We start from the raw sequence: 60616 nt of genomic DNA, 5'->3' as shown, positions 1-60616 counted from the left end.
CGCTCAGGGGCGCAAGGAGCCTCCGTGTGAGGGCTCAGGGTCACGCACCCGCCTTTCCCAAACTGTGGCCGCGGACGAACGGTGCCACGGGATCCCCGGAACATGCAAAGACCCCCCAGGACCCTCCGGGATCCTCAGCCGGGGCAGGTCCCACCGCCCCCGAGGCCGGCGCCGCCTGCGCTGCGACCTCTGGCCGGGGGTCGGCGCTATCCTACGGGCCGCAAGGCACGCTGGGAGTCGTAGTCCTCGCCCACAGCACAGCGCCCGCCGCCCCTCACCGGCCGCTGCGGCCCGCGCCCTCCGCGCGCCCGGAGCTCGCCGGTCACTCGGCCCCGAGCCACCGCCGGTGCCCGGGCCTGCCCCGGCCCCGAGACACCGCCCCCCGTGCCCCGCTCGGCCGCCGCTTTCCGCTTCCTGCGCGCGGCGCCCCTCGGGGCTCGTAGTCCCGCCGCGCTATTCACGACGGTCCCTGCGCTGACTCCGCGCCGCACGCCCGCGGCCGGGACGGGGCGCTGCGCCACGGCGGCGGCGTAGGGCGGGCGCGGGGCTCGGGCGGGAGGGAGGAAGGGCCGGCGGGGCGGCCGGAGCGGGTGCGAGCTGCTCCGCCCGGGGGAACGCGCGGGCCGGGGGGACAGAGTGGCAGCGCGGCGCCTCCACCCCCAGGTGAGCGGCGACGGGGACGCGGGGGAAGGGAGCGGGGACGGGCCGGCCGCCCGGGGCCTCCCGCCGCGGCCCCGCGGGCCGCGGCTCCCGCCCGCGCCGGGGGTCGCTTGGAGCGCTCCCGGCCGGAGGCGCCGACTGGGCCCGGCCGCCCCCGGGCCGCCCCGCACCACCTGTTGCCGGTGGGCCCGCGTGGGGGCTGGAGGTCGGGGCGGCCGGGGGGGGGCGGGCGGTGCCGTGGTCCCGGCTCGGGGCTGTGCGGCGGCCGGGGTGCTTTGCCCGGGGCTTTGGAGAGACCTGGGGGCTGCGGGGGCCCCGCTCGCGCCCCGGCCCGGCCGCACAGCCGGAGGCGTTTTAACGGGCTTGAGGGTCTTGCAGCAGCCGGGGGCGACGGGGAGGCTCCGTGATTGCCCGCGTTAGGCTGCAGTGCCTGACCTGCCTTCGCCCCGCGCCCGGCGAAGCTCCCGGCTCCTCCCGCGCGCAGGGGAGCCTCGCTTGGGGCACCGCCGAGTGCCGGCTCCGGGCTGGAGCACGGCAGAGCCCCCAGCACCCGGGGCTGCCTGTCCTGCAGTTCTTCACTCTCACCTCCAGCTTAGACACCCGTGCTGGGGCTGAGAAGGGTTTTATGTAGAGTTTCTCAAGCCTCTGCGAGTTTGCCCTTTAGAATCACTTGGCTGGCTCTTATTCTTGGGTATTAAACATCCTAAGGCTCTTGGGTCCCAGTGTTTCATCAAGACCTCTGGATTTTGCTGCTTGTCAGCTCAGCTGCAGTTGAAGCATCTCAGTCTCCAGGTCCTGGATACAGGAGTCTTAGAGGATGGAAAAAGCTCTGTACTTGCCAGCTTCTCCATTTACTGAGCTCTCTCCTCTCTCTTCTCCTGGGGTACATCCCCCCAGGTACTAGGAAACAACTGTTCATGGTGATCATCCGTGGGCCTGTTAGAGGAGATGGGATAATGTGAATGTTGTGTTTGAAATGTCATACTGTTTCCTCCAAGCTGGGAATCTCAGTGAAGCTTGGCGCTCCCTAGGCCTGCAGGCCTGGGATGCGGCTGGGTGGGTTCTCATGGTCGGACAGAAGGTTATGTGGGAATTGCTCGCTGCACGTGGCCTGGGGCACTGGTGCAGGACAGTGCTGCACTGCTGTGAGTCGGTCAAGAGCTGATGGAAACTGGGAGATGTATTTGGAGGGAGCCAAGGTGGAGGTGAGGGGTGCATATCCCAGACCGTGGCTCTGAATGCAGAGACCTTGCCATGCTTTGCACATTGTCACCTGGGACTCGGAGGGACTTGTGCTTCAGGGCTCTGCTCTTCTGTAAACTGGAGCAGACCTGCAGTGACAGACTGGCTGCCTGTGACTCTGAGAGTCTGCTGGTGGCTTTTGAGATCCTGCTGAACAGTCTGGCTCATGCCCCTGAGTGCACCACAGCAGGGCTGAGCTCTGTCTGAGCATAACCTGTCCAAGGCATGATTCAAATTACCCTGATTTTATGTGTGTGGGGATATTAACTCATTTCAAGTTGCATCAGCTTCTGTTTGTGTCCAAGGCTTTACGAGTTGAAGGCAGAAGGCAAGACCCAACATTGCTCTCTTCCCGGGAGGGGTTGAATGGCTGGAGAGCCCTTTGAAGCTTGGATGTGACTGGCTGGGTTTGCTAAGCCCAATTGCTTTGGCAGGAGGGAGAGCGGCCTCCTCCAGCCTGATGACTTGGTGCATAAGGGAACTGAAGGTGTGGGCCAGGTGCGGTGTCTCCTGAATTGGAATAAATCTTGGAAAACAACCCAAAAGGGCTAAAGTTGCACGTAAAAAAGGTCAGGCGTCATGCCCAGACTCGGAGCTGTGTCGTGGTGGCGGAAGGGCTGGGTGAGCCCATAGAGGAGCCTGGATGCCCTCAGCAGATGCACTGATTACCCCTCACTCTCCTGCTTGCTCACCCCTTATCTTTGCTCTGGGCACCCTTTATCTTTGCTTGAAATTCTGCTGACTTTGCAGATGAAAGTGGCCACAGCCTTGGTGTTCCCTCAGCCAGCTGAGTGCAGTTAGCTTTAACTCGTGGAAAACATGCTGCTGTCCTCTGTCCCAGAGGTTTTGTGGGAGCTTTAAAAGTTTTCACTGGTTGTACGTGAAATCTAGAGAGAGACTCAGCCTGTGCCCTGTGTCCATGGTCGTGTTGATCCTGCTGGTAGAATCATCATCTGCTCCTAGGTAGAGAAATGCTGTTTTCCTCCCATCTTCCCACTTCATCTGAATGAGTGGGCTTGGGTTTTTTTGGCTTTGTTCTGACCCTTCCTGTGAGCAGAGGGGTCTGGGAAGAACCAGACCCTGTGGCATTCCTCCAAGTGAGGGTATTTATGAAGCAGAGGGAAGTTGGAGTGAGGGACTGTGGCTGCCTGCGGTCAGAGGAGGCAGATTCGGACAGTGTGTGTCAACCCAGTGTCCTACCACCATGACTTTCTCCCAGTGCCCAGAGCTGGGGAGAACCTTGTGAGCCCCCGATTTGCTGGAACTTGGGGCTCTGATCAAGGTCACACTCAGTGCAGCCTTTGGTGGGAGAGCTGCTTATGCGGGTGGGACAGGTGAGTCAGTGGCTTCCTCCTCATTTTCCGTCATAATCCCACTCTCTGGAGCGAAGCGAGCTGCCTCCCTGCTCCCTGGAAGCCTCTGCATCTGCCTGCGTTCAACTCAACCTTGCTGCTTGCTGTTGGAGCCTTCCTGAGAGGCTCCCTCCTCTCCAGGCCACAGTCACCAAGCTGGGCAGGGAGGAGCAGGCTGCTCCGAATTTCTGTCACATTTGCTGTTTGGAGTGTTGACACTTGCCTTGCATTTAGCAATGGCAGCTGAGGAAGCCAAGAGAGGCAGAAGAGCTGCTCCCTGCTCACGAGAAACATTTAACTCTTGCCCTCACTGCTCCCTTCCCTGTGTGCTGGCAGCTCTCAGGTTGGCTGATAGGAAATGCCGGTGGTGTTCCCAAAATACATTCATGTTCAATTGCTCAAAGGATGAGGAGCGGTTTTGTGTGCCATTTCCTCTTGCTCTGGAAGAAAAAACCGCTGGTGCCCTGGTGCCTGGGCAGAAGGGAGAAGGGGGAGCCCTGGCAAGGAAATAGGATCCAGAGAAATGTGTCACCAGCAGAAAGAGCAATTGTTTTCCTGCATTTCCATGGCAGAGCCTTGTCCTGTTCAGGCAGCCTGTGTTTGACAGCCAAGATAATACATTTATATTGATGTAATTAGCGGGACGTGGAGTTTGCTGAATGGCTCGGGGGCAGCCTGCTTTTCAGACTAACTCCAGCAAATAGATCAGGGAGGATTGGAAAGCTGCCGTGGGTTGCTGGAATTGGCCTGTTGGGTTTCTGGAGGTTGAATACATAACTGCTGATATTTCCTATTGTGCTGTACCCTGCCTATTTGAAAAGAAAATAACTCAAGGGAACATGGGGCTATTTTTTGCCAGCTTGAGATGATCAAGTTTGATTTCTAAAAACTGAAGCCGAGTCTTTAGGCTTGCACATTAAAACCAGTGTTGGAACCGTATCTCTGTTCCTCCACAAATGCGTGCCTCCACACTTTGCCAACAGTGTAAACTCTAATGAGCGTTCACAAAAAAAGAAAGAGCTTTTCTGTTCCTGCAGTGCAGCCCCTTTTGTAGGAAATGCTGTGGGCCTGAGCAGGCTCAGCATCAAGGATGGTGACAGTGACACTGTGTCAGGGGACTGAACTGGTGTCCTGCCCCAGCCCTGGTGTGAGCAACCCTTGCCAAACCTCAGGGTTAGCAGTGCATTCTTAATTTGGTGAAACAGAGACCAAGACCTTACAAAATCCTCCTCCAGTGATGCTGCCCAGCTGCGTTTCTAATGTGATGCTTCTAGTGTTTCCCCTTCAGCATCTTGTCCCCAGTCCCAGCCCAGGTGATTTCAGTTTACTAAGGATATCACAGGCAGCTTCCCAACTCATGTTCTTCTGCTCCTGTAACAAAAAGGTTTGCAGAGAAAGTTACTCATGGACAACTTTGCTGGCAGCAAATCCTCTGTGTTTGTGCTGGTCCGTGGAAGTGGGAACACAGCACGAGTGTTTTTGTATGCTGAGCTTTGTCCTCTGCTGTGGCCATCCACAATCCACAGAGGCTGCAGCACTGATATGGTCAAAATCTTGCTCTCCAGCTTGCCCCTTGGCAGTCTACTTCCTGCAGACTCTGGCCAGCAGGCAGAGCTCGGGAAGTCCTTGGAATTCCAGCCCTGCCCAGCAGGTCTGTGCTGAGCTGCTGGGTGCCGAGTGCTTTCCCTTCCTATCTCATGGGATGTGCAAGGATAATGATGTGATGTGGCACTTGAGGGGTGCTTTGTCTGCTGGTGTTGGTCTCACTGCCTCATTAGCTGTCCTGAATCTCCGCCTTTCAGTATGGGAGCAGCTGAGCCTTGGAGGTGCGGTGGGCCTGGAATTCCCTGTGTAGCTGCACAGACCCTTGGGCTAAAAGGATCAAGGTGGTCCTTTTGAACCTGAAGGGTTCCTGAATCATTGCCTTATTTACTCATTACTGGTCCTGAGTGGTGTTCCTGGCCCATTCTGTACACCTTCCCTCTGCTGCTCTGGTTCTGTTAGCAGCACCTGTCCAGGTGTTCACCACAGGGTGTCTTCTCTCCACTGCCTGGAATTGTCAGTGTTGGGGAGTGCTGGAAGAGAAAAGCTCTTTGTGAGTTCACCATCACCTACCCCAGGGGTATCACACTGCATCTGATGGTGTGGCTGTGGGGATGGTGAGCAAGGTGAGGGGACAGAACGGGTCTCTTACTCTGCCATGCTGCTAAAGAGGCTCACTGATCACATGGTACCAGCTGAATCCTTATTTTTGTCCTCCCTCCCCAACCTAAAACAGAGGAATTGAGAGTGTGCTGGAGAGCCAGACACTTACGGACAAGGGTTCTTGTTGCCTCCATCTGCTAAAAGCCCATCCCAAAGGAGACAGCACTTTCCCAAAGCAGGAATTTCATTAAAACAGGTTGTTTTGAGAGCAGAGAGTATGAAGGAGGAAGGGGAAATATCTCAGAGGCGGGAGGTTTGCTGAGGCAACTACTCAAACGTCATGGCTTCTGGGGGTGGGATGGGCATGTTTGGCATAATCAGAGGAATTTGTACTTCAGAATGTCCAGGAGATGTAGCTGGTAATGATGTCCTCACTATGCAGAGTAATTAACATCTGTTTCTGTATTTGAACATTCAGGCAGCGTGCCCCGCCAGACATCGCTGCATTCCCATCCGGCCCCTCGGGAGATCCTGCCCTGTTGCTAATTGTTGAGAGCTGTCCAGAGTCCTCCTCCATGCAGTCGTGCTGTGCTCCATCCCGCTGTGCTCCCGAGGTGTGCCATTCCCTGCTCTGATGACAGCTTCCACGAGGATGCTGAGCAGCAGCCACCAGCAGGGAGGGAGGCCAATGGTGGGCACGGAACTATAAAGTCACAGACAAAGGTTCTGAGAGCACGAGTGAAGAGTCTGAGCTGACCCAAAAGCTGTCTCCAGGGAGGACCAAGCTCCAGCTGGATGTCATGGGAAGCTCTGCGAGCTGGAGTTCAAGGGGATGCTGATTGAGGGACCAAAAATGTGAGGTTGGTTGTCTCTGCTGGTGCCATGCTGATGGGTCTGGAGTCTCAGCAGTCATCTATTCTTATGGTTTTTTTTTCACTCTCTGTTCAGCAGCTTGGAACAGCAGCTGCTTCTTCCTTGGTGTGCTCCCAGTGCTCGGTGCAGGGACCTTCTAGCATGCTCCTCCAGCCAGGCCACTCAGCGGGTGCCAGCAGCGGCTGCTCAGGACCAGGGACACCAGGCTGACCCTACAGCGACTGGCACTGGACCTGCCAAGCAGGAATTGTGTTGGGTGAGAGGCTTTTCTGACTCAGCTGGCACTGGGCTGGGCTGGGAGGGGCTGGAAGGAAGGAGACCTTCTCTCTCTGGTTTTTGAGCACAGTTACCCTGCTTCGTGTCTCTCATGCCTCTCGTTCTTGTCTTTCTTCCTTGTTTGAATTCCTCTTTTGAGTGTTTCTGTGCTGTCTGTGTGAAGGCTATGTGCTCAAATGGGTGGGGATATCAATGTCCTCTGGTCTTCTCATGGCGAAGAAGGAACTGTGAAAGTGGAAGAGAAATTGTGGGGTCTTCCAGCACCTCACAATCTTAAGCAGTGGAAACTGTATGACTGTCCCAGGGTGTGTTTGAGGCTGTGCAAGGGCAGTGCAGTAATTGAAGAAACTCTGCACAACTTTGCCTGCAGTAACCACAGAGCTGTGGCAGTTCCCAGCTCACTTGGACAGAGAAGTGACTGTTGTGCCTTGTGTGGCTGGGCTGCTCTCAGCCTGGGCTGTGGAGGCAGGACGAGGTGGTGGGAAGCCAGTCTGAGCTTGGACCATCAGGATACATTTGCAGTGTGTGATGGTGTTGTCCTTGGATTCAGATGATCCAGGTTGACGTGGCCTCATCCAGTTTGGGGCTTTGGATTAATCAGATGGACACTGGTGCTTGCTGTGTGGTGGCCCATCTGGTCTGGCTGGTTGTTTATGGAGTAGCTGGAATCTTTGTGATGTTGATGTCCAGCCACAGCAGAAGGTCTGCAGGAACCTCTCATAGCTTTGGTCAGTGAAGCTGGGCCATGAGCACTCTGGTGTTTGAGTGGTCACTGTCACCAGGCAGATGTTGGTCAGATCTCCACCACAGCTTCTTCCACTGGGTGAGAGGGATGAGGTGGCGTTCCTGCTCTTGGATCTGTTTTGATACAGCCTTGGAATGTCTTTCAAAAGCTCCTGCCCTTGTTCCTGTTGCCTGACCTTGCCATCATGTCTTAGCAAGCAGAGCCTGCTGGAGGGAGCCTGCGGGTCTGCAGCACCACACAAGGCTCAGGCCTGTGGATGTGTCTTGCAAGGCATGTGGGAGTGACTCCAGTAACATGATCTCTCCATATGCCCTTTTGTTTCAGGATGCAGCCAGCAGCCCTTGGTTAAAGCTCAGCTCCCTCCCCATGCTGGAGGTACCTCTCGTGGCTGGCTGCCTTTGCTCCACCATTACTCAAACCACTTGCATTGTGTTTCAGCCCTCTCAGAGTACAGCCTTTTCCTCATGTGACCACTGTGTTTCTTCAAATGACTGTTCCCAGAAAATATTGCTTAAGGTGTGTGTAATTGAACACATTCTACGTCCTATCATGGTGTAGCTAAAGAGGAGCCACTTGTGATGGAGACAGTGAGTCAATAAAATTACTCTGGTGGTTTTAGGCACTGTTTTGTTTGTATCACTTCCTTGTACCAGGTGTTATTCCTCACCTATAATTTCAATACAGTATGATCTCCTATCAGAAGCAATGGCATGGATGCCACATCAGTGTGCAGAAGGATTGATGTGTTTTTCAGGTGTCACCTGGAGGTGGAGAGGTGGTGAGCAGTAATGTGGTGCTTTCTCATTAAATGATTGTGCTGAGCTTTGCTTCCCTGTTGCTCAGAGAAGCTGTGGTTGCCCCATCCCTGGAAGTGTTCAAGGCCAGGTTGGGTGGAACTTGGAGCAGCCTGGGATAGTGGAAGGTGGCACGGGGTGGTAGGAGATGGGCTTTAAGGTTGTCTCCAACCCAAACCATTGTGTGATTCTGATTTTAGATGAGGAAATTCCTCTCTGCCCCCTGAGTCTGTCCCACCTCCATGTTCTCTCCTGGTTCCCTGTACTCTGGGGAAGTCAGGAGCCTCTTGTGCAGCTCTCAGCAATTCTTGTGCTTTTGTCTCTTGGTTGTTTGTGATGGAAATGCCAAATGGCATTGTCTGACAGGCTTCTTCCACCTCTGTGCTTGCCTGAGGCACAGCTAGAGATGTGTTGGCTTAAATCTAGGCCAGTTGGTTGGAAATTGGAACATGGTACCTCATGAAAGCCAGGGAAGGCCAAATTGCTTTAAAATGGCAGAAGGAGACAGCCAGGTGCTGCTGCCTGTGTGGCTTGGACAGGGCACTGCAGTGAGGACTGGAGCTATCTCTAGGAAGGGATGCAACTGGATGTGTCTTGGGCAGATGATATATTTACTGTCTGTCTGTGTTAGAATTAAAGCTGTGACTGGAGTGTCTGGAGACAGTGTGCTCAGGGGACATCTCCACCTCCTGCCTCTCAGGCTTTGCTTTCCAAGTCTGTGCCCTGAGTTTTCACTGGCTGAAACTGTTTCTTGCTGCAATTCTCTTCCCCTCCCTTCTGCAGTGGCCAGCCCTTCATCTGCTTACCTGTCAACCTAGCATGATCTGAAGATACAATCCCTGCTGTCCTTTTGGGAATGACCTTGTGTTTGTGCTATGTCTGGGCCTCTATGAATTTGGGTTGCTGAGTGATTGGGAGGAAGGAACTTCATGGGTCATCAAGTCCAGTTCCATGCTGCTGAAGACAGGCAGTCATCTCATGCAGGCCATGAAATTGTCCAGGAGCTAATTGTTGGAACTCATGCTGTGTTTTTTTCCCCAGTGCTTCTGGAGCAGCTGATCCAGAGATCTGCTCTTGGAAAGGTTAGAAACCCTCCTGACACTTCCAGTGTCCACTTTTCCTGGGTTGCTTTGTTGTGCCTGTGTCATTGCAGAGTGTTAGCTTGCAGATGAGATGATGACTTGCACATTTTTTTCCTTTCCTGGTTCTCTGTAACCTTTATGTCATGCAGCAGTTGTGGCTCTGGATGGAGATTTGTCCTGAGAAATGTGCTGAAGGCTGTTTTGTTTTCCCATTTGGGCAGCTTGGGTTGGCTGGGCCCATTTGTTTCCTTGTTGTGCTTTTGAGTGTTTCAAGTGCAGGAGCTGTGAGCTGCATAGTTTGTAAATGTTAGTGAGTACAGAAGAGCACTTTATGTGCTGCTGTCATTTCTGTCTTCTTTTTTAATGTTTGTCCTTGCTGCTTGTGCCACCTTGCCCCTTCAGGAGGGAGAGATGTCAGAAACATTTGAATCAAGGTGAACCTGATAAAGCAGTGTATTGAAGAACCAGCGCCTGGCTCTTACTTGTGGCTCTTATTCATGTTTATCTCTAGCTCTGAATGTGCAATAACAACAGTTCTGTTCAGCACAGGCTGGCACAGCCTCAGACAGGAAGATCTGCTGTTTACCAAGCAACACTCTGCTATAAGTGAGAAAGAGGGGAAAAAAGTGGTTTATTGCTGCTGGGTAGCTCAGAGTGTAGTTAAACCTTTCTGAAAAAAGAAGAAACTAAGAGCACATGTGTTACTCAAGATGCATTTTTCCTGGCAAGAGTCCCATGTGTGTGCTCTTCTTGCAAAGCATCCCTACGTATGCTCCTTCCCATTCAATCCACAGCATATTGGGAGCAGGCAGGCAAGAGCTTCCTGTTTTTATAATGCAATTGGTCTCAGCAGGCAGTCTGTCGAGGTGATTTTTCAGCCTGACATCTTTTGTAGCTGGGGCAGCCTGTGAGCTGAGTAGGATGGCAGAACTCTGCTGCAAGGATTATAAACACGGGGAGGAAAAGATCTGGAAATGACATCTGCTGGTAAAGCTTCCCGGGATTGGATGCTGTGGCTTGTGTTGTTTTGTTCCTTCCCCTGTGAGTCTCTCTGTGGCATTTCCTCGCTGCTGGTGCTGAGAGGGCCCTGCCAGCCCACCCACGCCGTGCTGAGTTCCAGAGTCCCCCACAATTGGCCGGGAATTGCGGGATACACGCGGCTGGTTGCACTTCAATGGAGCAGTGTTAATTGACTTAATAGAGCACTGGGTTTGGAGGGATTTCGTTGTGGGGGTTTTCTTAAACGTGTGTGCACTCAGACCCTTCTGCAGCAGTGCCCTTGTTGCCATTTTCATGCTTGTTCTGAAACTGCTTCGCAATTGTCAGTGGAGACGAGGTTTGAAGTTAACCCTTATTTTGAAAAATCCTTCCTGCTTCTCTTCTTTTTCTCTCTCCAGCTTGTGATTAAGATGCTGATTGCCCTTTCAGATCTGTGTAATCCCCTCTCTCAAAGTGACCCGGATAGATTTCCAGTAGCTCCCTGGATTATCTGTCACTGGTTTACAGTGTCCAGTGCAAGGGAGAAGAGGAAACTTTGTTCAGACTTTGATTGTAGTTGCTCTGTGGCTAAGCTGCCTCTGCAATACATCTACTTTTCCTATCAGACTTTCACTTTGCGCTTCAGACACCTCTTCCTCTGCCTGCATACTTAAAAAGAGTCAGTGCTGGGTCTAAATGCAGCTTAGCCCAATTCAGCTGCTGTGTATGAGTTTCCTCTGGGCTAAAGTTGGGCCAGCACCAGTTTCAAGGCAGCTGAAAGAAGGTAAAAACCCTCAGGCTTGCCTTTGCATGTTGGTGTCTGTGGCCAGAGACATGTGCTGCTGTTCTGGACTTTGTAGCATGGAGCGTGAGATCCTGCTCTGTGCTGGTCTGGGACTCCAGGTTCAATTATCTTGTTACCTCATTTATAGCCCATCTGGAAATCTGCTTCCAGACAGTTCACTTCAGCTAGTGATATCTCTGCAAGTGGTGCACCGGTCTTATTACTCACCAAGAACTGGAAAACAACTCACTTAAAGCTTCCTGTCCCCTCAGTTTCCTGCAAGGCAAGAATATCTGACTCTCTTCCCTCAGCCCTCTGCCCCAGAGCGAACATTTGGGTGGGTGAGTTTCACCCTTCTCTCCTTTTTTATGTCCTCCCATCTGCAGTGCTTGCACACTGCCTGTCATCCTCATACCTTGCACACCTGAAGACTCCTTGGCCCTGTCAGGTAAGGCAGAGCTTTCTGAGTCACAGAACCCCAGGGAGCTCTGTGTGGAGCACGAGGGCTGGGAAAGCCTCTCCCATCCAAGCTGAATGTGCCAACCACTGTCCCATCCCTCCAGATATACCCCTGCCTCAGTCTGTCCTTGGAGGTGCCTTCCCACCCCTCCCTGCTAGAAGCTTTGCAAGGAATTGGAACTTGCTGACACCTTCATTTCCTGCCAAGACTGCAGCACTTGGACTGGCTTGGCAGCTGAGGGTAGGGAGAAAGAACAGCAAAACTTTGTCTTGTCCCCAGCTGTGTGCATGACACCTGCTCAGCACAGTGTTCCAGCTCTCTTGCTCCTGCTGCACTTGAGCCGTGGAGCTCTCGTTGGATCCGTGTTTGCAGCTTAGATTTCAGTGCTGTGGGTGTCTTGTTGCTTGTCTGCTCTTCCCCTGCTGCCTTGTGGAAAAAGAGAGGATTTTTCCCTTCCTCTCCTGGGGTTACTTCTTTTCTCAGAGTCATCTCAGCCTGGTGAATTCCAGCCATGCTCTTCTTGCTGCTGGTGCCTGGTTTTACACATCTTCAGGTCCTGCCACCCTGCCTGGAGCTGGGGGCTGGCTAGATCACACAAATGCTTGAGCTCCTTTCCCTTCCTTGGCTAGCATAACACCATCATAGCATTCTTAGCTATCCCAACCTGCTCTGGCACTTTGTAACCTTCTTAGGCTGCCACATCTGGTGCTATGCACCTTCCAGCCCTGCACACCATTCCCTGCTTACCCTGGCCTCCCTGAGCATGTGCCTCCTTCAGGGGAGATCTGCTGTGCATGGAGGCAGGATTGATGGGAGGCCAAGGGTTGGCCATTCCTTCAGGATGTCTGAAGTGGTCTCCTCCAGCTCGATGCCCCCACGCAGCCCCAGCTCCTCCAGCTGTCCCTGAGCTCCTTGGTGTTTAAGGGTGTGAGTCACATCCTGCAGTCCCCAGGGAGGAGGCTGCTCCTCCAGGGTTGTGTGTGGGCACTGGGCAGTGAGACCTCTTCAGGAGCCCTGGCTTCTCCCTGCCAGCTGCAGCTTACATGGGACTGAAGGCAGAGAGCTCCTCCTTTGCTGGTGACAATGGTACCAGGTCCCAGCACATCTGGCTCCCCTGGGCATGGTCATGGCCCCAAGGCTGCTGGAGCTCCAGAAGTGTTTGGACAATGCTGTCAGGCACAGGGTGTGATTGTTGAGGAGTCCTGGTGCAGGGCCAGGAGTTGGATTTATGATCCTTATGGGTCCCTTCCAACTCAGGGCATTCTGTGAATCTTAGTCAGCCCCCAGGCAGAGGAGCTCACACAGCAGAGGGAGGAGAAGGGCTAGTACTTCACCTTCAATCTTAGAAGAAAGTCTCCTGCAGCTTCCTCTAAGTACAGCTTTGAGGGATGTATTTCCCTCAGGTACACGGTGAGCCTTCTCTTGGGCCAGCTGCTGGCCCTCACCTCAGACCAGAGCTGTCTGGAGTTCAGTATGTCTGATGGTATTTTCATTCCTGGATCTTCCCTGGAGCAAGGGAATAGCTCAGAATTGACTAGATGTATAGGCTGGGGGAGTGGAGGAATTAATGAAATAGCAGAGTCTTGTCCCAGAGTTTTCCAGAGAGAACCAAGAGAGGCTGGAAAATTCAATCAGGAGCAAAGCTGGCTCGTGCCACATGGATCAATAAATTACTAGGAAAAGGAGTGTGGGGGCATCCCATCACAAAGAGGGGCTGCTGCACGTGGGACCAGCTGGGGTGAGTCTGCCTTACTGGTTTCCTCAGTGGCTGCAGCAGCTCCAGGGACCTCTGTCTCCTTCCTGCTGTGTGGCAAAGGGAAGAGCTTGGGGTTGATGCTAGGAAAAGTTGATTCTGCAACTTCCTAGATGCATTGAAACACATGGGCTAGTTCCCTTTTTTTTTCTTTTTTTTTTTTTTTTTTCCTCTCTTCAGAGCCAAAACCTACTTTGAAACTGGAGAGAAGGAAAGGGGGTTGGGTAGATTCCCACCCTTCCTGCCTGCTCTGCTGTGACATGAGAGCTGGGGCCCAAAGGGTCAGCACTGCTCACTGGTGTGGAGGAACAAGGTTATGTGGAAGCATCCAGGCAGCTGCTTTGCTGTCCTGGCAGCAGGAGCAGCTCTATGGGACAGCTTTGCTGTCCTGCACATGCTGTACATGCCTGCTGCCCAGGGTCTGGTGGAGAATTGGAGGAAGGGTCTGCATCATGTACCACAGATCAGGGTAAGCAGCTGTGAGTGGCTTGGGGGTGACGAGATCAAACCTGTTTTCATTTTGGAAGCGATATTTTGGGAGCAGTTGCACAGCATCGGTTCAAACCTGGTAGTTATTGCAGCTGCAAGGGGCAGAAAACCAAAATCCAAACTCAGCATCTTGCTAAGGTGCTTAACTGTTAATTTCCATGAGTGAGATCCACCCTTCTCAAGACACTTCAATCTGTTCACATTGTTGCTTCCTCTCCAGATTAGACAGGTGGAAGCAGTGCTTTTTTAATTTGAGATAAAATCCTGCTCCCTCCTGCCAAGACAGAGGAACTCTTGGCAGTTTGCTCCCTTTTAGTGCCTGAAGCCTCCCCTGTTCAGCCACATGCCTTCAGGTCATCTCCTGGGGCATTTCCCTGCCCAATGGCAGAAATTCCTCAAAAATAAGGCTGAGTGCTTCCAGAGTGGCTTTCTTCTTCTTTAATTGACCCCTTCCCTTTCTGGGGTGTAGTTTCCTTTCTCACCTTGACTTCTTGGAGGCTCCTCATTTGCTTAGTGTTGGCCAAAGGCGTTTCATGGCTCGGCATGGTGAGCACGTAGGTGCTTTGCATTGGGCTGCAACGCTGCTGCCACTCCTGTTCTCAGACTGGTTCACCCTCTACCCACCTTTGCTCGACGCTCCCCCTTCAAAATCATTCATTGGCTGCTCTCACCTGGCATGAGGATGACCCTGAGGAGAAGGATTTACTGCTTTGTCTGGAGAAATCCGATTTCACGCAGTACTCACAGCCAAGCAGCCCAGTTAGACCAGACAGTCTCGGAGATCACTCCGACTTAGCTAGGTTATCCTCCACCTATTTATAGCTCCCTTCATCTCCCAGCTCCACCCACCATGGGGTTTTACTGCAGGTTCTGAAGCAGGGCTCCCAGCCTTTCCCCTCCCTGCAGAGAGGAGCTGCCTCTTCTGGCTCCTGGTGTGGAGCTGGCAGAGGAGACGGGCCAGGAGAGTGGTACCGCGTTGGGAGCCAGCAGCGATGCGGGCAGCAGGCATGTCTGTCTCCTCTTGGGATGAGCCAAAACTGGCATTTCCATGGGCAGCAGGAGGAAGCAAAGGGTTCTGCTTTACCAGCTTGAGGAAGTGGTCTTGAACCAGGCTGCGGAATTGTGGCAGTTTAACCCAACTCAAGGGGGAAAAGGCTACTAACGCCCGGGCATCCTTCCTCTGTTTGGCTCAGCCTGCAGTGAGGGGCTGTTCTACCCATCTTGCCTTTACTTACCTATTTTATCATGATAGAACCTGAGTCTTTGAGGTAAGATGCAGTTTGTTCTTCTAGTAGGTGTCAGAGTTGCATCCCCCGTGCCTTTGCTGGTGGAGCACGTTGGGCTCCTGGGATGGGGCAGAAGAGCCAGAGACACCACAGGTGTGGGATGACTGATGTCTCCAGACTGAGCTGATGATATTTGGAAGTGCTCTTCCCCTCACATCGCGTGGCTTTCATTTACCCAGAAAATCAGATTTGTTACAAATTAACTGCTTGAATAGCAGGAAATGAGAGGGGTTGTGCCAGGGATCCACTTTGGCTGCATGTGCAGAAATCAGTGAAACCCTGCTGTTGGGTAGTGGGGATGGGGGGAGGGGGCTGATGCACAGCAGGAAGGCAGCCCAATTAAAACAAGGAGGAGGTAGGGAAAACTGTGTTCTTGGGCTTTTTTCAGATTTGTTTGGTTCATCCAGGCTTTGCAGGCTACAGAGACCATGACAGAGCAGTTAACATTCTCCAGTTAATAACCTAATGCAGGCACATTCTGGTATTGAGCTTGTAACAAAATTGCACCTGTTCCTTGAGCTGCTGCTTTTGAGAGTCTATTATCTATCAAGGCCTTTCTTGATCCCTTAGATCAATCCTGGGATTGAAAGGCTGTATTTTAGGACTCCTCATCTCAGCCTTTTTATGGCAAGAGTAGTTTCTTCGCAAAGGTCTTTCTGTGGTTCATTCGTCTCCTTAAATCCTGGTGGGTAATTGAATAAGCTCAGCTGTGCTAATTTTTCCATCTTCCTTGTTTCTTCTTTTTTGCTCTGTTAAATGTTACCTTGATCCATTGCTTCTGACATGCATCCAGATTGTCCTGCCTTTTCACTTGAAGGAGAGATGTGTGTGTGTTTAAACTTCTTTTAATACAAAGGACATGAAATGTTTCTGGAGTTTAATTGTGAGGATGCTTGAAGAATCAATTCCGAAAAGTAGGAAAGAGAAAGGGAGAAAAGGAGGAGCAAAACCCCAGACCTGCTTCTGTAGGTAGGGGTGTGCTCAGGATCAGCTAAAACTTGCCTTGGGCTGAAAAGTAAATAGTCACAGAAAATACTTTTGCGGGTCCCCAGTCTGTCCAGTTCCAGTCCTACTGGGGTGTTAGTGGGGAACAGGAAGAGAGGAATGTTTTATTTTACATGTAAGTACACAAACCATCCAGTCCTTGTAGCTGAGTAACTAAAACTGGTGTGCCAGTCAGAGCCCAGACTAACCTGGCGTGTGTGTTCCCCAAGGGCTGCTGGTTTGGGCTCCAGGTGGGCCTGGCTTGTCCCATTTTCTGCTTCTTTCCCATGTGTGAAGGGCTTTGTGCTGGGTTCTGCTGTGCTTCCCTCCATCAGTCGGTGCTTCCCTGTGCCTGGGAAGTTCTGGTGCTTAACTTGGGGAGAGCCTTTTCTAGAGCCCCCACACTCCCGATCTCCAGCAGCAAAAGCTGGATTCAGTGACACAGCCCTTGCCTTCCCAGTGAGCTCTGGGATGGGGACCCTGATCAGAGCATGCATTGATAGGCTTTAAAACTGGAGGGTTGTTGCTGAAATCGTACCTTATCTTTCTCTCTTTTTCTTTCCTTTTTTTCCCCTTTCTCTGTGTTTGTTTGTTGTTTTTTTTCCCAACTCTGATCAGAACCGACCTTCCTTTGTCCAGCGTGCTGGGATCTTTGCAGCAGCCCATGCCACAGCACCTCGCCCCTTCCACCTGAGCTGCCCATGCCACTGGCTTGGACCTAACCTAGGCTCAATCTCAGCGTGGCCTGGGCAGGGGGGAACCATGGGGAGCTCTGCCTCATCGCTGGCCGCAGAGACGGAGTCGGACCATGGCTTCAGTAGCTCGCCCTACCCGGGGCACCCGGCCGTGGGCTGGTATAGGAGCAGTCCCGGTGGCCCCGTGTGGGAAAGTGCCCTTATAACGCGGCAGCACCAGCACTTCCAGCACCGGCTGCGAAGGTAAGGAGGAGGGGAAGGAGCCTGCTCACCTGCTCACCCGCTCACCTCTCAGCTTCAGTCCGGCCGCTGCCTTTGGGACACGAGTTGCTTTGCATCCTACTGAATGTTGGGTCCCTGCATTCAGAGGCTCAGTTCAGTTCCTCGGGAAACCAGAGCCAGATTCTCACTGATTTGAGTGATGCCAAACCCAGGCTTTGCACAGGGGGGCTAATGTCTCCTGCAGAATGGACTGCAGGACTCATCCCAGCTCTTCCTCACTCACCTAAATTGTCAAGGTGGCTGCCTAGGAATGGGATCTCAGTTCCTTGTTTGCCATGTACTTGTGGCACCTTTTCTTTCTAGCCTCCCAGCCACACTGTAGTGTCACAGGTGGAGGATTGTGTCTCCAGGTTGGGTGGCACTAAGTTGCAAGAGTTTCTGAACTTAGGAAGAACCAGAGAAGCTGTTTTCATGCAAAAGCACTTTTCAGAGGAATGTAATGCACCAAAAAATAATTACTCTTAAAAACAGATTATTGTTTCCAGCCCTCAATTCCTATAACCCATCTCAATGAAATCAGCATCTCAGATGTGTCTCTGAACTGTTGCCTCTGCCCCTTCCTCATCAGCCACTTGCAGTGGGAAGTTTCTCTTGTTTTTGCGGGGCTGGTGTCCTGCATTCAGATCTCTGACAAGTTGAGAGATTTATCAAAAAGCATCCAAAACCCCTCTGCCCGGGGGCTTAGATACAGAGGCTGCTGTGTTTTGTGCTGATAGCGTTTGAGCCTTTGCCTAATGCTTGCTTTGTGTGGACTCCAGCCTGGATGGGTGTCCATACCTGCTTGAGTCTGTTTGGAGCTGCTGGCCATTTAGGAAGAGCTGCTTGCGGAGTGTCCCTGAGCTGTCCTGGTTTTCCCCTGGAGGTGTTTGCTGTGATGTTGGTGCAGTTCTCATTTTCCTGCCTTCCTGCTGCTGTGGGGCCTGGGATGTGCTACCTGAGCTCTGGTGCATAACTCTAGAACCTCCCAGCAATGTCAGGCTTTGCTCCTTCCTGGCCTTCTCTTGGGTCATCTTCTTGTTGAGCTGGGAACAGTGTGAAACCAGTAAGCTGTTGTCTTTATTCTCTAGCATAGACTGGAGTACCTTTAAAAAAGATACTTTGTGCAGTTCCCAAATTCTGTTGCTGTGTGTGCCAACCTGTGTGGCTGGTCCACAGCTCTGGTCAGTAATCCGTGCTGTGTGGGTTTGTTCCCTCTGGTTTAGAGGGATTCTGCAAACAGAGCTGGGTCCTTCCTGCAGGATTATCCCTTCTGGACTGCTGGTTATCCCTCTGTTGCCTTGAGGAGTTGGGAAGGTGTCTCAGCTCACAGATTAATTCCCTGGTATGGCTGTGCATGGCCAGAAGTGAAATTTAGGAACTTAGGGTACACCTGGCCCTGGGCACTAAAAAAGGCGGTGTCTCTGTAGCCTCGTGTGTGGCAGCTGAGGCTGCTCGTGACTCCAAGTCTGTCGTTTGAGGAGCTAAGTGATATCTTGACATGTGGAAATAAATTTCCTGAAGAGCCAGCCTTGGTGGTGGAGCGGATGTTGGGGCAAGAACAGGAACTGCCGGTCTTGGTGCAGATAACGCCGGTGTCCTGTGGGGACAGGAGTGGCTTTTGTGATAATTCCTTATTCCCCTGCTAAAGGGAGAGAAGAGCTCATCCCGACTCAGTGTGGTGTGGTTCCTGGAGACAGGAAGATCACCGTCTCTGATTCACTGAGCAGTGAGTTGCGTGGGAAGAACTCGCTCCAGGCAGTGATTATGGAAGTGGGTTCAAAAGCCCTGCTGAGATCAGCCAGGCTGCCAGGCATCAAAGGGCCGCCGCTCCCCAGGAATAACAGGGCCGAGGAGCAGCGGGTGATTGGTTTCCAGAGAGGAACAGATAAATATATTCTTTTAAAAAATTAAGTAAGTCAATAGAACAAGTCAGAGTAGGTATCCTGCCTGTGCATGTCCTCGTCCCCAGAGTCATGTAGTGTAGGAAGGAAGTGGAGTACTGGGGAGTCAATTTGAGGCTGGGCAGGAGTTCTAGGATAGACTTTGCTTTTCCTGCTGACTTTCTGTCCCTGCCTGCAGCCACCTTCAAAGCTGATAATGCTTTGGCTGCTGTGGAGCAGCACAGAGCCAAGCTGCTCTGTGCTGTCTCAGGGATGAACACAAACCTTCCTTGGCAGAAAAACAGGGACACAAATACTTAGCGAGTGACTTTGGTCTGTACTTGGTGGGGGAGTTGGGGGAGTCATCCCTTATGGTGGGATGGGAATAAGGGGAGAAATCAGTGATGTTTGGCTTTCAAGATTTTATAACCTGGGAGGAGGCTTCACTGTCTCCTGTTGCCTGAGTGAGGCTGATGGTGTGGAATTCCCTGTCTGCTGAAGACAGGGAGACAAAAGGGAGTAGGAAAAGGACCTTGGTAGAAGCAGCAGACTTGTGACAACCAGATTTGAGTCCCTCATCTTCTCTGGACAGGGCTGCAGTTTCCTTCTGTGTGTCAGCACTTAAACAGGAGCCTGTCCCTTTCCCAGCGTGCCAGGAGGACACAACTATTGAAAGACTGGAGGTACCAGGTATTAGGTGCATGTTGGAGGGATCCGATTGCAGAAATCTCTGCTTAGGGCAAAGATGTTTGGTTTAAATTCACCCCAATAGCTGTGTGCAGCCAGACAAATTCTGGCTCAGCTACAAGTCCCCTTGGGCTCCGTTTTGCTCATGTGCTTGAAGGTTCTTGGCCTGGGCCCTTGTTGGGTGGGAGCATTCAGCTGAGCCTGAGGATCCATCGTGGCCAAGCTTCCCAACGTGCCAAACCCTTCCTGGAGCTGGGAGCAGGAAGGGGCAGTGCCACAGACTCGGTGCTGGCAGCAGGACATGGCTCCATTGCTGTGGCTGCCACCATGGAATGGTTTGGGAGCTGTGGGATCATAGTGGTTTCCAGCTGCTGCTGGAAGGGGTGGTGGCACCTCTCCGAGGTGCATCCTTCCACATTGTAAGGGGTTAGGAGGGAATGTGGGCTCTGAACTGTTTCCTGATGAGATTTAAGGGAATGTTCATGTTCACCTCTTCCTCACTCCCAAGATTCATGAAGAGGGTCCTGTTGAGTACTGAGAACTTCTGGATTTCGCTCTTAGGAGAGGCTTTTGGGGAAAGGATTGCAAGGTCTGTGCAGGTGACCTAAGTGACTCTGCCCACTACTTGCTTTGGCTGAAGCTCTTTGAACTCCCTCCTCTTCCAGAGGATATTTATTTCCTGGGCTTTCCTGCAGCGTTCTGCAAAAGATTTTTTATTTTTCTATAAAAGCATTTGCAGAATGAAATACCTCTGGGTCTTGATGACTGTGGAGGGAGGAACACACTCTTTTATTATTCTTTTATTTTATTATTATGATATGCTAAAAATATGTAAATCTCCCTGCTTTTAGAAGGAAGTGAGGGGACCTGCTTTTGTGGTTGGCAGGTAGTGGGAGGGCACTTGCTGTGCCACCCCCTGCTCTCCAGAAGCACCTCTTACTTCTGGGGAAAATCTCAGGGCAAGCCTGAGTGTCCTGGATGTTTGTGAGCCATTGGCTTAAATACATGAACAGCAGCAAGTCAGAAATGCTGGGCAGCATCACAGAGGCATTTTCTGTGGGCTCTGAGTTGAATTGAGGCTGGTTATGAGATTTCAATAACTGAACTCTGGCATGTGGAAGTGTGGCAGGGAGCTGTGTGGAGGAATGTGGCTCTGTGCTGCTCCTTCAGCTCTTAGTATAGCACAAGCAGATGTGTCTGGAGGACACCAGGACAGTGCTTAGTCTGGAGAAAAGAAGGCTCAGGGAGGATCTTCTGGCTCTCCACAACTTCCTGACAGGGGGGTGCAGCTGGGGGAGAGTCGGGCTCTGCTCCCAGGTAACAGGGACAGGACAAGAGGAAACAGCCTCAAGTTTGCCAGGGGAGGTTCAGGTTGGATGCTGGGAAAAGATTATTCACAGAAAAGGTGGTCAGGCATTGGAACAGGCTGCTCTGGGCAGTGGTGGAGTCACCATCACTGGAAGTGTTCAGAAAGCATGTGGATGTGACACTTGGGACATGGATCACTGGTGGTCTTGGCAGTGCTGGGGGTAATCTTGGACTCTCTGTAGAGGGCTTTTCACAACTAAATGATTCTGTGTGTCTCTTGCTGGGGAAACTAGGACCCAGAGAAATGAGATTCTTGGAAAAGAAGTTCCTGGTAAAGCATCAGGTGACTGCAGGGAATCACCTGGTGATTGTCTGCTTCTGTTTTCTGTCATCAGATCTCAGGCTAGGCATTGGCCCTGGGAGGTCTGGCAGCCTCAGCAGGACAGGTACCCCAAGAGACCTGGGATGGGGCAGGCACAGATCCCTGGGTTTTATCATCAACCTGCATGGATTTGGGTGTGCTCAGAGAGTTTATTTTGCACCTTTAAAGAATCACTCAGTGGTTGAGGTTGGAAGGGATCTCTGGGGTCCAGCTGGTCCATCTCCCTTCCTAAGCCTCCATGCAAAGAACAGATGAGGCTGTGGTGTGGCTGTGGAACAGATGGAGATCACCAGCACGTGCTCTGAGTGTGTATCCACAGAGGAGGGATGGGAAGGTATAAAGGAGCCAGTCATCCAAACCACGAGGGCACTACCAGCAGCTCTCATATTCAGGACATGCCTGCTCAGCACACAGGAGTGAAGCCTGTGTTCCCCAGGTGCTGCAATGAGGTGGATCCATCCCTGTGTGGGTTGTGCTCTCTCTGGAAGTTGCTGTGGAGTTCAGTTGGGATTTGGTGGAGTAAAGATGATGCAGGTTGTTGTTGGATACTTGTTTGATGGGAATGTTTGGCTTGTAACTGCTCACCCATTCTCACCAGAGCCAGTGGTATCTGGAGCAGTGTCTTGCTTAGGGAGGTGTTGCAGTGTCAAGGAGTTGGCAGCATGGAATGCTGTTTCATCTGCCTGAGGCTCCCAGCCCTGCCCATCCGCTCTCCACTGCCTGCTCCAGTGTCACAAAGCCTATTAGTTGTTTAAATTAGGGCTATTTATAGCTCTGAAGCCACTAATAACTTGAAGGGTAGTGCAGAGCAGTGGAGACAGAGCTCTCAATAGATCCCCAAACAAACCCTCCTTTTGCTCCCTGTGTGCCCTCCAACCTTCCTCATGTCCATGTCCCACAAGAGCCATCCTGCCTCAAAGGAGGTCAAATCCAGGGCAGAGGCAGCTGGAGCATGTCCTCATCTTACATGGCAGGCTTGGCCAAATCTGAGCAGAAATGCCTGACCCTCTTGCCTGGATGTTGCTGTCACAGCGTGGAGAGCACAGCAGAGCTGTCCCTTTGACAGTGCCAGCCTGGAGAAGGGAAAAACCAGCACCTTTACCTGGTTTGGGGCTGCTCCTATCTGCAGGAGCTGAGCACTTTTGCTCCAGGACCATGGGTTCAGGTCCTTCTCCAAGGGGGGAGTTTTGCTTTGGATGTTGAGGGTGGGGAGGGGGAGGAATTGGTAGCTTGTGGTTTTTCTGGGTTTTTAAGAATTTTTTAAGAGTAAGAGGAGCCAGAGCTGGGATTTTTTTTTTTTTCCCCAGAGTAACTCTTCTGCATTGCTTCTTTGGCTGCATAGGGAGGAACAAGGTCTCATGTCTCATGGCAAATCACTTGTCCCCCTGAGAGGTGTCACACAGGTAGCCTGGAGTTGTAAAATTGTCTCAGTCCTCTGGCAGGAGCTGGTGGATGGATTTGATGACAGTGGGAAGCTCAGGAACCTGGCTGAGCTGCTGCAAGGAAGGAGGAAATGTAGGAAGGTGTGTGTTTGGAGGGTTATTTCTTCTCTCAGGATCAGGATGGAAACTGCAAACACATCCTCCTAGCAGTGTGCAGCATCTGTCCTGGAGGGACATGGGCCTGCAGTGACCTCATGTTGTGGGCTTGTGAGAGGAGGGGTGAAGGCAGGAATACCCTCCTGCTCTGGGTGAACAGGGAGCTCCCTTCCCTCTCTGCACCCAGCACTCCCTGGGATCGCTCCTCTCTCAGATTACCAGGTGCTGGTTGCTGTGAAAGGCACGTGCTGGATTTCTCCAACCAGTAACTTAATCCAGTTTGACACTGGTGGCTCTGGGCTGGAATCTGACTAGCATGAGTCACAAACAGCTGAGGGGTGCTCAGAGCTGCACCCACCTCCCTGCAGCCTCTTCCCCCCATGATCCCCAGCCCCGTGTCCCTGAAAGGCCCCTTGATCCCAGTGCGGCCGGAGCCTGGTGCTGAGCGTGGAGGGGAGGCTGTGCTGAATGACCCCTCTGCAGGCCTTTGTTCTCAGGGATGGAACAACCCTTGGCAGGGGGCTGCTGCCAACAGAAGGGCACAGAGAGGAAAGGGGAGCCCTGTTGGGTGCTGTTTGCATTTGCCAAGCTGTGCTGCATCTTCTGTTCCTGCCTGAGGACCCACAACCCACCCAGGTGCCTGTGCCTTTTCAGCCACTCTCTTCAAACAGACTGCCCTGGGCTTTTCTGACTTGGGCACCTTCCCGTGCTTCTCACCCTGCCAGCATTCCCACTTTGTCTGGCAAGGTACCAGAATCTCAGCCAGCATCCCGTGCCAGCCTGTGCAGCTCACAGCACCCCCAGGCATCACTGAGTCCCTGCGAGAGGCAGGTGCTCCAGGTCACCTGAGGAGCTGATCTGAAGAGAAGGAAGCTGCTCCTGGTTACAGATGGCATTTCTCAGGCTGCAGCAGGACATCCACACCAGAAGGAAGCTGGAAGTGGAGTGTGAAGGCAGCCCAGAGCCCTTCTGGATAGCAGCAGGAGAGCTGGGGTCGTTGTGTGGGGGGTGATGAGAGTTTGGGCTGCAGGTGCTTGCAGGCTGCCAAGTCAGCAGCTTGCAGGGGGCTGGAGAGGCCTCGCCTGCCCTTGCCCAGAGCCTTGTAGAGCTCAGCTGGGTCTGCAGATGCTCAGGTTCCAGCCCTGCTGCTCCCAGTGCTCCCTGTGCATCACACCGGGGTTTGTGTATGAGACAGCCACACAGAGCTGGCCTCTGGCATTTGGAGCGTGGCAGGTTGGCTACAGCAAAAGGGGATTTTGGGAGGCTGGATCTTGCCAGCTTTTGGTGGCAGAAGATAGTGTCTGCACTCCTTGGTCTTCAGCAGCATTCCCCAGCTGTGGAGTGGGGAGAAGGAAGACACAAGCAGGATCTTTTGTCTTCCTTAAAATCCAATTTTAATCTTCCTGCCTTGGAAAAGTGAAGCTATAGGTAAGTAGATGGATAGATATGTGTGTGTGTGTATACACCTGTGTTTTTTCCCCTGCTTCCTTGGGACACCAAGGAGAGGACACCTTTCATTCAGAGCCCTGGTGTTGGCTGGCATATGGGCTATGCAGCACTGGGACATTCTGTCAGACCCATGCCACCAGCTGTACCTTCCCTGCCCAGGAGCTGAGGCTTCTTCTGCTGCCTTACCCACAGCTGCTGTGTCTGTCTGTGGTGGGGGGGGGGGGGGGACAAACATGGAAACATTTGGTGCTTCTGGAATGTGGAAAGACTTTTGTTCTGCAGGAGCTTCAGGCTGCAGCCCATGGCACAGTGGACTGACCAGTCACATTGTTGCTGTCTTGCCCAGCAGCCCCCGTGGCATGTGCAGGGACTGGCATTGAGCACTTTGCACACAGCCTAGTGAATCTCCAGCAAAGCTTTGCCCCATGACCTGTTGTCCCTGGGTTATGTTCTCCTGCAGTAAATGTGCCTTCTGGGCACACTGCTGTGGGCGCTGCAGCCCTGCTTGCTCAGGGACTGCTGCTGGTGGCAGTGTGATGAGGAGGGCACAGCAGCTGACAGGGCCCTGTGTCTGGTGCAGCATTTCAGTCTCCAGGACACGTGTGCTCCTTGCTCCTCTGTCCCGTGCTGATCGGCAGTGATGTCCTTCAGGGTGTCCTTGAGGAGTACGTGTGCTGAGCTTACCTGGGGCTCTCTGTGAGTGTGTGTGTGTGTGACTTGATGAGGTTCAGGAGCTTTAAACAACAGCAGGAGCTGCTCTCCTTGGTAGAAAACTCAGTGTTGTGCTGCAGGGAAGGGACACTGAGCTGTTGGAGCAGCCCCAGCCTGGCCTTTCTGGGGTTGCTGTGCTGGCAGGACGCTTCCCTCTGGCATGTGGACTCGAGAGGGTTAATGGCACGTGCTCCAGCCAGGAGCATCCTCTTGATTCCAGCTGTCACAATACTAAGTTAAGTGTGTGTCATCTTTACAAGGCATTAAAGAGTGCTACAGTCTGAGTTACCCAGCCTGGAGGCCTCCAGGGTACAGTATAACTTGTAGGGGCTTCCCTGGTGATTCCAGCCTGTCTGCCTGCTCCTGGAGTCAGCCAGATGTGTTGCTGGCTCAGTTAAGGTGGCAATAGCTCTAGAGCTTTGGGGTATGAGCAGAAGGAGCAGGTTGGAGTGATGGGTGGTCGTGTGGCTCAGTCTGCCCCAGCACAGCACTGTTCTGCTCTATTTCTGGCCCTTCCATAAAACCCACGAAATCCTCCTCTCTGTCTCCAAGAGGGTGGAGAAACCAAACAACCCCCATTTTGAAAGGGCACAGTGATGCCAAACTGAATCTGAGACCATGTGTGGATTCCTGTGCTGAACCTGTGTTTGTAGGGACTTTGGGGCTGTGGTGGGCTTCTGATGTGCCCCTGTGTCCTCCTGGAGCCTGGTATTTGCTGATGGGATCCTGGAGGGTGATCTGTGACTGGCAACTGCCTGGGATAGCCTTGAGGCACTGTTGACTTGTTGCTGATGGGGCAGGAGGTGCATGGAGGGGTTTTGTGTTGAGGGAACCCCTGCCACTGCCTACACAGGATGCTGCACCAGAGGATACAGGCCAGGGTCCTCTCTGCATACCCAGAGCTATTTCACCTGCACACTGGCACTGAATGTCACCCAGGACTGTCCTAGAAGCTGCCAGTGCCAGGAAATGAAAATGGCAAGTAGGCTGTGCATGATGAAGCATTCCCAGCCAAACCACAGGAAAGTCAGTGTGTTTTATCCCATTGAGCTTCTAGGGAACTGTGGCTAATTGTCCCCTCTAAAGTTCAGGCACATGAGAAAGAGGAGTGACCTTTAATAGGTCAGGAGCACACACACAAACAGATCCATTGCTGTTGGTGGGACTCAGCCTGTGCACAGGATCCCATCCTCTCCCATCTCCCTTGCAAGAAGGAACTGCATTCAGTTGCTGGCTGGTCAGTTTGGATCCATAGTTTGACCTCTCAGTAAACTGAACCCCCCAGCCCTAGGGTGGTTTCTGGAATGAGGAATGAGCCTGGCCTGGCTCTTTCTGCAGGGATGCCCAGGGGCTGAAAGGCCAAAGTCTCCTTGGCTGTAATTCTGAAATTCCTCCATGGTTTTGGCAGTACAGGACAGAGGGCTGGCTCAGGGCATGGGGATGAAGGGATGATGTCAAAGGAAAGCTGTTCTGTTGAAGTTCACTGAAGAGGTTTTGCTTTGGATTTTTTGAAGATTGTGTGTCACCCAGTTGCACACAGCAGAGCCAGGATTCCCTGGGAGCTGCAGGGCACTCTGACCTTTCCTTGGCTTCTCAGAGGAGGGGGCACTGGGGGCCTTGGTGGGGGAAGCTCATGGCTCTTTGCACATGCAGGGGTATCAATCCATGACTTGACAGCCCTTTTCCTCCACATCTAGTGTGCAGAGCTGCAAGTTCCTGGAGGTGCAGGGGATAATTTAGCTCACCTCTGACCTAAGCAGGTAGGAATGGTGTTTAAGCAGTGCAAGAATGAGAAAGCAGTGGGTGACATTTGGGATGGGGGTGTCCCTTCTCCTGTCCTTGGTGGCTGCAGTTTGGAAGCAATGTAGCAATGTGAGCAGCCACCAGCCTGCAGATGCCCTGTCCCTTTTGTGCCATTCTCTGCCAGCTGTATTTATTGAGCCTGACAGTTCAGGTGCTGTGGAGATGGATGTATTTCTATTAAATGAACCCTGCGTGTGCCCTGCTGCAAAGCCAGCTCAGGCATTGCCATTGCAGGGTCTGAAGGCTGGAGCACAGCAGCTGGAAATGCTGAGTGATTGCTTCAATGGAGATGTGAGAGATGGAGCAAACAGCTTTGGAGCTGTGGTGTTGCTCCTGACCAATTTCCCCTGCCCTCTCTTTCATTCCCTCTTTCTCTTCCCCCACCACTCTTCCAATTCTATTTTAACAGCACTACAAATTGCAGCATAAATCTTTAGCTGAGCAGCAATTTGGCTTGGCAGCCACCAGTAAATCTCTTCTTGCAGCCTCCCATTGTGAGGGAAGTTGCAGTGGGAGTAAGGGGATGTAAGGAGAGTCCTGACTTTAGTCCTGTCAGGTTTTCCTGGCTCTTTCCAGCTATGGGCCCATAGGCTTAGTCCCACATCTCTCTAGTCCTGGGAAACAGGAAAATTCTTCTCCCACCCCAGCCTTCAGTTCAAACATCAGATGTGTTGGGAAGTGGTGTGAAGCAGCCTCAGACATGGAATAGGAGGGGTACCAGCATAAGTTCCAAATGCTGTTGTTCAGGTGTGCAATCCTAAAGTTGTTCCCCATTCTTGAAGACCATACAAGGTGGTCTCTGAGCAAATGGACCTGTCCCTCCAAGCTACCTGCACACGAAGGTGCTTTTGTTACCTCATGCAGAATGTGTGTATCCTCCATGGGCTGTGGTAGGAGGAGTGATGGAAAATTGCTCTGAGTGGTGTGTGAAAGGCAAAACTTCTGCCATTTAGTCCATGCAAGGGATCTATCTGCACAGTCCCACACCAGGAGCTGTTTGTCCCAGCAAACATTTTCCAGCTTGGTTCTGTGTCCTTGGATATGTTCTGCCTGTGTTTGTAGCCCCCTTCCAGCATGTTTGAGCTTGACCACCCTGATGCTGGGAAGGAATTGTTCCCTTGAGGATGGTGAGGCCCCGGCACGGGTTGCCCAAAGAAGCTGTGGCTGCCCCTGGATCCCTGGAATTGTCCAAGGCCAGGTTGGATGGGGCCTGGAGCGACCTGGGATGGTGGAAGGTGTCCCGTGGAATGAGATGGACTTTGAGGTCCTCTCCAACCCATTCTGTGGTTCTGTGAATACGAGACCAGGATAAAGTACAGACCATGCCTTCATCTTGGCCTCTTCTTGGCCAAGTGTGAAGCTTTAAAGGCATTTTCCATGCTGGATTCTTCAAACGCTGGGCAAGTGTTGAAAGACAAGGAGAACTCTGCCTGCAGTCAACACCACTTGCTTTTTGTGTGATGTACCGGTGAGAAAACTGAGGTACAAAGGGGAGAGGCACCTGCTGCAGAGGTTTGTTGGAAAACAGAGTGGTTCTGGGGCTTTGGAGCAGGGTTTCTTTTTTTGTAGAGAAGCACAAGTCCCTGCAGTGCTGACTCCAGATGGCCACATCACCCTTCTCTGTTCTCTGGGGAGTGCAAGCTCTTTGAGGCAGACCACAGACCCTCACTTAAAAAGAAATTCCTTAATTGACTTAAAGACAGAGAAAGGAAAACAACAAGTAGAGTTTCTTCTTCATCCAGCTTGCTTTCCTCAGGGGTTGCTTTTGAAGTGACTGTTCAAACATACCTCAGGTGTGGGGAGCTAAGTGGATGGAAGCAAGTGTCCTTTGGTCCCATGAGTCCACCCTCGTTGCTGAAGCTGTCCCAGCTCCTCAGATGAGAGAAGCGCTTAATGAGTTCAGCTTCTTGCTCCTTTCCTTGCCTCTTTCCGTCCCTGCTGAGAGCAGGTAAGACTGTATTGTGAAACATAACTGTGGCTATAAGCCCCATCAGTACTTCCCTTCCTTCCCACATTCTCAGCTGAAAGGCCTCCCTGCCTGCATCCTACATCCCTGTGCTTCCTTCAAAGAGCAGCCTGTGCTACTCTTGAGCCCATTTCAAATGGAGCCTGGAGAGAGTTGATCAAAAATTATTCCAAGGATCTCCATGCCCAGATCTGTGAGCTCCTCCTGTGGTTACCCTGGCAGCTGGGGTGAGGGACACATCTGCAGGTTTCCCTTGGCATCCTTTTCTCTCCCAAGAGAAGCTGGGCTGCTGTGTTGTGGGATCTTTATACAGCTGTGCTCACCCAACTCATGCACAGAGCTTTTGTTACTGGTACTGGGGTGATGGAAGCCCTCTATAAGCTCCTGGTTAGATCCTGGCACTGGTCTTGTCCTGAAGATTTGGCCTTCATCCTGTTGAGGGGGTGGCAGCTGTCCTAGAAAAGGCACAGCAGTCCTGGTGTCTCCTGGGCTGGTACAAACCTCTTCCCTAGCACTGAAGGACCTGGTGTGATGTAGGTGAGCTGGAAACTCATTCACAGCCCTGGGGTGATGTTTGCAGACAGAGCTGGCTCTGCTCCTCTGGGGCCAGGCAGTGGTGCCTGGGTGCTCAGAGGTCCTGGCAGCCTTCTGGATCTCAGGATCAGATTCTCCCCCCACACATACACACACTCTTTAATAGTTGTAATAAACCATATGCCCTGTTATTTAAATAGAATAAATTTAAAAATGGAAAAGCCTCCAAGAGCATCTGGAAGTTCAGCACCTGTGGCAAATCAGCAGCTGAAGGAGCTGTGTGTGAAGTGAGAGTGGGGAGAAGAGGCTATGAAGGGCTCAGTGGAAAAAGAGGAGTGTCTGGAAGTCTTTCATCTTCCCATTGCAGTGTTCAGATGCGACTCCAGCTGCTTTCTATTCTGGGATGGAGGGAAGTGTGTGCTCCCACACGTGGCTATTGCAGCTCAGGAAGCAGCTCTGGACTGACCCAAAGGTTGGGAAATCATCCTTCTGTACAGTGAGAGGAATTCAGAGGATGGTGAAGGTGCATTGCCAGGGCTTGAGAGATTCATATTTCATTTCTGAATTTGTCTTAGACTTAGTGGTCTGTCAGTGCTTTGGCTGCTGTCTAGTCCCCACGGAAGAAGAATCCAGGGCTCTCCAAAACACCACTGTTTGCTGTAGGCACAGAGCTGCACAGAGAAGTCTGTACAGGTGTGAAGCCATATTCTTTTTGGGTGCTGATGGTGTTTCTTAGGTTGCAGTGGGAAAATCAGTCGCAGCTCTGTCTGGAACCCCACCAGATACTTTGTGGAAAAAGGGAATGTGGCAGCCAGGCAGGTGTTGCAAGCTGAGGAGGACACAGCCATCTCTGTATTCACTAGAGACCAAATGGACACTGGAATTCCTTTGCTTCAGGAGGGGCTTCTCCCTGTTCTCTCCTGGCTAATTCACACAACTGGCATCCCAGATTCTCCTTGTTTCAGGCTTCTTAAAAGTTAAGAATTTTATTTCCTGTTCTTCTGTACATTGAACTCTCCACACTCAACAAGAAATTCACTTATGAGCTCAAGATGCAGATATGACATTCCACTTGTGCTACATTGCTGGCTGCTCCCAAGCCCCGTGTCCCATCCCAGATACTTGTGCCCAAACCTTCAACCCCTTTGGAGGCTGAAGGGCCAAGGCATGACCCCTCTGGAGCAGGGGACACTGAGAGGTGGCAGTTAGCAGCCCCGAGAGTGGAGGATGAGCAGTGGTGGCTGGCTGGCTCACACAGTGCTCGCCAGCATCCCAGGTGGACAGGCAGGGATCTCTTGCAGCCTGGTTCTCCTGAGTTGCTGCTGGTTTTCCCCCCAGGAGTGATGCATATCCCACTTGACTGCCAGGCCCTCCCCTCTCCTGGTGTGGTTCACCAGCTTTGACAGGAAGGGCCAACCCTGCTGCAGGCTTTCACCATTTGTCACAATAAATTGCTTCTTCCTCCTGCTGCGTGGGGGAGATGCTGGTTCGTGTGCCCTGAGTCTGAACAGCACCTGAGGCTGCTTCTCCCCCTCCTTGCTCTTCCTCCCCCCAGGTCTGCAAGGAGAGCAGAGCCTGCTGCAGCTGGCAACAGGCTCCCCAAAGCTTGCCTAATGAAGCAACGAATTTGGTGTGCTCTTGCATTCAGCTGCTTGACCTGACATGACATGGGAAGGGAAACAGAGCTGGAGAAGGTGCTGATGCTCCGGGAGCAGGAAAGGCAGGAGCTATCTGTGAGGCTGGGGTGCTGCTGCCCATGGTGGCCCCTCTCCAGCACAGGTCAGTACAGTGGGAGGGCCTGGCTCCAGCACAGCAGCTGCACCAGGCCTTGGTGTGTCTTTTCCAGCAGCTGGCAGGGAGTGTGAGTCCACTTGGAAGTTGTGTATGGAGCCAAGAACTCAGTGGAGAGTGTGTGTGTGTACAAACTGCAGTACCCAGTTCAGCTGGGACTCTGCTCTGTACATCTTTGGACAGGGTTCCTGATACAGGAGAGGGGACATTCAGGTTTGACCTCTGCCTTCTGAACTTCTGTCACCATAGGAGCTGGTGACGTGCCCAGGCAAGTCAAGCAGGGTGTGCTGTTGGTGGCAGTGGCTGTGGGGGAACCTCCATCCTCGCCTGTCCCTCACTGCTGGGTGACGTTTGTGGCATAGCTGCACTGGCTTCATTGCTGTGCCCTGATCAGCCACACTCTGAACTCCAGGGATGCTGGGAGCTGCCAGAGTTCCTCTCTCTTCCTCTGGCCCCTGGCAGTCTGTGTTTCTCTCTGCAGATCAGCGCACAGTTGTTGGCTGAGATGTTAAGCGTGAGCTGCTTTCCTGAGGTCCAGGACTGGCTTAGCTCTTCATTAAGGCCTGTTAATCATGCTGAGGAGCCTGACAGCTGCTGGCCATGGAGCACAGTGCCCTGCTACCTTCCAGCTCTCCAGGATTATCCTGCCCAGGGTGCCCCAGTGTCACTGTCAGCCACGGGAAGGGCACTGCCTGCTCTGGCATGGGACAGTGCAACTGCAGAGTGTGAGAGCTCTTGGCTTGAGAACTTTCCTCGTTTGCAGGAAGAGTTCCCAGTAGCAGCTCTGCCAGGAGCTGGCATGGTGGCCAAGTTAAAGCCCTAGGAGAGGAGGAGGAGGAGATTAGGGGCTGTGCTTCCACCTGCCAGGCTGCAGCCCCACTCTCCTTAGTCTCAGACTTCATGGATACATGAGTCTTTCTCTCTCCCTCCATCCCAAATGGTACCAAGCTCTTATTACTGTTGGTTTTTGTCTTAATTGCACCCTGGAGCTATGCTTTGATTTATTTTATCAGGGAGAATTTAGGGAAAAATATGGTTGTTTCTGAAGCACATAGCAGCCTGCCTGGTGTAGGGCTGGGAACTGGTGGGACAAAAGGAGAGAGGGGGGCTTGGCAGTGCCCTCCCACCTCCTTCCTGTGCCTGTGCCACGATGGCTCCAGCACCCCACAACCCCCACGGGGCTGTGTGAGGGGCAGGGAGCCCCCTCCACACTCGTGGGGCATCCCCCAGCAGCACAGGCCTCAAAGGCAGCAAAGGGCTTTGAATTTCCTTCTCCCGCTGGGAAGAAGGGATTTAATTTACTCTCTGAAGGTACAGGGAGCTAATTTGGAGCTAAGCTGGTGGTGCTGGCTGTGAGAGTGAGGTGGGGGAATGGAGCTGCACACAGAGCATCACCTGCAGCTCCTCAAACCTGTACCATGCCTCGCTCTCCAGACATGAGACACCCAAAGAGATGTGCTCTACTCCATTCCCTCACACCTTTCATCTGAAACCCTTCCATTTTGAGGTCTTCTGGCCATCCCTCCCACTTTTCCTACTCAAGATTCTGTTGGGTTTTTAAATTAAAACCTGCCATGATTTGAGATGAATTAGTGTAGCAGCAGTATTAAAGAACATCATCTTCCCAGCTGTTCCTCCCCAGCATCTTGCTAGTCCCAGAGCAGATGCACTGGTAATAAATCCTCTCCCTGCTGCTCTTGATATTCCCTGATTTCTGTACATCTTACACTGTCCTAACACCAGAGGCAGCTTGGAGATCTGTGTTCCCCTCCCTGTGCAATGTGACGTGCTCACATGTTCAGTGCTTCTTCTGTTTTAGGTGGTCAAAAATTTTGCTGGACAAGTTTATTTTACATGGGAGACTTTCTGCTCAGACCAGAGATGGAGTGTAGTTATAAAAACCATACAGCGTAGCTGATCCAATTTTTACCAGGCTTTCTAAAAAACAAAACTACATTTCTCAAAGTGTTTTCTTGCTCCAAGTGTGCAAGAAGCTGAAGCTCCAAGTATCCAACAGAACTTGGGGCCATCAGCCTTCAAGGATTCATGCCTGTTATTGACAAAAAAAGATAAAATTCTTGAATTCTTGTGTTGCATTTGCTGGAGGACTGTGGGCTTTTTTTCCCCCTGAAATAGCAGCTTTTTTGCAAGCTGCAGGCATGCTAAAGCACTCACTAATGTTTTGGCAGAACCAGATGTCCTTTGTGCTTTCTACACCCAAGTTACACCAATTTCATGCCACTGTGTCAAACCCCTATAAAACTGCTGTACCTCTTTTCTGTATTTGCTCTTGAGAGGGTTCAAATATCCATTATATGTAGATTTTGGTCAAAGTCAGTGTTGTGTAGTCAAAGCAAGGCTGTTCAGTTCATCACTTCCTCAAGCCAAATCAATGTGTTAATGGCCATGGTACAGTGCTGGCCTGACTTGAGGACACAGATTTCCTCCCCCTGCTATAATATTTGGGTGCAAATGGAGCTCGGTATTTTTTGCTTTTAATTTCCCTAGGCACACAAAGGACTGGGGAAAATAGGTACAGAAAAGGTAAATAAAGTCATTGAGTAAGAGGAATGATGGCAGCAGTAGCACTGTGCTAAATTGGTGTCTTTGAAGTAAAGTCTGATTGCAACTGCAATAATTTCTCCTGCTTGCATGCAGGGAGGCAAGATGAGGTTATTAATTATAACAGGCTGGAATTGATCTTAATGAGAAATAGTGCAGCTTGGGAGGAGTTGAGGGTGTGCTGGTGGCTGTCTTCAGGGCTGGGGCCTCCAGAAGGACCTTCCTGGGCCATTCTCCTGCCAGCCTTGTTGCTCCAAATTCTGTCCCACGATGATCCCATGCTACTGAGTCCCTCCATCCTGGGTTTTGAAGAAGTCACATTGCTGCTGGCCATCTCATCTGGGCCCTGCATCTCAATAGCCTTGGACAGGTGCAGGAGGTGCTGCTGTAGGGTGAGAGACCTCATCAAAAGCTCGTGAATCCAGAGCCTGCAAAACTTTTGAGCAAAGCTGGAACTTGGGCTTTGCTGACCTCCTTGGAATACTCAGTCTGCCTCCTCCTTTTGTATCCCCAGGGATTGTAATTGTTGCCCTGGCAGACTTATGGGAAACCTGCTCATTAGCCAAGGAGCCTGTGGGAATGGTCTTGTCCCAGCGTGCCTGTGCTTTGCCAGCCAAACCAGTTTTCTTCTGGGAGCTCATTTCTTACAACACTGCAGCAATTAAGGTATATTAAAGGCTAATCATGCCCAGCCTGTTTTTCTCACAAGACAAGCCTTCCAGATTCTGATTCTGCTTTGATGAATGATGAAAGTCTCTTGTCTCCTGTCCATCAGTTTAGGGTAACTCTCCCTGTGTGTCCCCAGGCTCAGAGAGAAGCCAGCATGAGGCACGCTCCTTCCAGTTGTGTGTCACTTGGCATTCCTGCAGCAACTCCAGTAACTTCTGCTGGGCAGAACCCTCCAAAGACTCTGCCCCTTGCCTCCCTTTTCCTGAGCAAAACCCAGGGACTTCAGCCATGAGGAGGACTCTGCAAACCATGACAGTCTCCTCGACTTCCCTTCCCTTCCCCATCAAAGCCAGACTTCGGTGTGTGTCACAGGAGCTTTCAGGGTGCTCCTGTCCCAGCTGTGCTTCTGCCCTCCTCCCACCACATTCTGAACACATTCCTTGGTGTTTCTTCATGGCTGATGGAGGATAGAGGAGTGCTTTCTCTGTCCCACTTGCACCCCTTGCAAGCACTGGTATTTACAGAGCATTGCCTTGGAATTGCCCAGCGCTCTCAGGGATGCACAGGGTGGGACTGTTGGAGTGTCCTGTGTAGGGCCAGGAGTTCCACTCATGATCCTTGTGGGTCCCTTCCAGCTCAGGACATCTTGTGATTCTATGAAGTCCTTTCTTGCCTGTCCTACAGCAAGATGTCCCCTCTCATCCTCACATCTGACAGACAACCCCTGTTTTTGGGGAGGTGACAAGAGAGTAAATTGCAGGGACAGCTGCAGTTTGAGAGTGTGTTCTGTGGCTTTGTTGGCTGGCAGAAATCTCCTGTGCTGAGTGCACCCTGTACAGCTGGGCCAGTGTTTTTTCTCTCAGACCTCTCATTAGCAGAGTTCAGCTTTCCCTTGGGAACTTCTCATTAAAACTCTCAGCCTCTTCTCTCCCTGGCTGTTGGAGCACATCTGAGCTGCCGGAGCTGTGTCCAGTGTGGGAAAAGAAGAAACTAAATAGAAACTGTGCTAGAACCATCTGGAGGTTTGGTGCCATGGGAGCAAGACATTCCCAGGAACTGGAGTGCGTCATCAGCTTGGGAAACCCTTCGTGTCTGTCTGAGTCTCTTGGCACCTCTAGGGAGGGTTGTGCGGTGTTGCTGGGTCTTTTATGTCCCCATTCACCACCAAGTGCTCACCCTTGTATGGTTTCCTGCTGCATAATTAGACATTTTTTCCCCCTCCCTTCTGCTTTGATGAGGGATTTTTGCCTGCCACAGTTGCTTTATTAAACAAGACAAATCCAGTTGTCCTGTTTCAATTCACTGCAGGTTATCACCAGTAGAAAATGCCATTTTCTGCATAAATGTGATTGTCCTGCTCCAGTGAATGAACAGGAGCACTGATACTGGGCGGGGAGGAGGGAACCTCCAGAAAGAAGAGATGTCCTGGCCACAGGAGAGTTTGTCATGCAAGGGTACCAGGCTGGTCCCTTGGCTGATTTTCCATCCCTGATCTAAGCTGTTTCTGGGAATTCACTGGCAGATTGTTCTGGATTGACATTAAAGAGTGAGAGAAGATATAAATATATGATAAAGCACTGGAGTGCTCAAAAATTAATATTTCAGGTTCAAGAAGTCTTTATTTCCTCAAGTGCTTCAACAAAAGGAGGAATTTGTGTAGTTGTAGTTGCTGCGGTTTCCTTCCACCAACTGAAGGAACAAAGCGAGCTCAGAGCAAAGCTTCAGCTCTGGTCCTGGCTGAAGGGGATGCCTGGTGTCACAGGCTGCATAAAGAAAGTGGTGACCTTTTTGGAGCCGTTTCTGCTGTTGGGGCTGGTGTTGGGGTGTTTTGGTGATCAGGGTACTGGACTGGGAGTCCTGCAAGGAGAGGGTGAGGGAGCTGGGCTCAGTCAAGAATTCAACACAAGAAAGATGTTGCCCTGCTGGAGAGAGTCCAGAGGAGCCCCCTGAGTTCATCTCTTAGAGCTGGAGCCCCTCTGCTCTGGAGCCAGGCTAGGAGAGCTGAGGGTGCTCACCTGGGGAAGAGAAGGCTCCTGGGACACCTCAGAGCCCCTTGCAGGGTCTAAAGGGGCTCCAGGAGGGCTGGAAAGAGACTTGGGACAAGGACGTGGAGTGACAGGACACAGGGAATGGCTTCCTACTGCCAGAGGTCAGGGATGGATGGGATATTGGGAAGGAATTGTTCCCTGGTAGGGTGGGGAGGCCCTGGCACAGGGTGCCCAGAGCAGCTGTGGCTGCCCCTGGATCCCTGGCAGTGTCCAAGGCCAGGCTGGACAGGGCTTGGAGCACTCTGGGATAGTGGAAGGTGTCCCTGCCCGTGGCAGAGGCTGGAACTGGATGATCTTTAATATCCCTTCCAGCTTAAACTATTCCATGATTCCATGGTTAGTTCCAGGTGGAGAGAAAGCATTGAAGGAGCTGTAGCAATCTGCAGACACATCATCCAGAGGTCAGAGCCAGGCTCTTCACGGCAGCACATGGTGGGAGGGCAGGAAACAACAAACACAGGATGAAACAGGAGAGTATCAGACTGCATATAAGGAGAAGCATTTCTGACCAAGGACAGTCAGTTAGTTGAGGTTGCTGCCCAGAGAGGTTGTGAAGTCTCCATCCTTGGAGGTTTTCATGACCAGACTGTCTAAACCTGCTGCAATCCCTTTAAGAGATTCAGCTTGAAGCAGGAGTTTGAGTTGGAGACCACCCCGAGGTCTCTTCTGCCCTATTTACTCTGGGATCTTCCATGCCTGCTCTTGTGGAAGTGGGGTGCTGCTTTTGCACACATGTGGAGAGGTGCAGCCTCTGGTTTTTGGCAATGTTTGTGCCATTGCAGTGGGACCACCTGGCACTGCCTGACATGGATACTTTAATACAGTGCTCCAGGAAAGTGTGGCTGAGTTAGGGGAGGGTCTCTGTGCTCTTGCCCTTGCCCAGCAGATCTGGGAGAAAAGGGCAAAGAGACAGGTCCCTTCTGGTGCTTTATTTTTGTCCATGTCTCTCCAAGACAGAATATCCTCAGCTGAAAGGGTCTTGGAAGGCTGGGGTGAAGGTCACTGGTATTAAAGCCTGTTTTATTTTCTTCTTTCACTTTGGAGGCAGGATTTGGAAGTACTTATGCAACCTGCCCTGTTTGGATGATGCCAGCACGGAGCTGTCGACACTTTCCTTTATAGTCTCAGGGGTTCGGAAGTGTGAATCAGAGACTGTTTGTCTTCTGAGCTCCTATAGAAACTTGTACCAAGTGGAAAGTCCCAGGTCCCCGTGTTTCTGTGTTGCTCTGCCAGTATATCTGCTGCAACCTTCTAGGTCCAGCCTCCCAGCTCTTGCCTGGCTCTGCAAGAGTGAGTCAGCTCAGCCAACAGCATCTCCTCGCCCGGGCTTCATGATCCCATCCCACGTGTGCTCCTAACAGTGCACTGCCAGAGGGATTCTGAGTGGTTCCTGACCTCCTGCACCCCTTCCTGGTGGGCACAGGTGCCTTCTGCTCCTGCTGGCTCTGGAGATGTGGTAGGTCTGTGTGGGAGAAGGCTCAGCAGTGCTCTCTTAGGTCAGGGTCCACAGCGCTACTGAAAGAAAATTAGATGGGAAATACTGAATAGAAAGCATGGGGTGGAGGGGAAGGGATTCACAGCTCACAGACATTGAGGCAGGATTTGTTTAGGGTTTTTTGGTAATTTTTCTTTTCTTCCACAAAGTGCTTTTCCTTGTATTTGTCAGTGAGGATTTTGCTGGGATGCATTGTGTGTCAGAGAGCTCAGGGTTTGTGTTGCTGACTAGAACAATTGATTTTTATTTATTTGTTTATTTACTGCAGGAGAGAAACAAAGCCATAAGTTTTAAGACTTTAGCTGCTCTGGAGGAATTTTATTTAGAGAAACAGCCTGATTGTGTTGCTGTGTGTGATTGACACAAGCTCCTCTAATCCTGTTGCCAGTGTGGGCTCTGCAGCAGAGCCCTGGGATCTCTCACTCTGGTGCCCAGGTCACCTCGAGTTGTTCTCTGGCAGTCCAGGGTGCTCCTGCCCTGGAGCTCAGCTGTACATCACTCAGCCCTGGCACACCACCAGCTCCCTGCCAGCAGGAAAGACACAAACTGCAGGTTTTTGGGCTCTTCCCGGTTTCCCACCCTGCCTTATTCCTTCCTGTTTTTCCCTGCTTCAGAGATTACTTGGGTCCCAGATGGTGGCCATCCCTGGCCAGTGTGGTGGCTGTGTAGGAGCCAGGGCTCTCCAGCAGCTGGACACACAGGGCTCAGCAGACTCATCGCCCAGCAGAGCCCGGGGCGGGGATATCACTGTCCTGAAGTGGTTCTGGAAGGTGACCAGCTGGAACCTTCTTAATCCCTGGAGCAGTGAGGTTCCCTGGGACCTGATCAGTGTGCTGAAAGCTGCCTGCTTGCTTGAGTACTTTCTATATTATTTTTTAAGCATGATAATTACACTGCTGTGATTGCCAAGGTAGGGGCACTCCTGCCAACGTGGTGGTGCCTCCTACCAGCTAATGTCTCCTGCCTTGGTTGGGGAGAGCTGCTGTGGTGGGAAGCACAGCCATGTGGATGTATCCCCATCCATACTGCTGGAGATGTGGGGTTGTAGCCTGTTACCCTGTCCTTGCACCCCAAGGTGCCCTTTTTGTGTGCACCCCAAAAGAGCCTCCAGCAGCTCCCTGCTGCCAGGCTGTGGAGCGGAGCCCTGCGTCACCGTGTTCCCTGTGAAGTGTCCCCCAGGAAAGCCCTCCCGTGGGTGAGCACTGCCAGGTCCCTGGTTTCAGAGGAGCTCCTCTCCCACAGGAAGGTGGCAGGCAATGTTTATCTCAGTTGTGTTTGCTGGGGCTGGAGAGTGACTGTGTTAACACACAACAGATGGGCCTGGTGAATAGGTGGTGGAGATAACCCTGTTTCCTCACGCAGCCTTGTTGCCTGCTGGGAAAGGAGCCAGCCAGGCTGTTTAAGGAGAAGTATGGAGCTTGGACAGGCTGAGGATGGATTTCTCCCTCAGCTGGTTCAGTTTTGGGAGGAGGTTGTTGCTGTGGGACAGAGGCTGCTGCCACAAGCCACCACGTTCTGGTATGGGTTGGACCATGTAAAGGCAAGTTCCAGCCTGGTGCCCCCTGGGATCTTTGGATCCTAAATTTAATTTCATTTCAGGCAGGGACTGGAATTGTCCATCAGTCCTAGGCAGGGGTATGGGAAAAGCAGGCTGCAGACTGCTGTCCTGCCAGTTGCCAAGGCTGGGGGATTGGTGGCTGGGAACCCAGAACTGTGGGGCACAGCTGAAGGTTTGTGTCCCGTGTCCTCTGCCATGCTGTGTGTCTCCCACTCACTTTCAGGGAAAGCTGTGTGACTGCTGGGCACCACAATGTGCAACAGAAGGCAGAGGAGTATCCTGCCAAAGCTTGTCACACTGGTGGCCCTGCCAGCACAGGACCTTTGAGGGAAGAGCTGATGGCCCTTCTGGAAGGCTTTTTGGTTTTCCCAAGAAAGTCAAATAGGTGGAAATCCCAGCAGCAGCTGGACAGTGTTAGGGTCCGACTCCTGTTGCATGGGGCAAGAAGATGGGACCAGGAGGGGGACAATGTGACCAGAGAATGTCACTTCAGTGCCCTGGCTTCCCCCTCCCTTCCAGCTGCCTGGAGCCTGGATCTCCCGCCCAGCCAAGTGAAATGGTGCTGCCTTCCCTGAGCCTGCAGCTTGTTGCTGATGCCACATCAAGCAGGTCTGGTGATGTGGTTCATCCCAATGTCCCCTTCTGTGGTACTTCTGTCTTCTAGGTTATCCTAGGTTTTCTCCTCTCTATGGGAAGGGACAGGGTGATTCCTTCCACAGTCCTGTTGTGGCACTGCTAGAAGCCTTTGCCTGCTGGGTAGGAGCATGGGTGTGTGAGGGATGTGCAGGAGGAAGATTGGTGGCTGTTTCTCCCAATCGACAGAAAGCACTGCGGCATCCATGTTTTGGGCAGATTTTTTGGAGCCAGTGCTCTCCTGCACTGTGTACACAGCATGGAGGAGGCTGGAGGTGGATGGCAGAGATTGCTGACAGTCTTCCCTTGCCTTTTGCTGATGCCTGTGGTTTGATGAACCTCACCCAGTAAGACAAAGGGATGTAACAGGATCACGGTGCCCTTCATGGCCCCATTTGCTGCCAGAGCCGGGCAGCAGCTCCTTCGCCTCCTCTGCTTGAGGAATGATCTCCCTTTCAGATGTTGTGGACATGGTGCTGCCACAGGGGAGAGGGATGTACAGTGGCTCCCATCTGTAGGACTTGAGGCAAAAAAAATCAATGTTTATATTTCTCTTAGCTGGGAATAACTCCAGTAAATAAACACCTTGCAGAGTTCAAACGATGCAGGCACCATATATGAACCAGAATGAATTTTCAAGCTCTCTCTTGCAATAAAATAGATTTCTTGATTTCAGGCTTTATTTAGAGAAGCATTTGATTTAAGAAGGGAGTTGAAGGTTATATCTGATCTCTGTGAGGTGGACCTGCACTTCCAGTGGCTGTGGAGCATGGTGTGGAAATGTGGTTGGATTGCTGCTGCTGCTGGAGTGTTCCCAGGAGAGTTTCTCATGTACCAGCCAAAGGGAGGGTCACTTCCCTCCTCCCCAGAGGGGCTCTGGCTGCATCCTCTGCCCCTCCAGACCTCACTGCTGCATTGCAGTCTGCTCAGAGCCTTGGGAAGCTGTGTTTGCAGGTGCTGCTGCTTGGGATTCTGGAGGCCAGCCAGGACCCAGTTCCTTCCACAGGCTGCACCAGCATCTCGGAGCTGTCTGTGCCTGCCCTTTATGGGATTAAACACCCTCCTCCCCTTTGTTCCAGCCAGTGTGGTGGTTGAACTTGGTTGTTGAAGGGACGCTGGAGAGGGAGCCAGTGGTGAGCCCACTGAGGTGCAGCTCCCATGACTTAGGCTGCTCTTAGTCTCTGGAGGTCTGACTTTGCTGTTCCTGTGAAGAGCTGAGGGCATGGGAAGGACTTGGAGGCTTCTTCTGCACAATTGACCTTGTCTGTGGTCTCAGGCAAGCAGAGCAGGGTGGAAGGGCTTGGAAGGGGCCTGCTCTGCTGCAGAAAGGCACAGCTGACCTGGAGCTGGGGTTCAAGGTTAGATTTATGACTTGGCCATCTTATCTGGGAGCAGGAGTGCATGGAGGGAGGGCTCCAGGCTCCTGATGCATGTTCAACTGAGGGAGAGCTGGTTTGCCCTTGTGTGAAGGAGGAGGAAGCAGAAAACTCTGCTTTAGCCCCACCCTTGCTCCAAGCTGCAGGAAATGACCCCAAGCAGGGGACAAAGAGCACCGTGCAGGGCTGTTCTCAGTGTGCGTGCACACATGGCATCCTGAAAGCACCGGGAGGGCTGCGCTGGGGGAACTCTGCTCCCTGCAACCGAGGAATCGCCATGGTCCATGGAGGTGGTGCTGCTGCTGCATTTTTGGAATATTGAACCTGCCTAGAAAACGTAATTGTGACTTCCTGCCCTGGGATGAGGTGGTTCTGTTGTGTGTTGGACCCATTTTCCCATCTGGGTTTCAGGCATTCCCAGGCAGCGTTGGAGGTTGAAACCAAGAGCTGGAGCAGCCAGAAGGGCATGGCCTCTCTACTTCACAGATAAGTAGGGAAGCAGCTGGAGCTGGGACATGGTGCTCCTCTTTGCTGAGCTTGGAAGCTGCTGGTGAGCTGTCCTGGCACTGGTGCACTGTGGAGTTTCTGTTTCCAGGCTGACTGGGCCAGGCTTCCAGCCCCAAAACCTACAGCCAGCTAGAAGCACCTCTGCACACCAAAGCCTGCCTTCCTTGGCTTGGTGGGGTCTGGTGTGGGATAACACAGTTATCCCAGTGTGGATAAGTGGTGTGGAGCTGAAAGGAGAGGAGGGAGACAGGAACAGAAAGTGAGACAGAGGTGGGGTGGAGTAGAGAAGGAGAAAGGAATTGATGCTGGAACAGCAAGAAGGCAGAGCAGGGTGTCACCTCCTCCGAAGAGTTCCAAACGACCTGCAGACACACAAAGTTGTCAGGGTTGGGCACAGAGATGGTGTTTGCTTACCAGGGCACAACTCCACTGTGAGAATGGGGTCATTGGGTGCTGGGTTGCTTCTTTTTCCTTCCTGGAGCATTTTGGATGGAGGCCAATGCATTGCCATGCACCTGGAGAATTTGTCAGTGCCAGAGGAGCAAGTGCCAATAGAGCAGTGACTGGATTGATGGTTGTTCCCTTCCTGGAAGCAAGGTCCTGACCATGCCAGCCCAGGAAACATGTGGCACCTCTGCATATTGGGTGGCCTTGGCCTCAGCCTCACTCTATGTCTTCTTTCTTGCAGCCACTCCCACTCTCCCGGCTCCATGGCTGCCGTCCGCGAGTGGTCCTGCACGCGCTGCACCTTCCTGAACCCTGTGGGCCAGCGGCAGTGCTCCATCTGCGAGGCCCCCCGCCAGAAGCCCGACCTCAACCACATCCTGCGGCTCAGCGTGGAGGAACAGAAGTGGGCCTGTGCCCGCTGCACCTTCAGGAACTTTCTGGGCAAGGAAACCTGTGAGGTGTGTGGCTTCACCCCGGAGCCGGGACCCAGTGGCTCCCCCTTGCCTGTCATCAACGGCATCTTGCCCAAGCCTGCCGTGCTGGTGGAGCCCAAGGGCACATCCAAGGAGGAGGCTGCCAAGGCAGAAAGCAGCAGCGAGGACTCAGAGGGGAAGAGCCCCGATGAATCAGAGCTGGAGAGCGGCTGGGCTTGCCAGCGCTGCACCCTGCACAACACGCCCGTGGCCAACTCCTGCTCCGCCTGTGGTGGCCCACGTAAGCTCTCCCTGCCCAAAATCCCACCAGAGGCGCTGGTCGTCCCTGAAGTCATCACCCCGGCCGGATTCCACATGGCCCCCTCCACCCCGCAGCCTTTAGTCTCGGCAGAGATCTCTGATGGTGATGCCGTGGCCACCCAGGGCCCGGTGGCTATGGAACAAGAGGTCCAGAAGATACCAGCCTTCAGCCCCTTCTCCCCAGGGCTCCAGAACAACCCTGTGCCCCGAAGCCGGCGGGAGGTGCCCCCACAGCTGCAGATGCTGGGCCCTGAAGGCTCCCAGCCCGCGGCCACGGGCGCCATGGGGCAGAAGGGCTCTCCCCAAGGTCAGGCCAGGGCCGCCCCTGCCACACGCTTCCCGGACCTGCTGTCCAACAAACGGCTGAGCGTGCTGGAGGAGGAGATGGAGGTCAGTCCATCCCACTGGAAGTGCAGCTCCTGCTCCCTGCTCAACTCTGCCGGGGCCAGCAAGTGCGAGGTTTGCAGCACCCAAAAAGGCAGCGACACCATCAACCTGGTGGGGGACTCCGTGAGGTTCACCCCGTGCAGCCCCTCCAGCCCTGACTTCACCACCTGGTCCTGTTCCAAGTGCACCCTCAAGAACCCCACGCAGGCCCAGAAGTGCAAGGTGTGCGGCTCCTCCAAGCTGCATGGCTTCCAGGAGCACGGGCTGCCAGGCGAGCCAGCCCCGCGCTGCCCCGACTGCGGCGCCTGCGACAGGGCCGGCTGCTCCTGCGGTGCCAAGGCCCCGTCTGCGCGCAAGGTCGCCCGGCTCTTCCCGGCCCCGCTGCCCGGCGGGCAGGAGAGGCCAGGCCAGTGGGCCTGCCCTGCCTGCACCCTGCTCAACGAGGTGAAGGCCAAGCACTGCGGCGCCTGCCACACCCCCCAGCAGTACGTGGCCCAGCACAAGGGCCTCAAGCCCCTCAAGAGGAGGGAGAGCATGCATGTGGAGAAGAGGAGGCAAACAGATGAGGGCGAGGCCAAGGCCCTGTGGGAAAACATCGTGACCTTCTGCCGGGAGGTGAGTGCTTGCTTGTTCCTGGCTTCCCCATAGGTCTGGAGCAGCACCTTCCATGCCTTGGGTTCCAGGGATCTTCCCTTGCAACAGCTGGATGCTGGTTGTGAGCAGCACATATTTTGGTGCAGAATGATCTCTGGGGTGAAGACAGCCCATACAGCCCACTCCTAGTGCAAGGGTGAGGAAGTCTAAAACCTAGTGCTAAACTCGTTAACTCTGAAACCCAGTGGTATTTTAAATCAGTGAGAGAGAACTTCTGGGATGAAGGGGGCATCCTTAGGTGGTCAGTCCATCTCCTTCTGGTGTCTCCTTCCAGTGTCTAGTGGTGGGAAAGGCAGGGAGTGTGTCCAGGTTTCCTGGTGGCAATGCTGTCTGTGGATGCAGGAAATCTGGGATGCAACAAGCACAGGCTCAGGATGAGAGTGCAGGCAGAGGAACTGCTGCCACTGCCATCAGCTGCAGGTGTTTCAGAACCATGGGCTGGGCCTTGGCATTCTTGGTTTGGGTGTTGCAAATGCAGAGGTGCAGCACAAATGGCTCCCCCTGTTCTGAGCAGGCCAGCTGAGCTGTAGCTGTAACCTGACTCTAGCTGAACGTCTCAGGAGTATGTGCCAGCACCCACCTTCCCAATGTGAGGTATCTGGTCCAGTCACTTGGGTTTCAGCCTCAAACACCACTCTGTTGGCCTCATTTTTTTCCTGTATGGCATTAAAAGCTCCTGTGAATGCTGCTTTCTCTGGCTTCCTTCTGGGGGAAGCCTCCAGCTCTTCTGGACCAGATGGAAAGGGAGTTGCAGTCCCATTTTGACGTACAGACAAGGCTTTTCCTGCCTGGTCTGAGGATTGTGTCCATTCTTGTGCTTCCACTGCACAGTCCAGGGAACAGAGATGTTTGGCTCAGAGGGGAAGCTCTGAGAATGATCTTGTTTGGGCTTGTGGTTTTTTTAAATTGCTGTGTGTCCTTCCTAACAGGAGTGGGTGTCTTTATAGCAGAGACCCAGATTCTGCTTATCCCCATCTTTTAAGCAAGTGAATAGCCTCTTTTGTAGGCAGGGAACATCTGTTCCATCAGGAATCAGGCCTGAAGGATGAATCATGATGATGGCCAGGCTGAATTAGCAGTGTGGCACTGCCAGGAAGGGGAGCCTGCCTTGCCCCATCCCACAGTGCTTGGCCAGAGCCTTGGCTGAGCCTGTTGTGCTCCTTAACCCATCCGTAATGGGCTGTTAGATCAGAGTGGGCCATGTCCCACAGATCCCCCTCCACCCCAGCCCCAGGTGTGCTCTGACACTGTTTAGGTGCAAGGTTAGGCCTGGCAGCAGTGGAGGGACGATGCTGCTCCCGTCCCTGTGCTCGCCCTGCTCTCGGTGCCCCTCCCAGTGCTCCTGGTCAGGCTGGCATGTGAGGTCCCTCTGAGCTCCCTGCTGCCCGAGCGATTCCCAGGCTGTTCAGCCTTCCCCTGGAGGAGTCAGGCTGGCCGAGTTCTCCTCTGTCTGTTGTCCCCTGCCCCATGTCATGTGGAGCAGCTCCTCTTGCTGCTCCCTGCCAGGATTTCTGCTCAAGCTCCTGCTGTGGGTTTTCCTTCCTCTGCTATTCCAGGGATGCCTTTTCCAACTCTTCTCAATGTGTGGTCCCTATTTTAGTTTTACCCTTTCTTTTCTGTTGAGGAGCAGTGCACAGCTGACCTCTTCCACTGGAATTATGGAATCAGAATAATTTGGGTTGGAGGGGACCTTAAAGCTCATCTCATTCCAACCCTGCCAACCCACCTCACCTTCCACCACGCTAGGTTAGTCCAAGTCCTGTCAAGACTGGCCTTGAACACTTCCACAGATGGGGCAACCACAGCTTCCCTGGGCAGCCTGTGCCAGGGCCTTCCCACCCTCACAAGAAGGAATTTTTCCCCAGTACCCAATTGAAATTTCTCCCCTTTTAGTTTAAAATTTTCCCCTTGTCCCATCACTGCTTGTCCATGTGAAAAATTGCTTTTCTTCTTATTGATAAGCCCCCTTTAGGCACTGGAAGGGGTCTGAGGTCTCCATGGAGCCTTCTCCAGGTGAAGTCCCCCAGCTCTCCCAGCCTGGCTCCAGACCAGAGTGGATCCTGCCCACAGAGCATCTCCATGCAGTCCCCTGGACCTGTTCTAACAGATCCACATCTTTCTTATGCTGAGTCCTCCAGAGATGGACAAAACTGAGGTCTCACAAGGGCAGAGTAGAGGGGAGAATCCTCTCCCTCGTGTCCTCATGTCCCTGCACAACAAATTCCTGCAGAGCCCAGAGATCCATGTGCAGGGATGGGTCACATCCAGGTCCCCAGCCAGGCTGTGACTGAGGCTGCTGGAATGGTGGCTGCTCCTCAGCTGCATAGGGCAGATGCTTCTCTGAGGGAGCAGGACAGCTATTAGCTGAAAAACACCCTCCTGCAAAAGAGGAGCTGGAGTTGCTGATTGAGGCACCACAAAGGAAGCATTCAGGTAGGATTCCACAACAGAGGAGGTCAACTACTAATTGGGTGTGCGTAAAGCTAATTTAAATCAGAGCCAGCTTTTGCTGAAAAAATTTAATTTAATGTAATTAACAATAACAAAGAAACACCTGTTCTCATTTCACCCTGTGTCAGACTGAAAAAGCCACCCTTCTCCACTTGGTGAAGTTCTGTGCTTCCATCCATGTGGTTAATGCCTATGGCCTTACCTGCCCTTCCACCCATCCTATTTATTTATGACACAGCAGCTATTGCAGGAGGGCTGGGACATGGGATACCCTCACTCTGAAATTGCTTGCCTGGTTGTGGTCTGGCTGAATGCAATTGCAAAAGCTGCCCCTCCCATTCCCCATGGATGTGCCTGGGGGGTGGCACAGGGCTGCCAAGCCCAGCTGTCCCCTCTGGGGCAGGGACAAGGCTTGGGTTGAGGTGTGTTTGCATGCCAGGTGGCTTCTCACAGCCTTGCTGTTTGCAGGCTTTGCTGCTTGTGGAGGCAGCCAAGGCCCCCCACAGCCCAGCTTTTAGCACCAGCACAAAGTGTGAGACAGTCCCTGCCCAGGGAGGCTCCTTTGCAATAGAAAAAGGCAGATTGGAGTCACAGCCCAGAGCCTGAAACCGGAGAGGTGAGCCTGAGGGAAGCCTGAATGCTGGACCTGAAGCACAAAAAGCATCTCTGCTGCTGCCAGCAGACACCAGCCCAGTCCTGCCCCCCTGCAGGGCTGGGAAGGGACTGCCTGGGCCAGGCGGGAGGGCTGGGGGCTCTGCTGTCTCTCAGGGAACAGTGGGAAGCTCTCCAGGTCCCCCCAGTCCCAAGTGGCTCCAACTAATGCTCTCCTTGCCTTTTGCCCTCACAGAACAAAGTCAATTTTGTGGATGACAGTTTCCCCCCCGGGCCCAAGTCCGTGGGGTTCCCAGAAGGTGACAGCGTGCAGCAGCGGGTGAAGCAGTGGCTGCGGCCCCACGAGATCAACTGCAGCATCTTCAAGGACCAGTCAGTGAAGTGGTCAGTGTTCCGCACCCCGCGGCCCTCGGACATCCTGCAGGGACTGCTGGGAAACTGCTGGTAAGGGCGAGTGAGCCGGGCTGACACCCTCCTGCCCCTTCCCTCTTTCCCCCCTCTTCCTCCAGCTCCAGCTCGGCCCCCTCAGCCCTACTCAAACCCATTTATGCCCCCAGGCTGTAGCCCCATGCTCTGCCTCACCCCCTCCCAGCGCTGCGTGGCCGGGCAGCTCGTGCTGCCCGCCCGTGCTGCGCTGAGGCCGCCCCGCCTGCCCGGCAGGTTCCTGAGCGCCCTGGCCGTGCTGGCCGAGCGGCCGGAGCTGGTGGAGAGGGTGATGATCACCAGGACACTGTGCCCCGAGGGCGCCTACCAGGTGCGGCTGTGCAAGGATGGCACGTGGACCACGGTGCTGGTGGATGACATGCTGCCCTGTGACGAGTGCGGGTACCTGCTCTTCTCCCAGGTCAGTGCCACGGCAGGACGGGGGTGGGCGGTGCCCCAGGGCTCCGGGAGGCTCATCCCAGACTGTCCCAGGAGAGGCAGTGGGAAGAGGCACTGCTGGGGTTCATGCAAGGCCCCTACTTCGTGCTGCATTTAGAGTCATAGAGACACTAAGGTTGGAAAAGGTCCCAAGTCCAACCACTTGGGGCCACACAATCATCGAGTCCAACCACTGATTAAATACCCCTTGCCCACTAAACCATGCCACAAAGCACCACATTGACTTGTTTTCTAACACTCCTAGGGATGGGGACCCCACCAGTGCCCTGGACAGCCCGTTCCAATGCCTGACCACCTTTCATTAAAGAATTTTCCCGATATCCAAGCTAAACCTCCCTTGGTGCAACTTGAGTCTGTTTACTCTTGTCCTGTCCCTGTTTCCTGGGAGCAGAGCCCAACCCCCCTGGCTGTCCCCTCCTGTCAGGAGTTGTGCAGAGCCACAAGGTCCCCCCCTGAGCCTCCTTTTCTCCAGGCTGAGCACTGCCCCCAGCTCCCTCAGCCCCTCCTGGTGCTTCAGCCCCTTCCCATCTCCATTCCCTTCTCTCATGCTCTAGCCCTCTCTCTGCTCCAGCCCCTCAATGTCCTTCCTGTCACACCAGGTGCCATTGACCTTCTTGCCCACCTGGGCACATCTGACTCATGTTCAGCTGCTGCCAAGCAGCACTCCCAGGTCCTTTCCCAGCAGGTGCTTCCCAGCTGCCCCAAGCCTGGAGCTGCCAGGGCATGCTGTGACACAAATGGAAGATCCAGCACTGGTTGCACCCTGTTTGCAGCTCAGGACACTGCTCTTTACTGTGTCCTCAAAACGGCTGAACTCTTTGAGGCCATAATATCCATCTATTTAGACCCCTTTTGGCATTTCCCACGCTGCAGTGAAGAAGTTTCATTTACAGTTTCTTTTCCCTCACTCCTTGTGCCACAGCCACTTCACTTGCAGGGAAAGCCACCCTTATTCTTCATATAAAAGGAAAACACTTTAACCTGTGTTTTGCACTGCGAGAGACTGAGGGAAAGCTGTTTCTTTCCTCTGAGGGGAGGTCTGGCAGCTTGGCTCTGCCAGGGAAGGCCTGTGGAGAAGGAGGGGATGGCACATGGAGCAGCCTGTTCCCAGCCAGTGCCCAGTTGCTCTGAGCACGCTGGGGTGGCATCTGCTCGGGTCAGTGGAGCTCCCTCAGCCCCTCCAGGACATCACTCTGCCCTGCCCTGCCCTGCCTGGCAGACCCAGGGGCTCTTGCTGGGATCACGTCCATGAAGGAGACTGAGAACGTCTCTGTTGAAGCTCAGGGGGCAAAATCTGCCAAAGAAAACAAAGTACCACTGTCAGGAGGAGGCAGGGACTGGGACTGCTGGCTTGGATTTCGTTCTGCAAATCCAGTCCTCTGAGTTTTGAGACAGCCATGTCAGGACAGGACTCAAACTTCGGAGAAGGGAAGAAGTAGTATCCTCTCAGTAGACAGAGGATACCGATGCATTTCTTTGTTTCAGCATAAGATTTACCTGTCTTGGTTTTTACCTTTTCCTTCCATCTTTCATGAATTTCAAGTCTGCTTTTGGAGTTTTTTTAAGATTTTGGAGTTTTTTAAAGAAAACCATGTGGAGGTTTTCACATGGGCTGGACTTGCCTTGCCTCTGTTTCCAGGGGTATCTGAATCATGATGAGATTTTTCTGCTGAGTGTTCAGCTGTGGGAGTTGGATGTGGGGGATATAAAAGGAAAATCAGAGCTTTAAAAAGAAAAGAAAATCAGGCTCTTATCTGAGCTCCCTGGCTGTGGATCAGGCAGAAATAAACAACATGGATTTTATTCAGTGAGGGACCCAAAAACCAGCAAAAAGCACTTTTAAGCTCTCTTTATCTGTCAGAAAGAAATCTTCACTGCCCTCCTTTCCTCTGCCAGCTCTTGGCTGCCACCTGTGAGTCACACAGGCACAATGTACCAGTGATTTTCCCTGCTGCTCTCCAAGCACCGGATACCAAACCCCATCTGCTGGAAAAAAACTTGCATTTTGTAATTAGGCCTTGTAGTTACTCCCTGTGCTGGAGTAGAGGACTTTGCCAGTCCAAGTTTTTGGAGCTTGTCCTTGAAGCAGTGTCTGTGTTGCCTGGGTGGAATCCAATCAGTCCCGTGGCTGTGTGTGCTCCAGGGAGCCTCCTCTGCCAAAGGGGTGTTGGTTTGGGTTTGCAGAGGTGTGTGAGTTAAAGGCAGCTGTTCCAGATGTGCTCCACATCACAGAATCCTAAATGTCCTGAGTGGGAAGGGACCCACAAGGCTCATGAGTCCAACTCTTGGCCCTGCACAGGGCACCCCAACAATCCCACCTTGTGCCTGAGAGCGTTGTCCAAATGCTCCTTGAGCTCTGCAGCCTTGGTGTCCTCTTCCATTATTAAATGGTTCTAAGTTCAGGTTGAAGTGAGCAGAAGGGGCTCAGGGTGGGCACCCACCCTGCCAGTGTGATTGCTGGGCACCCCAGAGTGCAGTTCTGTCAGCACCCGGGCCTCTTGGATGTTCATTCCAGGACTTCTTCCCAAGGGGAATTGAACTCTGCAACCAAAACACTGAGCAAAGAGTGAACCCATGGCCAAGGGCACCAGCTCCTGGCATGGCCTTGCTGCTCCTGCCTCTCCAGCCCCAGGATGGCTGTCCCACCTCCTTCCCGGGGTGGTGATGTGTCCCTCCCTCTCTCTGCAGGCCCAGAGGAAGCAGCTGTGGGTGGCCCTCATTGAGAAGGCGCTGGCCAAGCTGCATGGTTCATACTTCGCCCTGCAGGCCGGGCGTGCCATCGAAGGCCTGGCCACGCTCACAGGGGCCCCCTGCGAGAGCCTGATGCTGCAGGTCAGCTCCACTAACCCTCGCGAGGAGCCCATTGACACCGACCTCATCTGGGCCAAAATGCTGAGTTCTAAGGAGGCTGGGTAAGACGAGGCAGGAGCAGGGACACTGGAGAGGGGGTGAGGGGGAACATTCTTGTCTTTAGAGGCTCAGGAGAGGGGTTACTGCATTAGCTGGGGCGGAGTCCACCACCCTTGCCACTCATCTGGAGCATTGGTGGAGCTCCCACTCGAAGCTCTAAGAAATTATTTCTCCTGTGAGTGATTCTCATATGAAATTAAGAGCCTGGTGAACTTCCCCTGCACATCACTGTTGTCTTGCAGGACTTAGGAAGTTGCACTAAGCCCACTTGCTTTGCTTTGAGCTTTTCTGTTGTGTGAATGCTTGACCCTGCCCGTGTCTCCCACCCGTACGTGACATCTTTGCTAATGACACCTGGCTAGCTCTGGTCTAGAGGGGGCACAGCCAAAGCAGAGACCTCCTGCTCATCACTTGGGCAGGAGGGCAGCGGGGTTGGCTGAAGGCTGGGGTATGTGGCCACATGGATGGATAGCACATGGTGTCCCCCTAAACCTGCCCCAAATAGTGTCCTCGCCCCTGCCAGCTTGTCTAGCTGATGGACCACTTTCCTTTCTCCATGGCTTTCTGCCAACCAGCAGAAGTGGGCAGGACCCTGGGACCTGGTAGAAGTCGGGGGAGGTTTGGGGCAAAACTTCCCAGTGCAAAGCAGCTCTCCTTGGAGCCTGGGCTCAGCATGCATGTGGGCAAGGGGAGGGAGCTCTGGCCAGCAGGGCTGGGCACTGCCTGGGGAGTGTTGTTGATCCCAACAGTGTTGTTGCAGAGAGGGAGCATCCAGGAGCCTCCTGGGAGGAAGCTGTCCCATGCCTTGTGATAGGGATGAGCTTCCCCCACGGCAGGCCTGGCAGGACCCCGAGGGTTTGCTGTCCCCGTGCAGGTTCCTCATGGGCGCGTCCTGCGGCGGAGGCAACATGAAGGTGGATGATGTGGCCTACGAGAGCATGGGGCTCCGACCCCGGCATGCCTATTCCATCCTGGACGTGCGGGATGTCCAGGGCTTCAGGTGAGCTCAGGCTGCAGCCTGCCATGCCACTGCAGCTGCTCCTGCCAGCAGACCCAGCAGAAAACCTGGGGACAGATAACTGAGGACATGGTGAACAAGACCTTGGGGACTCTTTGGTGTCCCATCCTCATGGCCAGCAAGGATGACACCATCCTAGGGTGTCACATAAATGCTGTTATTATATGAGCTGTCCTTGCCTGGTGCTGCCTCCGTGTCCAGGGGTGGAATGTTTCACCTGGTCTCACAAGACACAGAGGACTGAGTTGAGCTCTCACTTTGGTGAGGTGCTCAGAGCATATTGCTCACCTTTGAATGGAAGGGGGATAGAAATAGGTGCCATCCTGACAGCTGGCTGCTGTAGGAAGCTGTATTTTCAGCCACTCTCAGCAGCCTCTCCCCTGCTGAGCTTCTTCGCCACAGCACCTGGCTGAGCCTCTTTGGGCAGGGAAGGGCAGAGGGGGCAGCAGCTGGACCAGAACTGCATGACAGGGACATCTGGGGCCATAACCTGGGCAACACATTAGTTCTGGGATGCTGTGAGTGCTTTGTAAGGCAGGAGTGACAGGGTGTCCTTTGTGGGGGGCAGGCTGGGTCTCCCCTCCCTCCTGGGTCTCTGATTTTTCCCCTTCCTCCAGGTTACTGCGTCTCCGGAATCCCTGGGGCCGCTTCTCCTGGAATGGCAGCTGGTCGGACGAGTGGCCGCACTGGCCACTCCCTCTGCGCCACGACCTGATGCCCCATGGCAGCAGCGAGGGCGTCTTCTGGATGGAGTACAGCGACTTCATCAAGTATGGCACCACCAGAGCGGAGCTGTGGGGCAGGGAACAGGGCAGGAATGGAAAACGGGACATGGGGTCATGATGGGGCAGGTGGGACCGGTCATCCCTAGGGAATGTGGGTGTCCTGCAGCATGCAGTGTGCCCTGTTGGGACTGAGCCCGGCTTCCCCACAGGTATTTTGACTCCGTGGATATCTGCAAACTCCATTCGGACTGGCACGAGGTGCGTGTGCAGGGCATGTTCCCCAACAAGGCCAATGGGCCGGTGACAGTGACATCACTGACAGTGTTGGAACGCGCAGCTCTGGAGTTTGCTCTCTTCCAGGAGGGCAGCAGGTGAGCTGGGCAGAGCAGTGAAACTGAGGGGGCTCAGCTTGGAGAAAAGGAGGCTCAGAGGGGGCCTTCTGGCTCTGCACAGCTCTCTGACAGGAGAGTGCAGCCAGGTAGGGGTCAGGCTCTGCTTTCAGACAGGACAAGGGTAAACGGCCTGAAGTTGCACCAGGGGAGGTTTAGTTTGGATATTGGGGAAATTTTCTTCACTGAAAGGGTGCTCAGGCCCTGGCACAGCTGCCCAGGGTGGTGATGGAGTCCCGATTCCTGGAAGGACTTAAAAACCTTATGGATGTAGCACTTGGGGACATGGGTTAGTGGTGACCTTGGCAGTGCTGGGTTAATGGTTGGTTAATGGTCTTCATGATTTTAGAGGACTTACCCAACATTAATGATTGCACAGTTCTATGGTTCTGTGGACCCAGAAGAAATCTAAACACATTGACATCTCACCACATGGCATCCCTCGGGGTCACAGAGCTCAGGGATGGGTCCCCATCATCATCTCTCCAAATCTTGGGAACTGCTCATGTTTATCTGGAACCCAGCTCCTGAATGCAAGGCTGGTTCCTGGGGCTGGATATCTGGGGCAGTGGGATAGCTGTTTCCCGGATCTGCTGCCTGTGTCTTGGGTGATGTGTGACCCTTCCTCCCTGACACAGGAGGTCGGACACAGTGGACAGCCACTTGCTGGACTTGTGCATCATGGTTTTCCGGGCCACCTTCACCAGTGGGAACAAGCTGAGCCTGGGCCGGCTGATGGCCCACAGCAAGCGAGCCGTCAAGAAGTTCGTCAACTGCGACGTGATGCTGGAGCCGGGCGAATACGCCGTCGTGTGCTGTGCCTTCAACCACTGGAGCGCTGCCCTGGCCGGCCCTGCTGCCCAGGGTGAGGGGATGGAGGGGTCCTGGGGGAGGGAGAGGTGCCAAAGCCCTCGGTCCTCCTCATGGGGACCTTCTTGAGGGTGGAGGTTGCCTGTTTGATGGTGCACACGCATCAACCCTGGAGCACCATGCTCCTGGGGATTGTGGGCTTGGTGATAGTTCCCTGATCCCTGTTCCTTTGGGCGTCTCTGCAGCTTCCAGTCCCACCAGCAGCCGACCAGCCGCTGATTATTCCAGCTACATCCTGGCTATCTACAGCTCCCGCCTGGTGATGGTGGAGCAGGTGGAGGCACAGCCCACCACGCTGGCAGATGCCATCATCCTGCTGACCGAGAACAAGGGCGAGCGCCACGAGGTGGGTGGGGGGCACAGGGTGGGGGCTGCAGTGGGGAGAGGGGTGATGCTGCCAGAGGGAGCCTGGACCTGTGGGGCCCTTGGGCAGGGGTTGGGCAGGGCTGTGCCAGCTTTGGCTGCCACCCGTGGATGCCCACCCCCTTTGTTCCTTGGGGCAGCATGGGGCACCCCAGCAGATGGGCTGCCTTTGGCTAGAGTGGAAGATGCCAGTGCAGGGGTTTTGATTCGGGGACAAGGGTGCCCAGGGGATTCATCCCCTTCCCTGCTGTCTGCCCCAGGGCCGTGAGGGGATGACCTGCTACTACCTGACCCACGGCTGGGCAGGGCTCATCGTGGTGGTGGAGAACCGGCACCCCAAGTCCTACCTGCACGTGCAGTGCGACTGCACCGACAGCTTCAACGTGGTGTCCACGCGCGGCAGCCTCAAGACACAGGACAGCGTCCCCCCCCTGCACAGGTCTGGGGTAGGCAGGGGTGGGTCACGGGGGCTGCCATGGGGCTGGCTTGAGGCTGGGAGAAAGGCAGAGCCAGGGCTGGCAGGGAGGCATGACAGGGTGGGATTCCTGGGACAGAGGTGGGATTGCCAGGGCAAAGGTGGGATTGTCGGGACAAAGGTGGGATTCCTGGGGCAGAGATGGGATTGCCAGGACAGGTAGGATTGCTGGGGCAGAGGTGGCATTGCAGGGGTGGAAGCTGCTGCCCTGAGCCCGTGGCTCTCTCCACAGGCAGGTGTTGGTGATCCTGTCCCAGCTGGAGGGTAACGCCGGCTTCTCCATCACGCACCGCCTGGCGCACCGCAAAGCCACCCAGGCCTTCCTCAATGACTGGATGCTGACGAAGGGCACTCACAACCCGCTGCTCACGCCCGAGGTCGCTGGGCTGCATGGCCCCCGGCCCCTATGACGAAGAGCCTCCCCTTCCCCGCCCTGCTGCCCCATTCCTGTCACCGAGCCTCTGGCCCGGAGTGCCCCCCGAGCCACCAGCGCTGAGCTGTGGGGCAGAGCTGGAGTGGCAGCCCCAGCACTTTGCCCCACGCCGCGGGGCAAAGTTCTCAGGGCCAGCACCAGCCCTGCCTGCTGCCCTGGCACTGCTGCCCCCGCGCACTTTACAAGGAGCAGCTGGGGGCACGGGGCCATCTCAGGATCCCACCTGCCCTGGTCCTGTGCTGGGCCCGGTGCCCTCTGCCCGCCCCGGGGACTGTGGGAGAGGGAGGGGCTGGAGGTTGCTGTCAAGACCCTTCCCAGGCACCACGCTCAGGACTCTGCCCCTTCCTGTGGCGCCAGGGCACTGGCGCTGCAAAAAGCAGAATATACCTCTGATGTCTGTCCGTCTGTGTGAACCTCCATCTGTCCCCAGGCCCTTCCTGCTGTCTTGTTGCCCCCTTTGTCTGCTGCCAGGACCAGCGTGGTGCTGAGGTTGGGCTGGGGGGTGCCAGGGTCACACTGCCATGGTGCCACCCATGCCAGGGACCCGCCACCCATCCTGGGTGCTGGGGCTGGCAGGGAGAGGGCACAGGGGTGTTGCAGAAAGCTGCTGCTGAGGGGGTTTTGCTGTAATTGGGGTGAAACTCACCACTTCCTGCTCGGCTCCGGGTGGGGAGCGGGGCCTTGGGGTGCTGCTGGCGGGGGCTGCGGCCCAGGGCTGCTCTCCCTGTCACACAAGTGTTACTATGCAAAGGCGGCCGGTGGGAGCAGTGCCTGGAGAGAAGCCATGGCCCGAGCTGGGCTCAGTCCCCTGGCACTGCCCTGTGGGCCCCCCCTGTGCCCCATGGAGGGAGGGTGGGCAGCAGGTACAGACCCGGGGTCAGGGAGCAGTTCCCTGGAGTTACCACGAGTCCATGTGCTGGGGAGCGGGTGGTTTTGGGGGTGAAGCAGAGAGCCCCCTCCTCCAGAGCCCGAGTGCTGTGGGAGGCAGTGAGCACAAAGCAAAGGCTGCACCTCAGGGTGCTGCTGGCCTGGTGGGTGCTCCGAGGTGGGGTCTGATCCTGGGGGGAGCTGCACCCCACGTTTTCAGGGCATTGTGGCTCTCTGACTTGACGTGTGTGTGTGTGTGTGTGTGTGTGTGTCTGTCTGTTTTGGGGGTTCCCCTGTGTACCATCTCCTTCCTGAGCTGTGTGGACTTACAGCTGAGGGGGGCGATGGGCAATGCTGGACCCTGTTCTGACAGGGACCGTGCTGGGGGGTCCTGCACCCCAAATCCTGCACCCCAAACCCTGCACCAGCAGCTGGGCTGGGCAGGGGGTGCAGGGCTCTGCCCCTCTTTGTCCCCCAGGGATTTGGGGTGGCAGGGGGGGTGGGTTGCCCTGGCACCCTCCCAGCCCCCCCAGCTGGGGCTGCTGAGCCAAGCTCTGTCTGTACTTCTGTTTGTTGATCTGTTTTCTCTCTTTCCAGCTCCTTCCTCCTTGGGATGATTTGTCCTTCACTTTTTTTTCTCCTCTCTCTTTCTGTCTTTCTGAGCTGTGAATATTTTTAACCCTGTAAATACTGTCCAGCTCTTCAGAATCATAGGATATTTTATCAATTGTAAATCAGATCAGTAATCCCTGTATGATATGAATTATCCATGGGCGGTTTTCAAACTCAGGTTCTGACGGACCAAATAAAGTTTTGTTTTTTACTGAAGCTGCCTGGTTTTGCTGTGGAAGAGATGAAAGAGATGAGTGGGCTGGTTTGGGGTCAAAGCAATGGGTCTTGAAGGCATTTCTGTGGAGCAGTGACAGCCGGTGCTGGGTGGAGAGCTGAGCACCAATAAAAGGGGAATTTGAAGTCTTCCCGCACTTGGGGGTGGGGGAGCGCAGAGAGGGGCGGAAATAAAGCAAAACAGAAGCAAAATCCAGAAATTCCCATAAAATGAGCGGTGTTTTCCCGCAGGGCCGAGCAGGGCTGTGCCGTGGCCGGGAGAGGGCACCCACAATCCGCGTGGATGCTCTCCCGCTCGTGCCTCAGTTTCTCCACCCGTTCCATGCCGGGCGGCGCGATGGCCGTGCCCGCTGCATGCCCGGCACCGTGCCCAGGCTGGGGATGCAGGAGCAGCTCCCTTCTCGCAGCATCCAGGGCAGCACCCCTGCTCCCTGCCGTGCCTTTGTCCGGCGGCGGGGCCGCCTGGCGCGGGGAGAACTTTCCGGCTGAGCGGAGGCGGCCGGCTGCCAGCCCGCTCTCGCCCGGGGTGGGCACCTTGAGACCAGTAGGGAGAGACAGAAGGAGAGGATTTCGCTCTTTCTTACAGCAACTTGTAATAGATTTTTCCGGGCGAAACATCTTTGCATTCAGGAGGCCCTGTCACAAGCCATCAGCCTCAGCCAGGGAGAAACAGATGGAGAGTTAATTTTGGCGGGGAGGGCACTGCCACGCTCCCTCCTCTCCCTCAGTCTGTTCAGGGAGAGGAGCCGGGTTTAACCCTCGCGGCCGTGCAGCCCCTCGCTGTCGCCTCCTGGCGATCCCGGGGGACTGTGGGGCCACCACGGGTCCCCCCTCCCCGTTCTGTGCTGCTCAGTGCCAAGGACGCGCCGGGACATCTCAGCGCAGTGACGTGGTGGTGGCTCTTGTCGTGATGACCAGCCCAGGTGGGTGATCGTGTCCTGCCCTCCCACGGCCACGGCTTCACGTCCTGGCGAGCCCCGTGCCTGCCAACGCACTGGGAGCAAATCCTGCCATGGCAGGAGCTTGGCACGGCAGTGCCCGGTGCAGCCGGGGACACTTGGGTGGGCTGGTGGCAGAGGGGATGCCATCTCCCAGGAGAAGGCGCGTGCGCGGCACTGAGGGTGATGATTCAGTCTGGACACTTTGGGAGCCCTCAGAACACCCCCAACATCACAGATGGGGCCGAGAGCTGCGGTGTAGCCATGGAAGGAGAGGAGGTGAAATCAAATCCTAATTGTGCCCAATTCCCAAGGGCTGAGGCAGCGTTAACTGCTTCATAATTACAAATAATTGTGTGGCAAAAGATAAAATTGTGTTTGACACATCAGCTCTGGAGGAGGGTGTTGCTTCGTCAGGAAATTTGTCATCCTCTGGCTCTGTCAGTCTTAAGCCTGAGGTCTGAAGGGGGAGATGGAGATGGGCAGAGGGAGCAACGGGTCAAGGGAAGGATGGACGGAAGGGAAGGATGGACAGCAGGACACTGTGGAGGGGAGATGGAGGAGGAGTGCTGTCGCACCAAGCTGTGTGAAGAACAGAGGCACAGGTGTGACAACTGAGGCAGGGAGCAGGCAGGGGCTGTCCCACTGCCCTGGCATGGCTGTCACTCCTCACCCAAGGGTCTGCGGCTGCAAAAATGGCAGGACAAGTCACCCCAGGGGTGTCCACACACCAGCTCATCTGGTGGGACAGCATGAGCACGGCTGACTGCCAGGGCCATGTGAGCCCACCCCACTGCTGCTGCTGTCCCACTGGTCCCCTCCAGCCGCAGGGCTGGTGCTGCTCCTCCCTGGGCACACACGAGGATGCTCGGGCAGATGAAGGTGAAGGGTGGGCAGGCCCTGGCACAGGGTGCCCAGAGAAGCTGTGGCTGCCCCTGGATCCCAGTGGCAGTGGCAGTGTTCCAGGCCAGGTTGGATGGAGCTTGGAGCAGCCTTGGTGCAGCCACAGTGGAAGGTGTCCCTGCCCACAGCAGGGGGTGGAATGGGATGGGCTTTGATGTTCCTTCCATCCCAAACCAGCCTGGGATTCTCTGAGGCAGCCACCGTCTCATCAGCACGGTCACCGGCCCTTGACCTGCTGAGCCCGGGGAAATCCCCCGGAGGCAGAGGTGGGAACGGGGACCTTGCTGTGGGATCCGGCCGGGCTCTGGCCGCCCATCAGGCCCTGTTCGGGAGGGGGCATGTCAGGGAGCGAGGGCTCCAACGCTCTCTGTGATTCACTCTGACTATAATGGGAGCTGCTGGTGAATATTTTATGGCTCCCACAGGGCAGATAGAACATATTGTGCATTTTACGCCACAAATCTCCGCCTGGAGACAGAGGGAAGCTTAAAAAAGAGCAGCACCAGCGCTGCGCTGGGTTGAGGGGGGCAGAGCTGCAGCGCCGGTGACAGCGTGAGCATCGCAGGGGTGTTGTCGCCCACCTCCATCACCCTCCCGGGGGTGCCGATGGGTGCCCTGAGCCCAGCACCGGCCCGGGCACGGGGGATGCTTTGCGGCCGCAGGACCAGGCTGCGGTGGGTGGCTGCGGCGGCTGCGGCCGCTGCCCCGGGCCAGGCCCGGCAGCTCTGCGGCTCTGCGGCGCAGGCGGAGTGCTTTGCCCGGGGCTGAGCCCTGCAGGAGGGTCCCTGCCTGCGCCCCGGCCTGCCTTCCCCTTCGTCAATAATGCAGCCGCTGCCCCGGGCGCCCGCCGGCGCTGCCCGCAATAATGCATCGGGATGCGAGCGGCCCCCTCGTCATCCTCCGCCGCGTCCCGCGCTCTGCCAGGAGCTGCCGAGCCACGGAGGAGCGCTCACCTTCACCGGCACCAGCCGCTGTTTCTGGCCGGCCGGCAGGCACAGGGACGGGGGTCCCTGCAGGCAGCCCCATCCCCGCGCCGGTGCCCCCGGAGGGAGCGGGCGCCGCTGGGGCCAGAGCTCCCTCCCAGAAGGACACAGGGCACGGTCACCACTGGCACCATGTGCCAGCAGGGAGGCTCGGGCTGGGACCCCCAGCCTTGCTGAAGAGCCGGGCGTGCACGGGTGAGCTCTGGGTGCCCGGGTGCTCATCCCGCTCCCCTCGAGCACGCTCCATGCCAGGCAGGGAAGCATTACAGATCCTGCAGCTGCCTGCACCCACCTGGGCTGGGCTGGAGCGGGGGGAGACACCTCGGACCACTGCAGCAGCGGGAAAGAGGAGGAGGAGGAGGATACAGGCACAGGCACCAGTGGGTCAGGGCCAGCCCACGGCTGCCGCTGTAGGTGGCGAGGGGCCCTTTATCCTCCCACCCCAGAGACCCCCAGCTCCCCCCCAGCCACCAGCCAGTGGGGTGACCACCTGATGCTTGGGGTCAGTTTCTTCCTCCTTCAGATGAGGGAGAAAGCCCCCGAGATCTGTGTCAAGCCCAGGCTACCTAGAGAGCAGTCCCCAGTCCCCCGACACTGCCGTGCAGGTTCGGAGGGCACAAGCAGCCACCAGAGGGGACCAGCCTGTGCCTCAGCGGCACCACGGACCCGCCACCTCCCGCGTCCCCAGCTCCGATAGGTGAGCAGAGCCCTCCAATATCCCCCGCTTCCGAATTGGGACACGGCAGAGCTGCAGAGGCGGGGTGGAGCTGCGCTGGGGTGCTCACCTAGGGCTCACGGTGGCACGTGGCTGGGTGGCTTCACAGCAGGGCTGCCATGGCATCTTAGGGTGCCACGCCGTCCCTCGGCTGGGTTTCCCCAGGGATGAGACTCAGGGAGTCACCCGGACAGACAGGAGGAAAGAGAAGATTTTGCCGGGATGAAGAGGAAGACCCCATCCCAGGACGGCTCCTCT

The 60616-nt window shown here is 54.4% G+C and overlaps 1 protein-coding gene across 5 annotated transcripts; it reads left to right on the top strand.

The window, feature by feature from the left end:
• The first annotated feature begins 338 nt into the window (after positions 1 to 338).
• CAPN15 (calpain 15) lies at positions 339 to 56801 on the top strand. 5 transcript variants are annotated; one of them, XM_053957622.1, is made up of 16 exons: positions 339 to 663; positions 5878 to 6259; positions 6351 to 6528; positions 9129 to 9169; positions 16522 to 16841; positions 42445 to 43939; positions 47277 to 47485; positions 47702 to 47885; positions 50612 to 50835; positions 51708 to 51833; positions 52469 to 52621; positions 52786 to 52947; positions 53604 to 53830; positions 54021 to 54181; positions 54459 to 54637; positions 54906 to 56801. In XM_053957622.1, the coding sequence occupies exons 5-16, from the start codon at positions 16666 to 16668 to the stop codon at positions 55081 to 55083; spliced, it is 3474 nt and encodes a 1157-aa protein (XP_053813597.1). In that variant the 5' UTR covers positions 339 to 663; positions 5878 to 6259; positions 6351 to 6528; positions 9129 to 9169; positions 16522 to 16665; the 3' UTR covers positions 55084 to 56801. The 5 variants fall into 5 exon arrangements, with proteins under 5 accessions (XP_053813597.1, XP_053813595.1, XP_053813596.1 ...); XM_053957620.1 differs by lacking the exon at positions 9129 to 9169; XM_053957621.1 differs by lacking the exon at positions 9129 to 9169 and having other exon boundaries at positions 6348 to 6528.
• The last annotated feature ends 3815 nt before the right edge of the window (positions 56802 to 60616 follow it).

This window comes from Vidua chalybeata, chromosome 16 (assembly GCF_026979565.1).
Source record: "Vidua chalybeata isolate OUT-0048 chromosome 16, bVidCha1 merged haplotype, whole genome shotgun sequence".
Classification (NCBI taxonomy): Eukaryota; Metazoa; Chordata; class Aves; order Passeriformes; family Viduidae; genus Vidua; species Vidua chalybeata.
The sequence above is the reverse complement of the archived record's forward strand: the minus strand, read 5'-3'. Positions and strand labels throughout refer to the sequence as shown.

What these genes read in the sequence shown, in the direction of transcription:
- CAPN15 (XM_053957620.1), top strand. Translation starts at nt 16,666, where the DNA reads ATGGGGAGCTCTGCCTCATCGCTGGCCGCAGAGACGGAGTCGGACCAT. An exon ending in CTGAGTTCTAAGGAGGCTGG is followed by an intron (nt 50,836 to 51,707) that starts GTAAGACGAGGC and finishes GTCCCCGTGCAG; the next exon opens with GTTCCTCATGGGCGCGTCCT. An exon ending in ACAAGGGCGAGCGCCACGAG is followed by an intron (nt 54,182 to 54,458) that starts GTGGGTGGGGGG and finishes TGTCTGCCCCAG; the next exon opens with GGCCGTGAGGGGATGACCTG.